The 72,089-nt window shown below is 45.8% G+C and overlaps 1 protein-coding gene, 1 long non-coding RNA gene and 1 pseudogene across 2 annotated transcripts in view; 1 reads left to right on the top strand and 2 right to left on the bottom strand.

Annotated features, from left to right (window-relative positions):
* Positions 1 to 35,922: 35,922 nt before the first annotated feature.
* LOC124080935 (uncharacterized) lies at positions 35,923 to 39,378 on the bottom strand. Its single transcript, XR_009225177.1, has 2 exons — positions 38,516 to 39,378; positions 35,923 to 38,038 (listed from the first exon to the last, which is right to left on the bottom strand). It is a non-coding gene; the product is annotated as an uncharacterized LOC124080935 (long non-coding RNA).
* Positions 39,379 to 42,091: 2,713 nt separating this feature from the next.
* LOC124080930 (mitochondrial nicotinamide adenine dinucleotide transporter SLC25A51-like) lies at positions 42,092 to 44,669 on the top strand (annotated as a pseudogene).
* A 20,300-nt stretch (positions 44,670 to 64,969) lies between these two features.
* Nxnl2 (nucleoredoxin like 2) overlaps positions 64,970 to 72,089 on the bottom strand; it is a 9,436-nt gene continuing 2,316 nt past the window's right edge. Inside the window, exon 2 of the mRNA XM_046427017.2 lies at positions 64,970 to 65,676. Coding sequence (XP_046282973.1) covers positions 65,508 to 65,676 — 169 coding nt within the window. The 3' untranslated portion in view covers positions 64,970 to 65,507. The remainder of the gene's footprint in view (positions 65,677 to 72,089) is intronic.

Raw genomic sequence — 72,089 nt, 5'->3', positions numbered from 1 at the left:
AGATAAAGAAGCCAGGAGCCTGTTGAAGCAAAACGACTAAATCCAGAGTCACACAGCTGATGGGGGCAGGATCAAGGCAAGAGACTTTTGGGGGGCACACCTGGTGCAGACTGGGAGTGACAGAGAAAAGTCCTCCGAGACAGAGAACAGTGGCACAGAATGCTGGGGACCTAGCTAAATGAGGAGGGAGCAGGAGCACCGAGTCCCAGCAGCCCAGGGCTGAGCGGGCAAGCCAGGGTAAAGGGACACAGGCTGCAGGGACCCCCGAAGGTGGCCTGCGGCAGATGGGCTTACAGAGGAGCTGGGGAGCAGGGGATCCTGGGAGGAGCTGTGAGTGGAGCCTCACAGGAGGCAGGCCAGGACTCTCCTGCTGGGGCCTCCACATCACACCCACCCAAGTCCTGAGAAGGGAGAAGGGAAGAGAGACAGGCCCAGCCCCGGGCCCAGCGCTGGACTGTGGGGTCTTATGCTTCCTGCGTGCCCTTCTGCTGTGGGCCTCCAGGGCCTCCCTCCGTCCAGCTGTGAACTGGTTTATGTTCTCATCTCACCTGCTCCCCACACACAGGCACACCACACCCCACACACCTGCACACACCGCACATCACACACACACTGCTCCGGGAAACTGAGGCAAGGCAAGGACCCGTCCCCCACCACCTCTCAAGCCCCTTCTTGGGATCAAGTCAGAAAGATTTAGTCACGCTGCTCAGAGTGACAGGAATGAGGTTAGTGAAGGGGTAGAAAAGGGAGAGGGGACATCTCAAGGGGGAGAGTGGGTCCTCTCCGAGAGAGGGACAATGTGCCTCTCCTGCACTCCAGTTGTATTAGGGATCCCAGAGAAGTTTCCAGAGAGTCCCACTCAGATCCACCTCTTGACTTTGGACTGACAGTAGGATGACATCAGACTCTCAAGTCCCCACTGCCATGACAAGTCCCACCGTTCCTGTCTGTCCCCTAACATGTGCACCACAGACCACACATACACGTGCCACACACTCATTCACACACACACGCACACACACACACACACACCTACACCCCCCACACACACACCCCTACACCCACACCCACACACACACACCCACACACACACCCACACACACACACACCCCTACACCCACACACACACCCACACACACCCCTACACCCACACACACACACACACACACACCCCTACACACACACACACACACCCCTACACACACACACACACACCCCTACACCCACACACACACCCACACACACCCCTACACCCACACACACACACCCCTACACACACACACACACCCCTACACCCACACACACACCTACACCCCCCCACACACACCCCTACACCCCCCCACACACACACACCCCTACACCCACACCCACACCCACACACCCACACCCCCACACACACACCCACACACACACACACACCCACACACACACACACACCCCTACACCCACACACACACACCCACACACACACACCCACACACACACACCCCTACACCCACACACACACACACACACACACACACACACACCCCTACACCCACACACACACACACCCACACACACACCCCTACACCCACACACACACCCCCACACACACACACACACCCCCACACACACTCCCTTGCTCTCTCTCGTCTTTCTCTCTCCCCCTTCCTGCTGGTTTCCTGAGCATTTCTTCAGCACTGGGACAGGGAAGACACTGAGGTGGCTGCTCCTCCTCTCTCTGGCCCCTCCCTCCTGCCCAGTCATGCGCTCTGAGCCCCCACCTTCCCAAGGCTGAGTGACAGTCCTCCTTTGCCAGGCAGCCACTGAGGTGGGCAGCGTCTGTACTCCTCTCAGCTGAGCCTCAGTGACACCTGGCATCCAACCCCGCCTCACATGGTGCCAGTGGACTAGGCTCCACCACTCCTGCCTGCAGGGGGACACTCAGAGGCTGGTGCACACCAATAAGTCACTCCTCAGACAAATCACCACACAGGGACACACCAGCGCCTCCTCCCCAGCAAGGGAGATTTCAGCTCATGGAGATGCTCAAAACCAACGTCCTCTGCTCATCAAGACTTCCAATGGGGGCTGGAGGTGTGGCTCAGTGGCAGGGGGCTGGCCTAGCAGGCACCAGGCCTGGGCTCCGTCCTCAGCCCTGTGGAAAAAATGTTTATCTTATACTTAATTTGTTTAAAAGTCTTATTTACATATGCATACATGTGTAGGGAAGTAGTAGAAGTGGTTTGGATATGGGGCATGCCCAACAGTTCCTGTTAATGCAGGAATAGTCAGGGGTGGAATGGTTCGATAACGAGAGCTGTAACCTCATCAGTGTGGCCTACTGTGAATGGGCTAAATGGGTGGCAACTGTAGGCAGGGGGTGGGTATGGCTGGAGGAGGCGGGTCACTGGGAGTGTGCCCTGGAAGGGGGCATCTTCCCTATGGTCCCTTCCTCCCTCTCCTCCTGCGCCCACGACTGTCCTCTGCTAGGCCTTCCCTCATGATGTGTGTCTCAGCTTGGGTCCAACAAGGTACCCAGCTGTCTATGGACTGAGACCTCAGAAACCATGAGCCCCAAGTAAACATTTCTTCATCTAAATCGTTCTTATCAGATATTTTGGTCACAGCAACACAAAAGCTAACTAAGATAGGTAGGTAGATACATAGATAATAGATAGATAGGGTTATCAAGTGATTGGAAGGACATATACTGTTACGTTTAGGTGGTAGTAGGCTTATGGGTGATCTTTGAAATGTCTTATATGCCCAATATTAATACAATTAATATGTGACACATTTAGAACCAGAAAAGACATGATATAAAAACTGTTCGTAATTTAAATTTTAATTGAAGCAAAAAGCATGTTGCCTTTAAAAAGTTTATTTTAAGGAAAACACTGACCATGGTATTATTTTCATTCCATGAAGATTCAGTGAGAGAGTAGCGACCATAAAAATAGTGGCACTGTCCAAATAAAGTCCACACAGTTTGTATGACAAGCTGGTGCTTTTCCAAAATATTTCTAAAAACTGGGCCAGGAACCAATACTTGGTGAAAAAAAAGTTTAAAGTTGATCTTTTAGTGGACTCCAGTTCCAAATAAAGCTTTGATTTAGAAAAAAGATATTGCAGCTGGGCATGGTGGCACACATCTGTAACACCAGCAACTCAGGAGGCTAAGGCCAGAGGATCACAAGTTTGAGGCCAGCCTCAGCAACTTAGTGAGATCCTGTCTCAAAAAAAGATAAATAAGCCAGACGTGGTGGCATAGGCCTGAATTCCCCGCAGCTCAAGAGCTGAGACAGGAGGATAACAATTTCAATGCCATCCTCAGCAAAAGCAAGGCACTAAACAAATCAGTGGAACAGTATCTCTAAATAAAATACAAAATAGGGCTGGGGATGTGGCTCAGTGGTTGAGTGCCCTGAGTTCAATCCCTGGTCCCCCCTCACCCTGCCACCACTAAAATAAAGAAAGAAAAAGATAAATAAAATATTGTCAGGATTTAAATTACATATGCTCCTCAATTTACAATGGGACTTTGTCCTAACAAAGTCATTGTAAGTTGGAAATATGTCAAAATGCACCTAACACACCTGCCCTACCAAACTCAGACATTTACCTGAACTTACCATTGAACAAAATCATCTCCAAAACGTTTATTTTTTTATAGAGTGCCAAATATCTCATTTAATTCTTTGACTATTGCTAGCCTGCTTCCCATGACTGTAACAAATACCTGAGATAAGTCCACTTACCAAGAGCAAGGCTTATTCTGGCTCAGTTTGGGAGGTTTCAGTGCATGGTGAGTTGGTTGGCCCCATTGCTTGGCATCTGTACCGCACATCATGGCAGGAGCAAGTGGCAGAACAAGACCACTCACCACATAGCTGCAAAGTGAAAGGAAGGGTAAGGCCCTGGGACCCCAGAAATAAATTCTGACAATATTTTATTCAAGGGCCTGTACCCAGTGACCTGGAGACCTCTCATTAGGCCCCACCTCTTAAAAGTCCCAATAACACAACCCTGGATACCAAGTCTTTAGCCCAGGGACTTTTGGGAACAGCATTAGCTGTTTCCCCTTGTGATCTTGTGGGGACTGGGAGCTGCCAATCACTCGCTGACACAGTCCCACAGGAACAACAGAAGATTAGCCTAGCCCTAGCCCAGGAACAGATCAAGATTCCAAATTTGAAGTCTGGTTTCTACTGAATGCTTCAGCATAAAGAAAAAAAAAAAATCCCAGGTCAAACCATCATTAATCCAGGACAATCTGATTTAGCTGGAGCAGTAGTTAGCTTCCTGACCAAGATATTCACATTTTCTGGGAGAAAGAAGTTTTGCCTTGCAATCACTTTTTTAAAAAACGTACTCACTAAACTTGTAGCTCAGTGGTAGAACATGTGCTTAGCATGATCAAGACTCTGGGTTCAAATATATACATTTATACTACTTAGGGGAAAAATAGTGTAAAATTTTAAGCCCCACAGAAAACGCAATGATAAACAAATGGTTCAACAATTTGATTTTATGCTCCCCTAGGAGAATGGAGATAAGCCACAATGTTGAGAATGAGTAAATGTCCACAGTGAGCTCACTTCTGCCACCCAAGAACTCTTAGGCCACTGTGTGCAACTTCAGGAAATTCATGCAAACAGGTCCCAGAGCCCAGTGAGACTGCTCCTAAGGGGACCTCTGATGAGCCCACAGTGGTAACCCCAGGGCAGGCTCCCACACAAGCACCTGTGTTCCCTCTTTCCTCTTTGTTCCTGTCCCTCCTCTTTCTCTAACGCTCTCTCTTTCCATTTTTTTAAAGATCTCTAACAACTGTTTGTATCTGCAGAGATGACATGAAGTAGAATACTATTGTGAAGTTTAGGAATCATATGGAGAAAGGCTGAAGTACTTGAAACTGGGGTTATTGACATGCTTCTTAGACTTCAAGTGTTCAGGCCACTGTCCCTGTGCGTCACTTGTGGAGAGTCATGGGTTTGGAGATGTTTTCTCTCAGAGGTCTTGAACTATCACTTCCAAATTCTACTTTTTCCCCAAGTGCTTCACAAAAATCAGAGAACAATGGGTTTTTCTCCAGCACAGTGGTTCTCAAAGTGTGGTCCAGGGAGGCCTGAGGGTCCCGGGGATCCTTTCAGAGGACTTATGAAATCAAATGACTTTCACGATAACACTTCAAGGCTATTTCCCTCTTTTCTTGTCCTGTTTTGATCCTGGTGAGTGATCCAGGATTTTGAAGTCTATATTATATTTTGATCCTCTGGATTTCTCCAGAGGCTTCATGATGAATAATATTGCATCAGATTGAGCACCGAATAATTATCTCACAGATAATGAGATTCCAGCTGTCCTTCTTTAAGGTAAGTGTCAAAGGTATCTGAAAATTGTAAACTCATGTCATTGTTCACACTAAGTGATTTAGTCAGTTTTTCATCTCTGTGAACCAAAAACCCGACACAAACAACATGAAGGAGTAAAAGTCTATTTTGGCTCATGGTTTCAGAGGTTCAGCCCATGACTGATCCACTGCACTTTTCTGGCCCAAGGCCAGGCAGATCATCATGGAGAAAGGGTGAGGCAGGCAAAGAAGCACAGTTGTGGCAACAAAGATGCAGAGAGAACTTCACTCACCAGGATCAAAGTATAAACCCCAAAGGCACAGCCCCAGTGACCAACTCCTCCAACCACACCCTCCCTGCCTGCAGTGACCACCCCGTTAATTCAATTAATTGGATTAATCCACATTGGTGGATTAATTAATCCAATGTGGATTAATCCAATGATTAGTTTACACCTCTCATAACCTAATCATTTCACTTCTGAGAATTCTTGCATTCTCTCACACATAAACTTTTGGGGGACACCTCACAGCTAAACCATAACATTAAACATTTTTTTATTTTGAAAAAATCTAGTTATTTTTATAAAAATGGCATTTGTATTGACATGTAATGGTTTGTTATTATTTTCAAATAAATGAATGGGCGAATATTCTTAGACTTGTTTGCTTTAATTTCTAAAATAATAAATATCAATAACAAGGTACTTTATAGGCATGTGTAAATATGTCACAATGAAAACCCTGTTCTGTATAATTAATATCCATTAATAAAAAACAAAACAAAACAAAAACTAGCTACAATCAATATAAACAGAACGTCCAGGTGAGCCAGGCCTCCTGCTGGTCCACCTCCCTGGAATGAATCATCCTTCAGCTCTCTGACTTCTGAGATGTACGATGAATGACCAGGCTCCCGCAGGGCACACCTTCAAGGACAGGAGCAGGAAGAAGAGACCTGAGTTTCAGTCTGTTCTCGCGGGTTCCATCTTGTAACTGTGGGTCCCGGCTTCTTCTTATTCTCTCCCGTTTCATAACCATCCTCCCCTCGGGCTGCCCTCCCTGTGGACTTGAAGCTCCGGCACCAGACACAGAGCAACTCCCAACAGTGTGTGAGGTTAGAGTCCCCAAACGCCATACCATGCAACAGGGCAGTGGAGAAATGTCACGCAGGGTGGGGTAGAGAGACAGAAGTCACGGACGCAGTTACATTGAAAGGCACGTGTCCCCTCCTCCTCGTGAAATCAGCACACCTTTTCACACGTGAGTATCTGAGGGCGTCTCTCTGAAAGTCTGCAATAGCCAGAGGGTCACGGAGAGAACTGCATCGACTTAAAGAGAGGCAGACTGATGGTGAGATGGTTTTGTGAGCATATACTTCTCTCCAAATTCACCAATGTACCTCTTAATTACGTCCGGCTTTTTGTGCTGCATCTATGCCAAAATAGCATGGTGATGAGAGAGAGAGAGAGAGAGAGAGAGAGAGAGAGAGAGAGAGAGAGAAGGAGAGGTGGGTGGGAAGAAGGCAGAGCCCATGTAGGTTGCCATACCTGGAAGGTCATTGACCTAGAAGGGCAAGTCATGGAAACTCAGGAAAAAACCTTTGTGGTGCCATCCTGACCATCCAAGCCCAGACAGAGAGACAGCTGCTCTCCCCAGGGTATATGGAGTGTGTGCCTGTGTTCATCTGCTTTTCTATCACACCTTCCTTCACTTTTTTTTTAAAATATCTGTTGAGTGAAATATCCTCCACGTGACCAGCACTGAACATTTCATGGGAAAGTACATATATTTTTGATCTTGGGGAATGCTTTCCTTCCCTATGGGAGCATCATACATTACCCCACAACTCAGCAGCTGACATCAACATACTTATATTAAATCACGAAGCTTCAGAAATCCTGGAGTGACTTAGCTGGGTCTCTGGGGCTCAGGATCTCATGAGGTCATAGTTCAGTTGTCATGGGTTGTCACCGGTGCAATCACATGAAGGCTTGACTGGGGCAGGAAGACCTGCTTCCAAGGAACCGCCATGCCACCAAGCCTACTGTCATGGCTACTGGAGGCTTCTCCATGGGGCACATAATGAAGGGACCACTGGCTTCTCCCAGAACAAGGAATCAGAGAGAGAGAGACAGAAGTGTCTTTAATAGCCTGATCTCAAAAATGATCTGTCATCCCTCCTGCCATTTTCTACCAGTTGCAGAGAACAATCCAGAAGGTACCTCACAAGGGCGGAAATCAGGATGTGGGATCATGGAGGACCACCACGGAGGCTGACTTCCAGAAGGAATTCATCATCTCATGTGGCTCAGGGAAAGATAGAATATACAGTCCTTAGGCTATGCAATTAACTATCCTTTATATTTATTTGTTCATTCAATTTTCATGGGGAAAAAATGTGGGATGAGCAGAAGATGTATTAGCATCACTATTTTGGTGAGAAAAATAAGGCAAAAGAGATCTCTGTCACACCCAGCAATGGTGCTGTTGAGACTGGATTTTCCCCTCTGCCTCCCCATGATGGAGGAGGAAATAAGAGTCCAGAATAAAGTTGCCTGTGGACGAGAAATAAGAACGGAAAGCAGGAGGGCGACAAGCAGAGGGTTCCTACCACTTGAGAATCTCCCACGATCCTCCTTGCTGACTTTCAGACCAGCAGTTCTCTACCGATGCCCCTTCTTCTTCCTACCCAGAACAAGAGGTCCTGCCTCTAAAATTAAATCATGTCAAATTTTTCATCAGTTCATACAGACACAAATATTAGAGAACACTTTCTCAATTTTAAACTTTTGTTCCCTGATTTTTTCTTAAACTTAGGAGAGCTGATGGAAAGTCAAATGAATGAAGAACGACGACTAATGGAGAAGCCCAGACACCACCAGCACGTTAGCTTAATGCCTTGCAGTATCTGGAATGTATCTTCACATGCGCTTGAGGTTATTTCATATTACACAAATTGATTTTCCTAATTTTCCCCAAGTCGTGTGCTTTGTTAAATGACCTGGTATTTCCAGCGGCTTTCCAAGAAGCCTTGTGGTTATCAGCAGGTTGCCCTCCTGAGCGGCATCAAGATCTCTGAACACGAGACTCATTCTAACTCACCACCTCTCCTGGTCACCAGAGGGACGAATTTGTACCAGGGAGGGAAAAAAGTTGAGGTTCTGCCCCGGAAGTTACAGATTTAGGGAAATGTCTACCTAGAGTAGCATCCGGTCAGTTTAATGTCTTGAGGCTGCTCCCGTCTTTGTGAGACTTCTGGAAGATACAAGAGTCCTTCCGGACCCATCCTCTCTCGGGCTCCCTGATGATGCCATGTGTAAACCTGTCATTGCAACCAATTAGCATTAGCATCATTAGCAACCAAAACGAGGCTGTCAGCCTCTCTAGGTAAGAATCCTGCATCCTTAGCCTCCCACACAGTACCTGACACAGAGTACCTGGCATGGAGAGGAGGAAAATAATTATCTGTTGGATATAGGGCTGCTCGAGAAAGGCCAATCCTGTTCCCAGAGCTTTCTCATTACAGCCTCTCTCAGCCAGAGTTCCAACGAAGAGTTAGCCTGCAGAGACTGCAGTATTTTCTAATATTTACCAAGAATGCTTCACACCTGGTACCGCTGTAGATGAGGAGGACATGAGCTAATTTATCGTGTATGTTGGTTGCTTCAGGGATGGGGCCTTACTCCACCAGGAATCCTCAGTGAGAAAGTTCAACTGGGTTTCCAAGCTACCTTGGTTTATGGCAGAAGAACACAAGTCCAAGGTGGATGAGGTGTGTGTTGTTCTAGCTGGGAAGAGACATCGAGCTGTACTTGAGTTCCCTCAGTAGCACAAAAACCTAAACTCTATGAGCCTATAAAGTAGAATAACGGTTTCCAGGGACTGGAGGGGTAAAGGGAGTGGACTGCACATGGGCAAGAGGCAACGGGAAGGTTCTAGAACTGGGTTGTGGTAATAGTTAAACAATTCTATAAAAACAGCCTACTACAGGGACACAGCCACATCAATGGTTATAGCAGCACAATTCACAATAGCTAAACTGTGGAGCCAACCTAGATGCCCTTCAGTAGATGAATGGATAAAAAAAATGTGGCATTTATACTCAATGGGAATTTACTCAGCAATAAAAGAGAATAAAATCATGGCATTTGCAGGTAAATGGATGGCGCTGGAGAAGATAATGCTAAGTGAAGTTAGCCAATCCCCCAAAAAACAAATGTCAAATGTTTTCTCTGATATAAGGAGGCTGACTCATAGTGGGGTAGGGAGAGGGAGCATGGGAGGAATAGAGGAACTCTAGATAGGGCAGAGGGGTGGGAGGGGAAGGGAGGGGGCGGGGGTAATTAATGATGGTGGAATGTGATGATCATTACTATCCACAGTACATGAATGAAGACATGAATTGGTGTGAATATACTATGTATACAACCAGAGATATGAAAAATTGTGCTCTATATATGTAATAATAAGTGTAATGCATTCTGCTGTCATATATAAATTTAAAAATTACATAAAAAATAGAATAAAGCTGTAAAAAAACATAGAAGAAGGAGGCAGAAGAGAGACAGAGGGAAATGTGACTGTGGAGGAAGACGGTAGAGATACAATATTGTTGGCTTTGTAGATGGAGAAAGTGGTTGTCTAAAAGTTGGAAAAAGCAAGGAAATGATCATCCCTAGCGGATCCAGAATATCTTCAGCCCTAATAACACCTTCAATTTAGTCATCAGACCTGTGTAAGATTTCTGACCTTCAAAATTATAGAGAATAAGATTGTATTGTTTTAAGCCATTAAATTTGTGGTAATTTGTTATATCGACAATGAAAAACTCATACAATATACTATATAATGTACTCTATGATTTACATAGTTACCATGTTTATTGTTTATCAATTTTTTCAACTAAAATACATTTAAAAATAAATAACATATTGACATAGTTCAAAATATTGAACTATTTTACAAATGTATAAAATAATAATAATAATCGCTAAGTTGTAGACTTAAAAGAGCAAATTTTATGAAATATAAATTATACCTCAAAAAAGCCATTTAAAAAATCTATTTACCCATAAATGTCTACTGTAGATACAACTAAGGAGACAGGCAGGAAAGAGAAGGCCCCAGGTAGAAATGAGTCACAGGACAGCAACGTCACACGGCTGTCAAGAATAAAGATGATGCATGCACCTGTGTACCAAGAGAGGTGTGTTAAACCTTCCATCTTTAGTGGTTTCCTTCCCACATCCCATGAGCATGTTCAATTTAAAACTCCTTGAAAGCTACACATGCTCCAGGGGCCACGCACCTACCCACTGTCTGGCCAAGCTTCTTAAAGATGAGTTTACACTCAGCTGCCTCCATTTTCCAGGCTCACTGACTAATGTATTCATTCATGCAAAAAATATCTAACAAAAACCTATTATGTGGGCTGGGGCTGTAGCTGAGAGGTAGAGCACTTGCCTAGCACGTGTGAGGCACTGGGTTCCATCCTCAGCACCACACAGAAATAAATGAAGTAAAGGGATTATGTCCATCTACAACTAAAAAATATTTTTAAAAGAACTATTATGTGAGCAATTGTTTGCTCAACAAGTAGCTAAACAAAGTACGAGATCCACGTACTTAGGAAACTCTCTCCGAAGTGGTGACAGCAAAAGTGGCCGAAAGAGAATCACCATCAGTCTACCTGGTTCTTAAAGCAATGGGGGAAAAAAATAAATAAAAGGCAGAATTGACTTATTCAGAACTTTGTAAATGACCCCAAATCTTGCCATAGCCTGTGGAGCACTTACACAGAACAAATCTTGAACCTAATAAAGTAAGAACAGTGAACATTTTGGCTTTTTTTTTTTTGATCCATGGTACCAAAAAACAAAAAATTAATATTGAGTAGATAAAAGTGCTGGTGCATTTTGGCATTTTAACTTACCTTATCCCAAATCCTGCAACCTGGCTGAGCAATAGCTCTGAAAATAGCAACCTGCATTCCAGATATAAATACCAGAGGGATTTGAAGGGACCTTATTTTCAAAGAGTTGTCATTACTTAATCTGTCTTGTGGTTGCCTAGAAGACATGTTCAAAAGGCTTGGATTTATTTCTCCTGCCTGTGAAATAAATCCTGAACTAAGGTTAGAGCTGGTACCCTAGGACTATTCATCAAAACCTTTACAGGCAAATATTTTAGTCACTGCTGCATGAGGCAATGAATAACAGCCCACAACAGACTAAACCACAAGCTGGGGATAAGGGACTTGGAAGAGCTCCCACACATTTCTGAAAATCTAAAGAGCCACGAGAATGCCTATGGCTGTCTAACCTCAGGCTCAGGAAAGACTTGAATGTGTCATTAATTTATTTTTTGCTTTTTATAGTGCTGGGAATATCAAACCCAGGGCCTCAAGCATGCTAGGCAGGTGCTCTACCACTGAGCTCCATCCCAGCCCTCTGAATGTCATAAGCTCTTACTTCTGACTGACCTTGACACTCTGTGGAAGGAGAAAGTGAAGGCTAAGTCAGAGTTGTAAACTGGCTGGTTGAGTATTTAATATGTGCCAACACACACACACACACACACACACACACACAACACTACACACCATGTACACACTTCAGGAAAAACCTGAAGGTCCCAATCATTTAAAGAGACTACAGTGACTACCTATGACATAGAACATAGACTTGACAAAGTCAATTCAGAAAAGTCACCAAACAACAACTACAAGAAGCAACAACAAATAACCTGGGAAGGGCGCGAATCCAGAATTTCCACATTGGAAAAATCATAAAGTGTCCAACTTCAAAAAAAGTCTACAAAACATGAAAAGAAATGAGAAAGTGTGGGCCATACACAGGGGAAGAAAGCAATCACCAGGAATTTCTGGAAGAGTTCAGACACTGGACTTACTAGACAAAGACTTCAAATCAGCTGTTTTAAATATGCTCAAAGAGAGAAGGGGGAAACTGACTTTAAAAAATTAAAGGCTAGCACTAGAATGCTATTACCTACACAATATTAGTAAAGAAATAGGGATTAATTTTTTAAATTAACTGAAAATTTTGGAGCTGGAAAGTACAATACCTGAAATGAGAAATTTACCACAAAGATTCAACTATAGATTTGAGCTGGCAGAACAATCAATGAACTTGAACTAAGACAACTAAGAATATCCAATCTAAGGAACAGCGAGAAAAAAGAATGAAGAAAATCAACAGAACCTCAGACAGCTTTGGAACACCACCAAACATACTAACATGTATACTGAGATTCCCACAATGAAGAGAGAGAAAAGGCAGAAAGAATATTGGAAGAAGTAGTGGTTGAAATTTTCCCAAATTTGATGGAAGTTATGAATATATATCCAAACTCTTGATGGACATGATAGCACATACAGTGATCCCAGACACTCAAGAGACTGAGGCAGGAGGATTGCAAGTTGGAGGCCAGTCTGGACAACTTAGCAATATCCTGACTCAAATTTTTAAAAAGTAAAATAAAAAGGGCTGAGGATGCATCTCAGAGGTAGGGCACTTGCCTAGTATGTAAAAGGCCCTGGGTTCAATCCCCAGTGTCACAGAATATATCCAAGAAGCTCAAGAAGATCCAAGTAGAATAAACTGAGATCGTACCCAAGGTGTATTATAATCAAACCATTAAAAGTCAATAACATAAAATATTGAAAGCAGCAAAGAGAGTTGACTCATCCTGTACAAAGGATCCTCAGAGAGGGTGACAGCTAGTTTATGATCAGAAATCACAGAGGCCAGAAGATATTGAAATGATGCATTCAAAGTACTGAAACTTAAAGACCGAAAACCATTTCATCTGTGTCCATCACAACTGCCCTTCCAAAGCAAAGCAGAGGACGTCTGCCATCTAATCCTGTGTGTAAGGCGCTTGGAAGCTCTTGCTGTTATCTTCACAAGAAGACACTGCAAATCAAGAACTATTCTTAAGTTCATTTTAAAAATTAAAATCACTGGACAAATTGCTGCTCAGAAAGATGCAGAAAACCACAACTTCCTAGAGCAGAAATCTCTATCAGTAACGGGCAGCGCGGACCTTAAACCACCATATCATGATTGAAAGATTGCTGGAGGTTTCACGTGGACAAGTCTAAGAGTTAAAAACTCACAGGGAACCTGGGTCTTGGAGGAGAGGCAGGGTCTCGCGAGCTTCACCTCCAGGAGCCAGGTTCTGATGGCAAAAACAGGAGAATAATCACCTCAACCTAGGACAGCAGCAGGGGAGGTACCATTTTAAAATGCACCATGAGCATTCCGATCTTCTTTATGTGGTCTGCTCTCAAAAGAAACTCTCTGACCTAACTACCCTGGGATTTATCAGAGGGGAGCCTCTGGAGAGATGAGAACACACAGCTATGGCCCCCTCTGGCCTTCCACCTTGGGGAGGAAATGCCCAGCTCCAGTTCCTTCTAAGGAGGTGCCCAGGGAACATGGGTTCATTAAAGGGATGGAACCTTGCAATGGTATGAGAGAATGCCTTCTCTCCTCCCACACCCAACCACAGAGCTTCAGGGTAAAATTAGAGGAGTTCACTGCAAAGAATTGCTCTTCTCAGTCCATATTTTACAAGTCTCCAGGGAAACCCAAATGCATAGGGGAAGAAAACAAGGAAGTTTTAATCCTTGAAAACTAGAGCAACAGCAACAGTAACACCCAGGGAGACCAACAGAAGAACTCACACAAAAGGCCTATTTACCTCAGTAACTTGTGTCCAGTTTTCAGGAAAAAAAAAATTAAGACAAAAATCAATAGTTTGAGGAAGACAGATAAAGAAGCATCAGAACCAGACTCAGATACGGAAAAGATGTTGAAATCATCAGAATGGAACTTAAAACAATTACAATGAATACGCTAAGGACTCTAATGGAAATATGGATAACATGCAAGAGCAGGTGGGTGATGTAAGCAGAGAGAGACACCAAGAAAGAATGGTAAAAAGTGGTAAAAATCCAGACAAAACTGTATAATGAAGGCTGCCTTTGATGGGCTCCACAATAGATGGGGAAATAACTGAAGGAGGAAAGGAATCAGTAAGCTTGAAGACATGTCCGTAGAATATTCCAGAAATGAACATGAAAGAGAAGGAAGAAGGAATGGAATGAAACAGAATATCCAAGAACCAAAAGATAATTATAAGGAAAAAAAAATGTATTGGGAACATCAGAAAAAGAGAAAACAACAGAAGAAAGATTTGAAACCACCATGATTGAGAATTTCCCAGAATTAATCATAAACACCAAGCCACAAATCCAGGACAATCAGGGAAGGTCATGCAGCATAATGACCAAGAAATCTACAACTAGTCCTATCACATTCAAACTGCACAAAATCAAAGACTAAGAAAATACCGTGAGATAAGCGGGCGTGGGGAGAGAACATCGTATTTATAGAGAAGTAAGAAAAAGAATTAGGCCAGGCCTCCTGGTGGCTCACGCCTGTAATCCCAGCAGCTAGGGAGGCTGAGGCAGGAGGATGGCAAGTTCAAAGCCAGCCTCAGCAAAAGCGAGGCACTAAGCAACTGAGACCCTGTCTCTAAATAAAATGCAAAGTAGGGCTGGGAATGTGGCTCAGTGGTTGAGTGCCCCTGAGTTCAGTCCCTGGCACAAAAATTTTAAAACAGAGAAAGAGAATTAGGTTGAACTTCTCTTCAGAAACCAACAAGAAAGAAGAGAGTGGAATGAAATATTTTTTAAGTGTTAAAAGAAAACAAAACCACCAACCTAGAATTCTGCATTTCACAAAACTACCCTCAAAAATGAAAGAAGCAAAAATGGAGGAATTCATCACCAGTACATTGGCCTCTCGAGAAGTGTTAGAAGATGATCTCAAAACAAAGGAAACTATAGGACAGAAGCACAGGTATACATAAAGAAACGAAGAGGGTTAGAAAAAGAATGAATAAAGGTAAAAATAAATAGTTAATGTTCTTATTCTTAATTGACATCAGTCATGAAAGACGTGGAAGAACCTTAAATACAAATTACACAGCAGGTCCTGCCCTTTAACAGGCAGATCAAAATCTGACCTAAAAAAAAAAAATGCAATATGTGGCCTTTGGGGTTTGAAAGAAATCATCCTGAAAAGGCTGCTTACTAATATGATGTCAACTATATGATATTCTGAACAAAACTGTAGATACTAAAAAGACTAGTGGCTGCAAGGGTTTGTGGGAGAAAAGCAGAAATTCCTAGGGAGATCATAGAGCAAAAGATCTATTCTGTATGATACTGTAATGGTAGATACATATCATTATACATTGGTCGAAACACATAGATAACACAGCACAAACACATCCTGATGTAAACTATTAACTTTAGTTAATAATAAAGCGTCAATATTGTCTATCAATTATAACAAGTGCACCACAATAATTCAAAATGTTAATTGTGGGGGCTACTGGGGGCCAGAGGCTAAAGGGATAAATAGGAAATCTCTATGTTTTCCAATTCAATTTTTCTTTACACCTAAAACTGCTCAAAAAAAAAAAACAAAGTCTGTTAATTTTTAAATGAAAAAGAGATTAAAGTGTCCTGAGAAAAAGAGGTTGAACTCAAATTATTAAAATCTGGAACAAAGGAGGTAGTTTTACTATTGCTCATATAGAAATAAAAGGTATTATAATGTAATACTATGAGCAATTGGATGCCAACAAATTAGTCAATCTAGATGAGATGGATGAACTTCTAAACTACCAAAATTAACTCAGAAAGAAATAGAAAATCAGAAGAGACCTAAAACAGGAGATTAACTCAACCATCCAAAATTCCCCAATAAACAAAACCAGGGGAAGATGGCATCAGTAGTGAATTCTACCAAGTGTTTAAAGAAGAACCAGTAGAAATTTTTTCTCAAGGTCTCTCCAAAATAAACAAGAGTACTTCCTAGTTCATTCCATGAAGTCAGCATTACCATGGTAACAAAACCAGATGACATCACAAAAAGAGAAAACTACAGACCATATCCCTTGGAAGTACAAATGCCAAAACGCCAAACAAACAGTCATCCATTGGTATCTGCATGGTATTGTTCCGAGTTCCCCTAGGCACACCCAAATTCACAGAGGTTCAATATAAAATGGCATATGCCATATATTATCTCTATATCATCGTCAGTTTACTTTTCATACCTAATACAATATAAATGTTCTGTACATTGTTAGTGTACTATATTGCTTAAGGAATCATGAAAAAAGAAAACACGTCTGTATATGTTTAGTACAGACATAGTTTTTTTCCAAATATCTTTAATCAGCAGTAATCTGATTAAATCCATGGATGTGAAGCCTAGAGATACAGAGGGTCAACTATACTAGCAAACTGGATATAGGAAGACATTAAGAGGATTATGCACTATGACCAAGTGAGATTAACCCCAAGATACAAGAGTGGTTCAACCCATAAAAATCAATCAAATTTCTACACCCTATCAACAGACTAAAGGAAGAAAGAAACATTCCGTGTCTGGTATTCAGTGCTTTCCACCCCACTAATAAACTCCCCTAAGATCAGCAATTACATGTTCATTGTAGAATCTAGTCGGTCTTAGTCTTTCTCTTACTTTAGCCCTTGAGGATCTGTGAACCACGTGTTTCTGGCTCCTCTTACTGCCTAAGCCTTTCCTTTCAGACTCCTTCAGGAGCCTTTCTGTGTACCTTGTGAGAAGTGACCTTCCGTTCACACTCTCCAACATCTCCCTGAATGCACCCAACCATCCATTCCTCATATTTATGTCTCAGGATTCTCCCTTGCCTGCTAGAGCCATGTAACGTTCTGTCCCCTGGACAATGCAAGCCAGGTACTCCTAGGTTACTCAAGTTCAACATGGGTACAAGACTCTTCATCTTCTACCCCAAACCAGCCACTCTGCCTACATTCCTTGATCTACTCATCAGAATAACTACTCACTAATATTAGTTCAACCTCATCATTCAAAGCACAGCCTTGGAAGTCGTTCTCTTCCTCAACACTCCACATCCAAATGGCCATTAAATTCTGCAGATCATTCTACCATAGATTTCTCAAATTTTCACCAAGTTTCCTGGACTATGCATTCTGAAAGGTCCATTCTCTTTCTCCCCCAACCTTCAATTCATTCTCCACATTTATCTCCAGAGTGATCTTTCCAAAAGTAACATGATCCTGTTTCTCCAAATTGTAGTATTCAAGATGCATGCATATGCATAGGTACAGGTGTGTACACATGCACAAAAAAAATTCTAGTAAAAGCATCATTTCAATGCTTAAAGATGGCTGAATACTGGAATACTTAAAATGAATTGCTTTGCGTATCTTCCAGTTACTGCCTTCTCTTAGATCCAATGAAAACATCCCATTTTTTGTAAAAACTTAAATTTCTCTTAAATTCCATAGATATGATGGCATCCTCTTTTGTGCCCCAACCCTGACCCCCAAGACACACACACACACACACACATACACACACACACACTCCATACCTCAAAAATACCTATGGTCAACCATTCAATACCCATCTTTCCTATATGACTTCAAAGTCTTTGAAGGTTGGACTATTGTATTAGTCAGTTTCTGTTACTGTAACAAAATATCTGAAGATGAGTACTTATTAAGAAAGGTTTGTTTAGCTTACAGTTTGGGAGTCTCAAAGTCCAAAATGTATAGTGCCAGCTCTGGAAAGGGCCCCCCTTAGCTGCATCAACTTCAATGGCAGGAGCACTCGTGATATGGAAAGATCTTGTTGCAAGACAGAAAGCCAAAGAGAGGAGAAGGGCAGCTTCACTCATGAGGACCCACTCCAGGAGACCAGCATTCTCTTCAAGGACATGTCTCCAATGACCTAAGGACCTCCCATTAGGCCCCACCCCTTAAGGGTTCCATAACCTCTCACCTTGGACACACTGGGGCCCAAGCTTCCAACACATGAAGGCTTCAGAGACAAATTCAAGCCATTTTCAAATCACAGAAATAGTATGTTATTCACTTCTCTATGCTCAGAGCATAGATCATCATCTGACACGTCACACACGAAGAGCTCAAGAGATTTTTATTTGCTCAATGAATTATTGTGAATTATAACACAACCCCAGACAGTTATTAGTCAGAGCCTGCTCCTTCTTCTGAAGCTGGCACAGGACATCATAAGTCAATCAGCACACTGAGGAAGAAGAGGGAATATGAAGGAAATACCTGAAACACACTTATTGGGAAAAGTTAAAAATCATCTCAACTTGACAAATGGAGGCTGAAGGAGAAGTTGAACTACATCTTCAAACAAAGCCATCATGGCGGACAAGACAATGCTGTGCCGGCGCAGGAGACCAGGCCTCCTGTCTGCTCCTAACCAGCTGTGGGAACTTGGCCTTTCTGGGCCCAACCATCTGCTCCTGGTAAATTCCAAGACTGGGCTCCAAGCTCCCTTCCCTCATAGCACCCGTGCTCTGTGATGCTAAAGCAAGGCATTAAAAACAGAAAAAAGAAAAAAAGGCACAAGGGACAACCTAAGGGGCGGTGTGAGAACCAAGAAAGCATTTTTCCAGCTCAGAGTTGGTTGGGAGCGAGTGATTCTGAGCAGGGGCGTGGAGCATGTTTGCAGAGCTGCCTGAGCAGAGGAAGATTTATGCTGTGTCCTTCCCAGAGCGGGAGAAGGGTTGGAGGGACACTGTGAATCTGATTACCCCGTCCTGAACCTCTCCAACATTTTGATGAACATTACATGTCTGAGAAAGTCTCTCCTTCTAAAAAGCTGCCTCTGAGCAGGCAGAAAATATCAATAAGATGCATCATCGTGAATGCTTCCTGTCATGAGAATAATGATGAGAGTCAATCTGTAAAGGGCAGAGTGTCACAAGGAGTGGGGCAGAGGGGACTTTTTTGCAAAAAGAGAACAGAATTTTGTCCTAAAATTCTAGAAATCCAAATATACCTGGGGATCGATTCTCACAGTCGCTTGAGCTCACCTGCAGAAATCATCAAGAGATGACCCCTCTAAGGAAACTGCACTCAGGGAAGGATCTTCTGCTGCCTGAAAAAGATCCAGAAAAAAAAAAATCCAGATGGCAGCTCATGGTCTCTACGGATGTTTTGCCATGACTCTTCTACAAGTCTATATTTAGCATGATCTGATGGAGTAGAATCACATGCTCAGAGTAAACTCAGCCCAGAATATCACTGTGATTTACTTCCAGAGGCAGTAATAAATTTCCCATTTGGAATTTTATTCTGTTGCTACTGGCTAGGTTCTTTGTCCATTTGTAACATGCCCCAAAGCTATAAAGATGTAGAATGAAAGTGGAAAGAGCTATCTATCTTTATATCTTTAATTATATCTATCTGCCTTCCTGATTGCATTCTGTAGAACAAGCTTAATTCCTATAAAATATAATCATTCTAGTATGGTCATTTGTTCAAGGAATCCGACAATGTTGGTGGGGTGTGGGGGGCAGCTTCCAGTAACATTTATTTCATTGTGGATTTTCCAACTGAGAAAAATAAGTTCTGAATTTCTCTCTGCTACTGAAAATGGCAATTCCACCACAGCAGCAGGAAAATGACCCTAGTAGGTAAAAATATTTAAGCCATGTTAGACCTCAGGAACGTAGTGCCCTGGTCTTGAGAGGAAGCCAGGAGAATTAGCTCCCTATCCATTTATGGAAATTGAATTTGAGCGGGGGGTAGGGGCATGTATGCCAACACACGTGGTGGAAGTGTCAAGTTTAATGTTTACATTCCAGTGACCATAACCCAACCTGTCTCTGGATTACCAGGACAACTGTGGGTCCTTGGCTGGCTGCATGAGCATCCTTACCCAGTGGTTCAGGAACGCCGGGATACGAGAGGAGCAGACCTAGCCCGACTGAATGAGCCAAGCCACTTGGTCAGGCTCATGGGGTTCCATATCAAGTGCGGCCAGGTACTTCTTCCCAGGTAGAATGGAAGACCCCCCTTGGACCTGCATATTGCGACTGTGAGCCAAGTTAGATGGGACACCTCAGTAGACCCTTCTCTACAAAGATTGCTGGCAGAACAAAACCCCCAACCTCCTAAGGCAACCACCATGAGCAATAAACTAGCTCATCCCTTCCCCAACTACCACAGCAGTAGCCACAGCCCTCTGGGGAAACTGCAAGATCAGTCGCTGAAATCATTTGTCTCTAGGGCACCCTGGTTGGAAATGGTTGTAAACAAAGAGCTTCAGGAACAGGTCCCATACCTCTGAGACTTCTGAACCAGACCTTGGAGTCCAATCTAGAGGGCAGATGGAGATTGGGCCTTTGTCCAGTCTTGGAATTGACAGAGCTTTTTGCCACACAGTACCCACCCACCCCCCCAAGATAGCTGACTTTGCAATTCCAGTGCAGGTCCATTGCCATTACTCCTGCTGATTGGGATAATATTTATACTGAGGAAGTATGTCATTGGCTCATCTTGGTTTCCATCCTGTATATAAGAACTTAGAGCCAGTTCTGTGATGCCCCAAGTGTGGGTTGAAAGTCTCAGTCAAGATCAAGCATCATATAGATGTGCTTATACCATTTCTCGTCTTCTAAAAATATGTTCTCGTTGGCTTTTGGGTGTGGAGGTTATACGCATAGGTCTTGGAGACAGACAGGTCTGAGTCTAATGTTCTCTCTGTCATGTTCTTGGAAAGGTACTTAGCCTCTCTAGGGTAGACACAGGCAGTGAAGGACGGTGATCCTTGGGAAATGGGAAACAAGGTAAGTCCTCAGTTGCCCCAGCTTACCAACCCAACAGCATTCCCAGGGTATGGTGCAGGAAGGAAGAACTCGGCAGAACCTCGTGGATTCCCTGAGTTGAGGATACAGAGGCGTGACTGCAGGGAGATGACAGAGCTGGAGTCAAAGAGGAGTGACAGAAGAAAGAGCTGCATAGAAAATTCTGGAGATTTGTAGAGGGTCACTCCACAACTTAGCAAGTGTCACTTTTCCAGAAGTCTCTAATCAAGGCCAACTAGAGAATCAGGTTTGGAAAGAATACCATGCAATGTTCACACTAGGCCAGGGCGGTAGCACACCAACCTGATCCAAGAGTCTTGTTAATCTCAGGCAGACCACTCCAAGAAATGTTGCCCCTGTAGTGTGGAATAATTAACTCTAGACTAAACATTGCTGTGTCTGCAGCTAACAAATGAAAATAATGATATGGTTGTCTCCAAAACTTAGTCATGCCCTAAAACAAAGATCAAGCACCCAGCAAGGTTACAGCACCCAATCAAGTCTGTAAAGAAGCTTAAAAATACAATCTAAAATGAAGAGAAAAAACAGTCAATCAAAATCAACCTAGAAATAAACACAGATGGGAGAATTAGCAGAAAGGGACATTAAAATAGTTATTGTAAATGTATTCTACATTTTTAAACTTAAGTAGAGATATGGAAAACATTTTAAATGTCCAAATCAAACTTTTAGACCAGAAAACTATATTGTCTGAAGGAAAAAAAAATAGCATAGATGAAATTAACAGTAGATAAACTGGGCACAGCAGCATATGCCTATAATCCCAGCCACTAAGGAGGCTGAGACAGGAGGACCACAGGTTTGAGGCCAGCCTGGGCAACTTAGCAAGACCCTATCTCGAAATTAAGAAGAAAAGGGCTGGAGATTTAGCTTAGTCATAGAACACTTGCCTAGCCTATGCAAGGCCCTAGTCCATCCCCAGTACTGGGTAAGACATTGTAGGGGCTGGAGTTGGGGCTCAGTGGTAGAGTGCTTGCCTAGCATGTGTGAGGCACTGGGTTTGATTCTCATCACTACATATAAATAAATAAAGGTCCATCAACAACTAATAAAATATTTTTTTTTTAAGAAAAAGACATTGCAGAGGGGAAAATTAGTGAACATAAACCACAAACATAAAAATACTAAAGGAAATAATAATTCAAAAATTAAAATATTATCAGTAGGTGGTAGAACAACCCCAAAACGCCTAATATGCCTTTAATTAGAGTCCAAAGCAAAAGGAGTGGGAAGGATGAAAAAATATCTGAGGAAATAGTGGGAAATTCTTTTCCAAATTTGATGAAAACCCACAAATGCAAGAAACTCGGTGAATGTCAAGCACAAAAGGCTTGAAGAAAACCCACATCAAGGAACGTTAATAACCAAATCACTCAAAACCAGTGATGGGGATACAAATCTTCAAAGAAGTCAAAGGAAAAAAAGAAATAAGAGGTACAAAATGAAGAAGTTAGTCTGATGGCAAATTCTGCATCAAAGCAATACAAGTGAGTCAACAGTGACGTAGCATCATTAAAGTGTAAAAGGGGGCGATGGCTTATCCAGAATTCAGCAAGAACAATGTCACTTGCTAAGTCTATCATAATCCCTAAGGCAACCACCAGAATAACAAAATAAGGAGTTATTGCTAATTGTCCAGCCCAGAGAAAAGACACAATTTACCAATATCAGGAAGGAGAAAGTGGCATGACTACAGCCTCCACATAGACTTAAATGTTAAGGAAATACTACTAACAACTTTGGGCTAAAAAAAAAATCAGATAAAATAGGCAAATTCCTTAAAATGCACAAGCTACCAAAGCTCGTTAAAGAAAAAACAGATAACAAGATAGAAATACAAGCAATACAGTTACAGCAAATATGACTTCCTCTTCTGAGTAGATTCAAAATGACGCGCTGGAGTTTCCCCATGATATCTGAATGTGATGACTGACTTTTGTATTGATTTACTGTTTATTCAAATCTTAAATGCAATCTTATTACCATGAAAGATGGTTTGAGTTCCCACAAAGCAAACTCAAGAAAATTTGAGAGGAGAAAATATGTTCCAACCTAGTCTATGCGGCCAGCATTAACCTGATACTAAGACCAGATAAAGACACTACAAGACAAGGAAACTGAAGACCAATATTCCACATAAACATAGATGCAAAATTTTTAAAGAGAATTTTAGTAAATCAAAGCCAACAATGTATTCAAAAGCACAATGCATCATGAACAAGTGGGGTTTACCAAGAATTCAAGGTTGGTTTAACATCTGAAAATCAATACAGATGAACATAGAATTAAGTCATAAAATGTAAAAAGTTAAAAATAAAAAACCATGTGATCATTTCAATAGATATAGGGAAAACATTTGACCAAATCCCACACTTATTCATGAATTTTTTTAAATCTTAGAAAATTGACGCTAGAAAGGAAAGTCCTCAATCTGATAAAGGACATTGCTAGAGATTGAATGTGTTCCCTCACCCAAAATTCCCACGTTGGAAAGGATAATCTTTTCAACATTTGGGTATGAAATAATCTCAGGCACATTGGTACATGCCCAAAGTCCCAGTTGCTCAGGAGGCTGAAGCAGTAGGATCACTTGAAGCCAAGAGTTTGAGACCAGCCTTGGCAACATCATGAGCCAGTGTCTCAAAATAATAATAATAATAATGCAATGGAATATCTTTATGTAAAAAATATACCTCATACCTCAATCCATACCTCATTCCATATACAAAAATGAACTCTAAATGGATCAAAGACCTTAATGTAAATTCTAGACCAGCAACAAGGACACAGATATTTGAGATGGAGGTGATTCCTGGTAACTCTCACACAAATAAATGTTCCAGGATCTTTCAAAGTCATGCCATCATGGATTGAAAGGAATCAGGACAGTTTTACCATTCCAGGAGGCTGGGGACTACGTAAATAATAGTATAGGGTTTCTGCTTTACCTAAATTTCCTAAGAGGGAAAAGCAAAAAAGAAATAGTTCATATTTAAAAGAAAATCATAAAAAATAAATAAACTGATTGAGAGTTGACTGCAACATATTTTTTTCTATAAAGTATACTGGTGATGTGCCTCAAGCATTAAAAAAAAAATATGTTGTAATGCTCAAGAATCTCCAGGGATATCATTTTAAAATTAATTAATTGATTAACAAACAAAACCCATTAGTCACCTGTCTGACTTTTTGAAACTCTGGAGTTTCCTGGAAAGTCAGAATGTGAAGACTGTATTCTGCATTACTTTTCTACTTAATTTAAATCTGTAGAACAAGCCCATCCCTGTGGAAGTCAGCCAAGGCCCACGCATGTAGAGTCCTTTTTTGTCCAACTTTCATACTGAGCAGGAGCTACCCCAGATACCTTCGCTCCCTATTTCTCCTCCCTCGCCCATCTTGATGTGAGTATTTGGGATTAGTAGAGGAACTTCCCAAGGAAGAACAATTTGCTGAAGCAGATGCTCCACGGACACTGTCACTTCTCGCACATCCTCTGCAGGGCTTGGGTAAGTAGGGTCGCCATGGACTTTAACATATATGTGTTAAAATCAGATCATTTCTCTGTTCTCTACCACAACAGCTCAGTGTTCTTGCAGAATTTAAAGTTCCTGTGGTGACAGCTGTAACTTTAAACAAACTTTCCAAGCCTTTGTGGGAGACAGTCAAATTTCTCCATCTGGTCAGACACTGCATAAGGACGATTCTGTCAATGACAGACCTATGGATGATGGTTGTGGAATGCCACCCATGGACTATGTGTGAGGACTTTTCAGCACTGGAGCCATTGAGGGGGGTAGATCTGGCATTTGGGGACTTATAGCAGCAATCCTGCCATTAAGACCGCCCTTTACATGAGAACTCCCCCCTCAGCTCTGCTTTAAAAGGTCCTGCACAGCTCCTGAGCTGGGGTGACCCACTGCAGCCCTAGGGCCACGCAGCCTCTCAGAGATGGGTGTGACCTGCCAGGATGCCAATCAGCCTGCTGACTGCAAGACTCCACCCCTGAAACCTTATCCCTGTCTTTGATGTACCCCCTTAAATAAACCACTCAGCCTATCTATTTTTTAGTTGTTCAGCACCAGCTGCACCTATCAGGTGCTCTGCTTTAATACCTGTTTTCTGCTGGGGACATAGCTCAGTTGGTAGAGTGCTTGCCCCGAATGCACAAGGCCCTGGGGTCAATCCTCAGTACCACCAGGAAAAAAAAAAAAAGGTAATACCTATCTTCTGATTCTGCTTCTTATCTCCTCACTAATTATTTCAGACTTTAATTTTCTCAGGTGGCTTATACCCTCTTGGGCAGAAAAAAGGACCCTGGTGAGGTGGTGGCAGCCTCCTGACAGATGGTCCCATAAGATAACATTGTTTAAGAATGTCCTAGCCCCTGGTACGCTGAGTGGTTAACCCATGAAGAGGAGTTGCGAGGACGCACTTCTCAGTAGGTGTCCCGTCTGAGGGAGTGCAGGGCTGTTTCAGTTTCTGTGACTGACAGGCAGATGGAGGCACCTAGAGCCCACCCTGATCCTAAGGGAGAACAGAGACAGCTACAGGAGAGAGCTGCGGTTCCCTCTTTCCAACAGCTTTGGAACACCTCCCTAAAGCTGGAAGGTGAGTCTTCCCACGTTTTTTAAAATGCCTCAGCTTCCCCAGCAGCCAGAGTGTGGTCATGTGACTGCTCTCCACCAACTGGATGCAGCTCTGTGGCTGTCTCCTGTTTGAACTATTAAAAGGAGACCCCCTGGGCCTTAGTGACTGTCTTCTGTTGTAGGCATGATGTCAAGGTCACGAGCAGCAGAGAAGGACTGAGGAACTGTTCCCATTGAAGGACAATAAAAAGATGAGAAAACTGAGTGTAAATACGCTGCAGATGGGATTCCAAGGTCTATTGGGGTCGTTCTGAGACAACACTTGGTATTAGGTGTCTATGTGGATGATGAAATGGTATCATGACTTTATTTTACTTGTGCTGAGTGGTCATATAGGAAGGTATCTTTCGTTTTAGGAAATGCAAACTGAAATACTAAGTGTTATGGGCCAGGTTGTATGGGCAATGACCAAACAGACCCGTTTTACCCTGAGGCTCCATATCATGTAAGAAGTGCTTCTCCCGTGGGAAAGCCCCGCCTCGGTGCCCGTTAACAGTCACCTAGCATAGTACTTGGCAACACAAAATAGCAATTCTTATACAGTGTAAAATTGTTCCCTTTGGTTTCCATTTTTCTTGGGCAATGTACCTTGTCAGAGATTGTCTGTCTACACATTAGTAACCATTCTCTAACTTGTACTGAACTAGGGTCATTTTGACCCACTTCCCTTCTTCTGGCTTGCTGCTATGCCAACCTGGAAAGTCCCGTGGGAAATACCAACGTACCCATCGCATTGTCTCGCTGACTGCCCAGTCCGGCTTCTGTACCTGCTTGCTTGCAGCTGTGTCAATCCAGATGTGGTTTTTGAATATCCTAAAATGCTCAGGCTCGGGGCTGTTCCTTGAGAGACAGTTACGGGTCCTGCGGGGAGCAGTCGAAGGCTGGCAGCTAAATACAAGACTCTTCAATCTGGACAAAACTGGGACTTGGTGTGTTTTCTCAGCGACCTGCCCCACAACATAAGAAGTAGGAAGATATGGGGGTCTGTATCTTATTCTTACTCTCACTCCCAAATGATTCAGGGGAAAAAAAAATGTAGGGGTATGTGTGTGTGTGTGTGTGTGTGTTTTAATAAAATAGACATTTTATCTTTGTCCCTGGTCTCTGCTCCTGATTCCTTTTAATTTCCTGAGTGATCGGGGTGATTTAAGCATCTTTCTTCTAATGAGGTGACTCTCGCTGGGCTTCAGGATGGGGGATGGTCAAAAGGCCAAGTCTTTACTAGAAGTCTGGAATCTTCAGTCCCACCCCAACCTCCCAGGAGGGGAGAGGAGCTGGAGGTTGAGTTGATCACAAAGAGTTGAATACTTAATGGAGAAATCTCCATAAAAATCTCCCAGGTTGGTAAAAGCATGGAGGTTCTGGGGGAGGGCACCTGGAGAAGGTGAGGAGACTCCTTGCCTTCCCCCCATGCCAGTCTTGTGCTCTAGCTGTTCCTGAATTATATTCTTTATTTAAAAAAAAAAAAAAAGTCAGTACTAATAAGTGAAATAAGGTAATCTGGGGACCTGGTTCTTGCAACTAACATCTGGATGGGGGGTGGTCTTGTGAGACTGAACTGTCAATGGTGTGGATTAGGCTAACTCTGGGTACTATCAAAATGGGAATCAACTGGCTGCATGTGGTGGTGCACACCTGTAATCCCTGTGACTCGGGAGGCTGAGTCAGGAGGATTGCAAGTTCAAAACCAGCCTCAGCAATTTAGCAAGGCCTTAAACAACTCACTGAGACCCTGTCTCTAAATAAAATATTAAAAGGGCTGGGGATGTGGCTAAGAGGCTGGGCACCCGTGAGTTCCATTCCCAGCACTAAAAAAAAAAAAAAAAAAAAAATGGGAATAAACTCTTGGGCACCCAGTTGATGTTCAGATAATTGGTGAATTGAAAAGTTTAGGGGAAAAAACCCACCCAGCAACAAAAGTATCCCAAGCAAGGAGAGATCCGTGTGTGTGTGTGTGTATGTTTATATCTATATTTACAGAAAAAAAAAAAGATACTGTAGTGGTGTGAACTGATAAAACAACCAATAAGAGTGTAAATTATACATTATAATTAGTAAAAAATACAGATTAGAGATATAAGATTTTGATAAGTGGGATAAGACAATTATAAAGCAAGAACTGTCACAGGCAGGCCTAAGACTCCATTTTGCTGCCTTCTATAAAAAACTGTTACAAGAGCTGTTTCTGAGAAACTGAAATGAAAGCTGTTTTCTATTTTAAAAAATTGCCTTTCTGTGCTTTGTACCCTACAAATTGTCCCCTTCTCAGGATGCAGCGGTGGTGAGCTACGTCCTAGGGGTGAATGACCTTGTGGGTCTAAGTAGATTCTCACCCCGTGGATCCCTGCTCAAATTCAGGATGCGACTGTCTAGCACCTGCTTGAACCCGGGACTGTGGTCAACTGAACTGCAAAGCTAATGGTTTTTTAGCTTCTGTTTATCACTTGCTTGCTGACCGGAAAATTCCAGTCCTGCCCAGAGCCCACAGGTCCCACTTGTTGATGTTTTAATTTCTGTGATTGGCTAGCTTACGGGAGGATCAGCAAGTCACTGAGTTGGGGTTTTGTGCTTATGTTCTCCTTGGATGGACCAGGAAGCTGCAGTCCTCCCACAGAGCTCGAGTCTCTGTGGTGGGTGACAGTCCCTGGCCAGGTAAACAAAGCTCTCTTCTGATTTGAAATTCGGACTTGGAGTGCTTTCTGGAGCGACTCCCCATAACAATACAGCACACAACTGTGGGATCTGGATGAAGTGTCGGAACCTCTTTGCATGGTTTTTGCAACTCTGGATTCTAGTTTGATCTGGAATTGCCCCCAAAGGCTCCTGTCGAAAACATGGCTCCCAGGGCAGCAGAGTTCAGAGGTAGGGCTCTTGGGAAATGATTGGGTTGTGAGCACTCTGACTTCCGTAATGGATGTATCCATCTGATGGATTAATAATTTTAATGGACTGCAGGGTGGGCACAGCTGGATGAAGCAGGTCACTGGGCTGTGGCTTTGGAGACTCTATCTGTCCCTGGCCTCTGTCTTTCTCTGCCTCCCCATTGCCATGAGCTAAGTAGTGGTCTTCTGCCACGCCCTTCCGCCATGTTGTTTCTACCTTGGAACCAGCCAGCCATGGGCTGAACCTCTGAAACCAAGAGTCAAAATAAATCCTTCCTACTCTCAGTTGTTCTTGTCAGATATTTTGTTCACAGTGATGACATGCTGACCCAACACAACGTTGTTAGTGTCCTCTGTGACAAACCACACACTGTCCCCTCCTTGTAGAGAGACCACCTCCTTCCCTCAGTTGGCAATGCCTACATATTCTTCGATTTTAATTTAAACACAGTATACTGATGCACAAAATGCATTTGCAATAGTTTGCAATGCTGTGTACGAGATGACCGCACTCTGAGGATTTAAAACGACATGGCTTATCAGCTTACAGTACTCACAGCACCTCCGGGTTCTCTGCTCAGGGTCTCAGGAGGCTGAACCCAAGGTGGATTCACAGGTGTGAGCCCACCCCCACCCTTGAAATCCAGGTCCTGGTGGCTATGCCTCTGAGGCACCTGTCTCCTCACTGACGGGGTGGCACTTGCCCCTCCCCTTGACACCTGCTTTCTTCCAGCCAGACAAGGGCTCCTGTGGTCAGACAGGTGCACCAATCAATCTCCCCATCTCAAGGTCAGCTGTGCCTGGTAACTCAACCTAATCAGGCAAATACAACACATTCACAGCCCCAGGAACTACATAATCTTCATGGACTTGTTACAATTCTCCCTACCATTCTTATAAATAAGAATGTAACATATTTTTAAAATCACAAGCCAAACTGTAATGGGTTAGTGAGTGCAGGCTGGTAGGATCATTATTAATCTTATTGGAAAAAAAAAAAGTCAATTTGGAGCCAAACTTCATGGCATATAGGAAAGTCAACATTGACTGGATTAAAGAGTTAAATATAAACTGGATATCATAAATAATATAAGAACAAAATAGGTGAATAGCTATCTTCTCTGCACAGGGGAGTTACAACATAAGCAGATTCTATACCATTTTATATAAGGGGCTTGAGAATCCAGAGTTTGGTATGGGGGGGTGGGGGGCCCTAGAGCCATTCCCCCACACACACCCTGGAAGACACCTAGGGATAACTATATATTTCAAGGGTTCACAAATTAGCTGAGAAAAAAAAACTCATTGAAAATAAACAAAGAAAATAACCTTCATATAATAAGGAAGAGTGGGGTGTGCTACAGTTCCATTGCTTTCCTAGCATGCACAAGGCCCTGGGTTCAATCCGCCACACCCTGAGGGGAGGAAAAAAAAAAAAAAAAAAAAAAAAAATATATATATATATATATATATATATATATATATATAAATGTGCAGAAAAGTGTCTGTGACAATGTTTAACCTCAGAGTTATTAAATATGTAGATTTGAACCAAACTGAAATGGCTTTTTTTTTTGACCTTTGAAACTGTAAGCAGGAAAAGTGCTGATGTCCCACAATAGAAAGGACACACCTGTGAGCCCCCCCACCCACCCCCACACGACTGCCTGTGGAATTATAGATTAGAGGAACATGTCCCCAAATTAGCAACTAACAATGTGTTTTAAGAACACTAAGAATTCTTTAAATCTTCTGATCTAATAATTCCACTTCTAGGAATAAATTCAAAGGGAAGTAAGTGAAAAGGAGATAAAATTAAGCCAGACCTGGTGGCACACACCTGTAATCCAAGCGATTTGTGAGGCTGAGGCAGGAGGATCACAAATTCAAGGCCAGCCTCAGCAACTTAGAACTTGTCTCAAAATTAAAAAATAATTAAAAAAAGAAAAAGAGTCCTGGGGGTATAGCTCCATGGTAGAGCACCCTGGGGTTCAATCCTCACTACCGAGAAAGAAAAAAAAAAAAGGAAAAGAATGTGATTCACACAGACATTACAAGAGTGTTACACCTAACAGTCAAAAAATGGGAACCACCTAAATATTCAACAGTAAGCTTGGGCTCAGCAATGGAGTATTATGTAGCCATTAAAAGAGAGTTTGGGAAGAATTTCCGTGGGAAAGAGCTTTTGAAAACTACACACCCAAGAAAAACTGAAAAGAAAAAGCCAAATGTTCTCTGTGACCGCTGTGGGAACATGGTTTTGTTTTATTTCCTGCACTTTGTGAAATTTTCTCTCGGGTTACTCTTAGGCTGGAGTGATGGGCCCCCTGCTGGTGGAGTGATCTCTACAAACCCACAAAAATGGTCCCGGAACTATGGTGAGTCTGGGTAGCTCTCCCTCTGATGGAACCGGCTCCTGAGATGCCGAAATCATGCTCCATCTTGGCTCTGGCCATGAGGAGAGTGGAGTCTTTTATTTTATTTATTTGTTTTTAACCCTTTCCAGGACAAAGGAGAGCCCTCTGCCTGGGGCCTGGGAACCTCTCCCCCAAAGAACCAGCCCCTCCCCCCCGCAGGGCCTGGAGGCTCAGACATCACAGAGGCTGCAGGGCCTCCCAGGAACCCCTGACACATGCAAACCCCTGACTCAGGACCTGCTTCCTCTTGTTGATTTTTGTACCATTTGCATTTACTTGCATTTCTTCAGAAGGTGAGAATTTCCTGGCTCACTTCCCTCCATCTGCCCTTGCAGAGAGCTGAGAAAAGACGCAGGTGGAACATGAACCTTCATATTGGACCAGGGAAACGTCCTTCAGGGGCTGAGCCTCAAAATTCTCTGTACTTCTTGTTTAATAGAGTCACAAGAATTAGACTACGGCCCCGCGTGGTAGCACACGCGTGTAATCCCAGCATCTTGGGAGGCTGAGGCAGGAGGACTGTGAATTCAATGCCAGCCTCAGCAAAAGTGAGGCACTAAGCAACTCAGTGAGACCCTGTCTCTAAATAATATACAAAGTAGGGCTGGGGATGTGGCTCCGTGGTCGAGTGCCCCTGAGTTCAATCCCTGGTACCCCCATACCACCAAAAATGGGGAGGAAGGTGGAGGTGAGCCCGAAGGGAGGTACAGGAAGGATCAAAACTCAGGCTTAGGGACACAACCTATAGGATTGGTACTTTTTCAGTGCCTGGTCAACAGTGATCTTGATCCACGTTCATATCCCAAAATCGTATGAGCCCCTAAGCAGCAAAAAACTAAAATGGGGTTTTCCTGCCATCAGGCCCCGCCCCACATCAGGGAGTTATATCTCTGCTCACATAAATTGCTGTGGCTCTCAACATCTCACCTATACAATAAATAAATCCTATTATTCTTCAGATTTGTGAGTCAAGAACCCAGAAGGAAATTGGTGAAGTGGGGAATCTCATCTCATCTCAAACCTATGGTTTCCTTGCTGCAGAGAGGTATCCAAAGGTCCTGAGCATCATTTCTCAGGGGCTTCCGGAGACCCCAAAGCTCGGTCTTAAGCCCATCACTGAATGGGTTTTGCAGGTGAGTTGGCATCGGATCTGTGCAGGCAGATCCCAGCTGTAAACAGCGGGGTGCTGGTCTCCAGGTGCCATGGGGACGCGGGGGTCCAGGGGAGCTCCGAGCTTCCAGCACTGCCTGAGGTCAGCCTTCCTGGGGGTGAGGGAGGGCATGGCACGGCATTAAAAGCACCCGCCCTGATTTGTCATTCATTTTACTCACAATAGCACCCTCTCTCTGTGTCACTGAACCACACTGCTCCTCAGGTTGGTGTGATACCCACAATGGAAGCAGAATTCCCTTTTTTTGGTGGTGGGGGCTGGGGGGACCAGGGATGGAACTCACTGAGCCACGTAGCCCCAGTCGTTATTTTATATTTTTTATTTAGAAACAGGGTCTCACTATGTTGCTTAGCACCTCGCTTTTGCTGAGGCTGGCTTTGAACTCACAATCCTCCTGCCTCAGCCTCCCAAGCTGCTGGGATTTTAGGGGTGTATTACTAGACCCGGCTCAGAATCCCCTTTTTAAATGGAGGAGGCCTGAGATTGAGTATGAATACTGGGGAAACTGCCCCTCCCTACAGACCCCTCCAGTATTAGGAGGGGCAAAGTTTTATTGTTACCAGCTCCTACCCATGACTCTAACCCCTGCTTAAGGCTAGAACTCCGCCCTACTTTGGAAAAATCATTTAAAACATACCAGGAGGTGCTGCGACCTTGTCACCATTGACCACTTGGTCAGACGCAGTTTCTGTTTTCAAACAGAAAAAGGTGGGAGCCCCTCCCCTCCAGGCTGGGTTCACAGCCCTGCCCCCCACTCACTCTCCAGACTCCCCTCCATCCCTAAGAACCCCATTTTTTTAGATCTCTCCATTTCTGTTTACTCCAGGTCCCTCGTTACACCTGGGGACACTAAGCAGTCCTGCAGGATGGGGTCAGGAGGAGGCTGCAGAGTCACAGAACAAGATAAGATTTGGGGCTCAGATTCAGTTTCCCTCAAAGTGCCCCCACCCTTCCTACCCACATGGTCCCAGTCTGGGCACACACACCTCAAATCTGGGATGGCACAGGCCACGGTGGCTAAGGACAGGATAAGGACCCATTTCCCCAAGGTGACATCCCCTGGCCCACAGCTGGTTTCCATTCCCACAGGGCAGGGCCTGAGAACAAGCTGCAGCCTGTTCCTCTGCCCAGCAGGTGGGCAGGTCCAATCAAGCCTCCCCTCCCTTTCTGTGACCTTCGCGGTCACCTTTACTTATGTGTTCTGCAGGCAGAAGGCGTGAAAGTGTGTCCTCTCCCCTCCAAGGAGGCCTCTGTGGTCTGGAGGGAGCCGGGGCTTGTTCTGCCAGCAACTGCTGAATTGTATTCATAAAGACTGAAGGTTTTAAAAACAAGGTAATAAGATGACTTGGCCCATTGTGACAGCTAGGGACAGCAGACAGAACCAAAGGAAAACATGGCATCTCAACCTGCAACCCACACCTGCACGTCAGGCAGGTGGACCTCGCTCTTCCTATGTCACCCTATGTCACTGTGCCACCAACCGCCCCAGGGCCCAGGCTCTGCCTTCTGGAAATCTCAGCTCATAAGTGACATTAGTTCATAGCTCGTTTGTGTGGTTATGACAAAATACCGGAGGCCTGGGGACCTGCCAACAACAGGGACTCGTTGTTCATAGTCAGTGTTGGGGCCGGGGGGGGGGGCTTCCGAGAAACTAGGCAATGCAAAGACCCCTCTTCAAACCCTGATTCTTATGATCACGTCAGAAGAGTTCAGACGTGTCACTCAAAGGAACAGGAAGGAGTTTATTGAAGGGACAGGAAAAAGCCAAGAGGACACTCTCCAGGGAGAGAGTGGGTCCTTTCAGAGAGCAGAGGGACAATGTGCCTCCCCTGCACTCCAGGTTCATTGAGGATCCCAGAGAAGTTTTCAGAGAGTCCCAGGCAGGTCCACCTCTTGGCTTTTGACTGACAGCAGGTTGACATCAGACTCTCAAGTCCCCACTGCTATGACAGTTTTATGTCACCTTGGCCATGCTGACCAGTTCTAATCGGATTCTTGGTCATTTTTACAGGTTTTAGAGTTAAGAAGAATTATCTTTATCTTCCAGAATCTGGTCTGTGAAAAGGGTCACAGAAATCTCTCCCTTCAAAATAACTTGGGTTCCTCTTATCAACGTGATTTCCTGCCTGCATTTCCTTGCAGATAACAGGTAGCTTGCTGAGGAATGTGACTTATCCTGTCCAGTTAGGCCAGGCAGGGCTGCAGGTAAATTGCTTTTTGGCAAAGAAAGCATGTGGGGGTCCGCACAGTGGCCCACTTTATAGAATTATCCCCCTAACCTCGTGTTCCCACCGTGCTCATCTGTCTGTTCCCCTAACAGTTGTAGAGGCTGGAAATCCAAAATGAAGCTGCCAGGATCTGGTATCTGGCAAGGGGTGTCCCTGATTCAGGGTCCTCGCATGGGGGAAAGGCTGAGCGAGTTCCCTGGAGCCTCTTCTGAGCACACAATCCCATTCAGCACTCCGTCCTCGTGACCTAATCATATCCCAAAGCCCCACTCCTAATACCGTCACCTGCGGTAAGATTCCAACATGTGAATTTTAGGGAGGACAGACATTCAGAGCCTCGCAGTTCCTTCTTCTTGATCATCAGTGCATTGACTTTGGGGATCACCAAACTCATCGTCTCACGCCACAACAGAACACTGAAGCCCTCCTGGGACTCAAAATGGTTCACCCAGAAAAAAACCAAGGTTGAGCCTCAGTCCCTCTGAATCAACCCATCCCCTGGTACCTGTCACTGAGGCCGCCTGGGCTTCTGCAGACACCTTGGGAACCTTCTTCTATCTTCTTCTGACAGCATTCCAGAGAAAAATGTGTTGTTAATTAAAGACATGAGGATGTAGCTCAAAGAATTAACAGTAGGGCCTTGAAAGGTATTTGTACATCAATATTCATAGCAGCCTTAACTGCAATAGCCAAAAAGTGAAAGCAACCCAAGTGTTCATTGACAGAAGAATGCATAAGCAAAATGTGGTCTATCCATACAGCGGAATATCATTCAGCCTTAAAAAGGAAGAAAATTCTGACACTTGCTATAACACAGATGAACCTTGAGGACATTCTGCTGAGTGAAATAAGCTAGACACAGAAGGACAGATAGTGTACGATCCACTTCTGTGAGGGACTTGTGGTAGTCCAAGTCAGAGAGAAAGCAGAATGGCGGTTTTCAGGGGCCATAGGGACGGAAGAAAAATGGGAAGATACTGTTTAATTGTTGAAAAATTATGCTTGGGAAAGTAGGAAAGTTCTAGAGATGGATGGTGGTGATGATTGCACAATATGTGAATATGCTTAGTGCTGCTCCCCTGTAGATTTAAAAATGGTTAAGATGGCACTATGGTAGTGTCCCCCAAAGGATGGTGTCCCCGAAAGGTCCATGTGTTAAAGGTTTGGTTAAAGGTGGCAGTGTTGAGAAATGCTGTGGATCTTTAAGAGGTGGGGCTTAGTGGGAGATCCTAGGTCATTGGGGGTGTGCCCTCAGAGGGGATAGCAGAACTCCAGTCCCCCAGTCTCTCTCTGCTCCCTGACTCAAGATGTAAGCAGTTTACTCTCATGCAGGCTTCCACCGTGATGTGCTGAGTAACAACGGGGCCACTCAATCTCAGACTAGCACCTCCAGAACCATGAGCTAAATAGACTTTTCTCTTTATAAGTTAATTACTTCAAGCATTTCACTACAGTCATGGAAAACTGACTGATACAAATGGTGAATTTTGTTAAATGTATTTTAACACAATTAAATTTTTAAAATCCAAGCAAGTGGTTTAGTATAAAGAACGTGGCGGGTGGGCATGGTGTAACTCAGCCATAGAGCAGTTGTCTAGGAAGTATGAGGCTCCAGGATTGACCTCCAGCACTGCCAAAAAAAAAAAAAAGAGGTGGGCCATCATGGAGATATATGGCTAGATGTGCAAAAAAGTAAACAGAAGTCCATGTGAGCCGTAGAAACCAGGGATGAGTGTCTGGGTGCTCACTCTCAATGTTTCCATTTGTTCAAACATTTTTACAAAAAAAATGGTGGCAAATAAGACAAGCAGTATGCTCCAAGAGGGGAGGGGAGGCAGAAAGAGGAGCCTCCTAGGCTCTCGGGTCTGACATCCCAACTCCACAGTCAAAACAGCATGGTCCTAGCTGGGTATGCCGATGCACAGCTGTAAATCTAGTGACTCAGGAGGCTGGGGGGAGGAGGATCACAAATTTAAGGCCAACCTCAGCAACTTAGTGAGACCTTGTCTCTAAATAAAAAATCAAATCAAATCAAAACGGCTGGATAGGTGGATGGGTGGCTCAGTGGTTAAGATCCCCTGGGTTCAATCCCCTGTCCAAAAAAAAGGAAACCTCATGGGCTCCAGTGAATAGAGGCAGAGGGCCCTGTGGTCAGGCAGGGAGTCCACCCAGCTCCCACAGGGACCACGATGTCCTGACACACAGACTCAGTTTTTAATCTTCCTGTGGACACTGCAGCTATGTGATCCTTGTCCCTCAGAGGCAGTGAAAGGGACAGAGGGAGCCCATGTTGTCACTACCGCCGAGGACACAGGCATAGAGAGTGAGGTCCTCCCTGCCCTCCAGTGCCTCATCATGTCTGATGGGACGCTTGTGGCTTTGGAGGGGACCCTGTCAAGCATTAATCAGGTCAGCCACCACCCTGTACCAGAAGAGCATACCAAGGATCCTCCAGCATGAGACTCTGAATAGAGCTGGGCTCTGAAATCAGGCCCTTCCACCGAGAACAGCTGTGTGATGCGGGGCTAGTCACTTCACCTCTCTGAGCTTCAGTGTTCTGGGAAATGCAGAGTGTGTCATGCAGCTGTTGTGAAGATTGTGTGAATTAATGCTTAAAATCGCAAGTGGCCGTCCCCTGGTGGGCTGGTTAGTTGGAACAGCAGTCCTGCTGCTGCACCCAGCACCATGGCACTGACTCCCAGATCTAAGGGGAGGGCGAGGCCTGGGACAGGTTTCTGGCCTCTTTTCTTGAAGTATCTGATGCAAAGCCGGAAAGACTTGTCCCATGACCGGCCTCGGCTGCGTGCAGACAGAAAGGGATCTGGGCTCCAGGGACCTGCCCCTCCGGGGCCTTTTTGTTTCAATACCCTTTTTTTGAAGGAAGTGAGCCCATGGGTCACTCAGGGACAATTCCTATGTCCCAGCTGGCTCTAGCTTTCATGGTGCCTTCTGAAAAGGGTCTCTAGAGCATGCTGGCCCTGAGCTCAGTCACAACTGTCTCACCCGGCTTTGGAAGACAGGGTGGCCCTCCAGACCACAGGCTGTGGGTCCATGGTAGGCAGGTAGTTGTCTCCAATGTCCCCTGTCTCCTGCCCACTAAGGAGGGCCCTGCCAATGATTCGAGGTGATCTTTGCAGATGAGACCCAGGGAGCAAGCACAGGCATTGTCAGTGAGCATTGTCCCTGGCACAGGGACCCACAGGGAGCTCCTGGGCTGCTGGGACACGCTGTGGGCATCACAAGATCAAGGGGAGGATATAAAGGAAGAAGGGATGGCTCTGTGTGTCACCCTGGAACACCAGGGAGCAATGGTGGGAGGGGGCTAACAGGGCTCAGCCCCGGCCCCTAAACTGCACCAGCCCCACCACACACACCTGGGGACACAGGGCATCAAGGACAGCTGACCTCGTCCTTCTCCTCAGGAGCTTTAGAGAGAGGCCCCTCTTCTGGGGCATTCGGGAGACTGAAGAGTTCGTATCTGTGGGAGAGTAATCTTTCGCTCTCCTTTGGTGACAGAAGTGGCCGTCCCCCATCTGGATCGGAAGTCCACTTGGGAAGCACAGTTCTGAAGGAGTTCTTGTCTTGGAGGCCAGAGCCCTAGGTTTTAAAATTCAAAGTTAGAATTAATTTTGATGTCATTGCATAAACCAAGTTTTTTTCTCCCATTCTCCCTCCCTCCAGCAGAGGCCTGGGGCGTCAGACAAGCCAGGGGGCTGAGCAGAAAGGTCCCCAGAGTCAGGACAGGGCTGGAAGGCCTCCTCCCACCGGGGGGCTCCTCTGCCACTTTTTAGCGTCCTTATCTGGACTCTCAGCCCCTCCCTCCACTGCAGCCCTCCCTGCATCCCACCCCTCCATACGCACAGCATCACCCTGAGCCACTGGCACCAATACTGCCCCCAGTCCTCACCAAACTGCCCCAAAAGAGGGGATGCAAACACAGGCTGCAGCAGCCCCTCCGATGTGCTAAGAAGTAGATGAGTGTTCCAATTTGGAAGGAAGGAAAATCTCAAGGTACCGGGGGACTATCTTTTAACAAACCCAATAACAGGGCAAAGAACCCTCCAGAGAACATACCAAGATGACTTTTTACGAAGACAACGTTGTCTGGGATGTAATGATACGCAGGAACCACCCAGGCAGACCTTTAAAGGTGCGAGGAGGGGCGGTCATTCTGAAGCACCAAGTGCTGTGTCGGGCAATCGGGGAATGGATCGTAGGGGGCGCGTATCCAGCGACCTCTGTGAATCTTGAACTTCAGGGCAGAGACTGTAACACCATGGGATCAGTGCTATAGCGCCTTGTAATTCCTGAAGACACGGACACCTAAAAATTCCTGAGGGAAGATTATTTTCAACCTGGAATTCTAGATTTAGCAAAGTATTAGTCATGTGCAGAGATAGACTAAAGACATTTTCATATATATCAGCATTCATAAAATTAACCTTCTTTGCACCTTTATTAAGTAACTACTGGGATAACCTCTGGCAAAATGAGCAAGACGAAAGAGCAAAGGAGCATTGGGCCCAGGCTAGGAGAGTGAAGGAGAAGGCCCAGCGAGAAGAATATGCCACAGGCCTAAAGATGGAACAGTCCAGATTTGGTGGGTTTATGGAAGTATCCAGAATTGAAGGCTCTTGGGGAAAGAAAGAAGACTAATAAAATAAATGATTAAAATTGAACATTTGAGGACAATATTTTTTTAAAGTGGTTAGAAAAGTATCCAAGTGGCTAGAAAAAAATGTGGCAATTAAAAACTCCAGGAGAAACAAAAGGTTCCCACAAGACAGGAAATGTGCATATTGGAACCTCAGTAAACAACATTTATCTTACTATCCTAATAATATATTAATTATGGATTTAACTGTACTAGAAGATGTGATAGAAGACACAATAGCATGGGGTAAGTAACTCTGTCATTACAAAAAGTCAAACAACTACGTTTCCAATGGATCAAGACATGATAATGTGGGGGCTGGGGATGTGGCTCAAGTGGTAGCGCGCTTGCTTGGCATGCGTGCGGCCCGGGTTCGATCCTCAGCACCACATACAAACAAAGATGTTGTGTCTGCCGAAAACTAAAAAAATAAATATTAAAAAATTCTCTCTCTCTCTCTCTCTCTCTCTCTCTCTCTCTCTCTCTCTCTATCTCTCTCTCTCTTCTTTCTAAAAAAAAAAAAAAAAAAAAAAAAAAAAAAAGACATGATAATGTAAGCATATTATCTAAAGGCACAAAAGTCACTGCCAGAAGAAATAGCCAAAAAAGTAGTTCAAAAGTGAGTGACTGGGCTGAGGCTGGGGCTCAGTGGTAGCGCACTTGCCTGGCATGTGTGAGGCACTGGGTTTGATTCTCAGCACCACATATAAATAAATAAAAATAAAGGTCTATTAACAATTTTAAATATATATATATATATATTAAAAAAAAGTGAGTGACTATGAGGAATGGGGCTCTGGTATCTTATTCTTCCAGGTACAGAAGGATCAAGGGGATATATTCTTTTTACTCTGAGACTTTCAATTCTATTGAATTCTTTGTGCAATAAATATGACTTATATTAATGAATAATAATTTCAATAAATAAATATTGCCAAAGGACAATAAATCAATATCTGCCTGTGAAAATGCAGAAAGAAGTAGAGTACCAAATGAAGGTGAAAGTGGTGCATTCAGTAACAAAATCCAGGGAGCAGGGCTTCCAAAAGACAGGCACAAAATTCAGGCAGAAGGGGTATATTAGTCAGTCCCCATGACTGTAACAAAATACCTGAAATAATTAACTTAAAAAAGAGAAAAGGTTCATTTGGGCTCACAGAGATTTCAGTCCATGATGGATTCGCCTTGTCACACTGATCCCAGGGCAAGGCAGCTCATCATGGCAGGAGTGCATGGTGAAACTGTTCACCTCATGGCCATGGTGTGAAGAGACAGGAAGGAGCTGGGGGTCCCGAAATCCCCTTCAAGGGCCTAACTTCCTCCCACTTGGCCCCACCTTTTCAGGGTTCCACCACTCCCAGTAGTGCCACAGGCTGGTGACCAAGCCTTTAACGCTGGGCCTTTGGGGACACATAAAACCATAGCAACGGGGAAGGCAAGGCGAGAGCAGATCCAAGTACCTGGAGAGGCTGACCGTCAATTAAAACGCCTTGATCTACTCACTTCTTTTTTCATTTTCTAATCAGCCCTGGGAAGTGGTGGCTTCTTGGTGACCCCAGACGCCCGTGGAGAGCAGAATGTGCTTTCTCGGGTGCTGCTGGGTTTCTGCACACCTCTGGCACACACTCAGGGGAGCTGCCAGGAGAGCCCAAGAAATGCTCTTCTCAGCAGGGAGAATCAACGCAGTTTCTGGAGACAGTGCTGCCTATGAACCGTCCCATGTCTGTCTGGATCCAGAAGAATGTTAACAAAACCTCTCGGGGGGAAGAGAATTGTCTAGATGATTGCACAAAATTGACCGTTTTCCAAGACAAGCATGGCATAATTTCAGCTCTGTCGAGGCTGTAAGTGGTGCATCTGGTTCAGACAACTTGGGGAAATAGTGACTCAGTGGGAAACTGGGTGGACAGCGAGGGTGCATCTTTGTGACAAATCTACATGAATTTGAGAAAGATTGGAATTATGATAAACTGAAGCAAGAATACTCCTTCTCGTTTTGCCAACAGTTTGACGCTTTTTGTTGTTGTTGTTATGCTTTTATTTTTGCTTTTGGCTCCAGGGATTAGACCTGGGGTACTTTACCACGGAGCTACCAGCCTTTTTATTTTTTGAGACCGGGTTTTACTAAGCTGCCAAAGGCCTCCTAAACTGCTGAGGCTGGCTTTGAACTTGCGGTCCTCCTACCTCGGCCCCCTGAGTTGCTGCGATTACTAACAGTTTGGTGTTTAACGCCTTACAGTGGTTTTTGTGTCTCCCCATTCAGGTGCAGCATGTCATAAGCTTACTTGAAAGAGTCTACTGCTAACAGCTGTTCGTCAGGACCCACTTCTGAACCTCCAGAGAAGTGCAACAGGAGAAATAGCTGCCCTGAAAAGACCTCCCCCCAGCTACACCTGCCAGAGGTAGATTCTCTAGTCCTCAGAGCCAGTGGGGACTTGGGCTGTCAGCTCATATGATTTGGGCTCAGGAGAATTGACACAAGATCCTCTCTGAATTGATGGTGGTCTCTTACCTCAAATTGGTCTTTTTCTCTCTGGGTATGAGATGATCATACTAATCTTCTCAGAGTGCCACAACAAAATGTCTTAGACTCAGCAGATTAAACACCGACAGTTATTTCTCACAGTTCTAGAGGTAGGGAAGTTCAAGGTCAAGGTGCTGGCAGATTCGGTTCCTGGTAAGGGCCTGGACCCTGGCTTGCAGACAGTCACCCTCTCAGTGTATCCTCTCATGGTAAAGAGGGGGGAGACACAGAGACACAGAGAGCACATGCCGATGTCTCTTTCTCTCCTTAGCAGGACCAGTTCTACAGCTGGAAGGCACCACCCTGTGACCTCATCTAACCTGAATCACTCCTATAGATTCTACCTTCAGGTACAGCCACACTGGGGATCAGGGATTCAGCATATGAATTTTGAGAGGCACAATTCAGTCCAGAACAATGGTCAAACCACCAGCAACCCCACCACCACCACCACTGAAGTCAAGTTTCCATCATGTTGAACCAGAGAAGCTCCATCCAGCACCATCCTGACATCCGATGCCCCAAATGTCGGGGTGCAGGGTAGGCTGGAGGTCACCAGGAGATGTTGGGATCCTCGGTGACGCTGGCCAGAGCCCAACAGGTACTGGAAAGCCATCTCAGGGCAGAATTAACACACAACTTCAAATACCCTCGTTCCTATGAATTGGGGGAATTTGGGGACCTTTCCCTCTCACTCTTGGAAGTTGTGGCCTGCTGGAAGAGTAAACCCTGACATTACAAATAAGAAAAAAAAATGTGCCACCAATCTGCCTGGCCTCCGAGGAGCTAAGATCTTCCTAGGCGCTGGCTCTGTGGGAACCCACCCAGGGGGCTGTTGAAGAAGCTGATTTGCTCTGATTTCATCATTGACAATCTTTCTCATCTCCCCCAGCTTTCCATTAACTGCTCTCACCTCCTGATAGACGCCAAAGAGATGAAGCGAATGTTCTGGTTTCACAGGGAAAAGAGTGGGGTGGCCAGGCTGAGGAGATGGCCAGCCTCCATGCAGAGTGGACTCTGAGTAGCAGGCAGGACACAGGGGAAAGCAAGCACCCCAAGGTGCAGAAGCAGGTGCCACATGAGCCATGAAGTCCTTGGCTCCAAAGCACAGAGCAGTGGCCAGGACTCGCCCAGGCCACAGGCAGCTGTGCAGGCCAAGTGTCTCTAAAGACAGGAGGAGGAATGTCCCAGGATTCCTTACAGGGCAGGACCAGCCTGAAGGTCCTCAGAGCCAAGAGAACGTTGTCTATTAATACTGAGAGCCGGTGGCATCTCCTGAGGCTGACCATGGCTGGGCGCTATGCTGGGCATTTACAATCACTATGAACTGAATTATGTCCCCCTAAATTCATGTTGAAAGCGTAACCCCCAATATGATGGTATTTGGAGCATTTAAAGAGGTTAAATGACGTCCTAAGGGTGGAGTTCCAATCCAACAGGACTGGTATCTCTACTAGAAGAGAAAGAGACCCAGAAATCTCTTTCTCCCTGTGTCTCTCTGTCTCTGTGAAGGAGGCTGTCTGCAAGCCAGTCAAATAACCCCAACCAGGAATCCAAGCCTCCTGGAACCTTGCCCTTGAACTTCTCAACCTCCAGACCTGTGAGTAAATTAAGGCACCCTGTCTGTGGTATTTTGTTACAGCGGCCCTCACCGACAAACACAGCATAATATAGTTCAAACACAAGTTGGTTTATTTTACCCCAAAAAGGCTGATTAATTTAAGCATCCTAAGTTCCCTATACCGGTTTTGCCATTACCTTTTTTCTTGCTCAACATCTTGATGAGTACCTCTGCAGGACAGTGGCTGGGAGAGTGAGGCCAGGTACCCCAGGCCCCAGAAATCCAGTGATCAAAACTGACTCCAGTGAGACTGGGGTTATGGCTCAGCGGTAGAGCGCTTGCCTCGCATGTGCGAGGCCATGGGTTCGATCCTCAGCACCACACAAAAACAGATAAATAAATGTATTGTGTACAACTACAACTTAAAATATATATATATATATATATATATATATATTAAAAAAAAACCTGACTCCAGAAGAAAGACCCTGACAAACCCATAACAACGGAAGAAATCAGTGAAGTTGCCCAAAAGCTGTCATCCCCCAAGCCACCAGGCTCAGCTGGTGTCACAGGTTAAAAAAACGATCCTTCACGAAGCAGAAAGATCTTATGCAGCACGACAGATTCAGAGGCTCATGAAGAGAGGCCACCGATCCTAACATCTGCAAAACAAGACATCTCGCCTTGTCACCAATGTTGGTGAGGGGAAGCCTTGTGTGGTGGCTGCGAAGCTTTCAACAATGTCGCCAGCACCTTTCCCATTCCCAAGATCCATTTCTTGGCAGCTCTGTGGAATCAAAACCCACGATGCAGTGCTTCAGTTGAGGGTGGATTTCAAAACTTGTATCGCGGGATCCCTCCCCAATTAATGCAGAAAACAACCACCCTGGCAGTTATGTTTGGTGTGTGAGGATTCATCTTGCCTTCTCCAAAAGCACGTCAGTGCCCCCGAGTTTGCAACCCGTGGCTGGTGGCAGCAGGACTTGCAGGGACAACCGAAGCCATTTTTCACTCCATTGGAAAGACTTCAGACTTGGCTTCAAGACCACAAGCATCGTGACAAATTCACAGGCACTTATCAGCCTTTCGGGGCACTGAAGGGCCATGGAATTGGGGAGTGTTATGGAGGTTTGGTGCCCCTTCTTTTCTGTAATGGATTCAGCAAGGTCCTTTTCTTTGGCTTTTGAGGTCCCATGAAGGAGCCACCTGCCTTCTCAGGGCTCATTTGGTCAATGACTTTATCTGTGGAGGTCTATTGGGTGCCATGTTGGGATTCTTGTTTGTTTGTTTCCAATTAATGTTGTAAAAACTCACATCCAATCTCAGGTTGGTGGGGAATTTCAGTCTTTCCCCCAAGGTTTTCAAAACCATCTGGCTAGAACAGGACAGGAAACTGACAAATCTTTTCAGAGGTGCCCATCTGAAGTACCACCCGCCTCTCATAATCAATACTAGTTAGGAGTTCTTGTTAAAGGTTAAGTGGTGAAATGCCGTTGGTTAACTAAATAGACCAAAGAACGTAGTTTGGTCTTGTTCCTAATTGCCTAGATATAAGATGGTGTCATTAATCCAGGTGAAGCCGAATTAGACAGGCAGTCAGTATAGATAGGTAAATCGAGTCAGGTCGGATCAAGGAGGCCAATTTGAGTGAGTCCAGGAAGTTGGAGGCTGTCCCCTGAGGGATTAAAATGTTAATTCCTTCAGAGCCCTTCCTCACCTTTATCAAGAACCTGCCCTGCTCCTACCTGTTGTCAAGGTCACCTGTCCCCGAGCTGCCCCTCCCCGCAGGGAGCTGTAAGGTTGTTGATTAATGTGACCTGGGCCGCTCCATCCTGCCTTCCCCCTTCAGCCCACCTGTGTCCCCCCTTAGGCCACCCCACCAGCATTCCTGGGCCCAGTCACATAGGCAGGAAGGAGAGAGACAAGAGGAAGAGGTCAGGAGAACAAAGGAAGCCTCGGACATGTAGAAAGGACAGAGCACCTGGCTTCTTGGGATACCAGGACACCAGCCATGCCCCTTCTCCCTCCCTGCTCTGTAGGCTTGCCTCAGCTAACGTCCAAACTTCAACGTCTGGGGAAGCAGGACTCTCACTGATAACCAGCGGTATCACGGGCAGCATGAATGATGCGCAAAGTTAATTTCTTTAAGCCTCAGCAACAACAAAAATTAAAACAATAAAAAGATGTAGTAGGAAAATTTTTTTAAAAAAATAATAATAATGATCACTTGATGATATGAGTGCTTCCTGCAGAGACACTGAGGTAAAAGGACCTCCATGACCTTCCAAAGACGCGTAGCTGGAGGGTGGCAGAAACTGTGCCCCAACCAGGCCAGCTTAAGGCCAGAGCTGGATCCTCCCCCTCCACCTCCCTTTCCCCCTCCCCATCCCTATCCCCCTCCTCCTCCCCCTCCTCTTCCTCCTCCTCCTCCTCCCCTTCCCCCTCCTCCTCCCCTTCCCCATCCCCCTCCTCCCCCTCCCCATCCCCATCCCCCTCCTCCTCCCCCTCCTCTTCCTCCTCCTCCTCCTCCTCCTCCTCCTCCTCCTCCTTTTTCTCCTCCTCTTCCTCCTCCTCCTCCCCCTCCTCCTCCTTTTCCTCCTCCTCCTCCTCCTTTTCCTCCTCCTCCTCCTCCTTTTTCTCCTCCTCTTCCTCCTCCTCCTCCTCCTCCTCTTCCTCCTCCTCCTCCTCCCCCTCCTCCTCCTCCTCCTCCTTTTCCTCCTCCTCCTCCTCCTCCTTTTCCTCCTCCTCCTCCTCTTCCCCCTCCTCCTCCCCCTCCTTCCTCCCTCCTCCTCCTCCTCTACCTTCTCTCTCTCTCTCTCTCTCTCTCTCATTTCTATCTCTATATCCAAAATACAGGACCAGCTCCAAAAGAACATTGAAAACTAGCACAGGTCTCTGCCACATGTCCCACAAGGAGACAGTGAGGGAGCCCAACACACAGCAAGCTTCCTACAAGCCCGCATGGGACACCCCCATACCCCTGTGCAGCTCCTGATAAGAGCCAACTGCTTCCTCAGTGGATTGCAAAGTCACCTCCCCACATGCACACACCAGGCCACCTCCTCCTACGCCCATGTGGGCAGTCACCAGTGCACTGACAGTAGAGGTGACACAACAGAGACATGAAGATCTGTTTGGAATTCTGGAATCACAGTAGGAACAAGCCCTGCAGAGACTACAGGAGGAAGAGTAGCAGAGAAAACCAAGGTGCCCACCTGCCCACCTGCCCCCCTGGCCACAGACACACAGGACTGTCCAACAGAGACTGCCCAACTGGCCCAAACTGGAAGAAGTGTCCAACCAGCTCCTAGAGACGTAGGCTCAAGAAGATAGATGTTGCTTCAAGTCTCTACGCTTTGGGATGTTTTGTTAGAAATCCCCACTTGGACTGCTTTCGTAATGAAGAACATCCTGTCCTTCCACAAACAAAACCGTTTCTAATTTTTAAGAAGATGTGGTCAGAGATTAACAAGGAGCCAAACCCTGTGCAACTCAAATGTAGCTGTTGTCCCTTGTTATCCAAGGGGCATTGAGTCTAGGACTCCCTGAAGATATAAAAAGCTATACATGCTCAAGCCCCTTGTACAAAATGGAGTAGTGTTGGCCTATCCTCTGTGCACACCCCCCCACACACACTGAACTTTAAATCACCTCTGGACTGCTCATAATACCTAATACTATGTGCGTAACTGTTAGACCACATGGGGAACAATGACAAAGGTAATGTCAGCACAGGTACAATTTTTTTCTTTTCTCATATATTTTCGATCTGAGGCTGGCTGAAGCAGAACCCATGGATATGGAGGTTAAATTGTATTCTCCCAGAATCCAGGTGAGGGATGGGAGAAGTAGTGAACGGACTCTTAGAGGGAGCTCTGAGGAGGTGGAGGAGACGCATAGGAAGCAGGGCCACTTTGAGATTGCCAAAAGCCACTTCTCCCCATAGGCTGAGGTCCACTGGTACCAGCCACACATGTGTCACCTTGCCCCTGGTGAGGGCTCATCTTTAAAGTCAGAAACTTCTCCACTTAGAAGTCACCAGAGGCTTAGGTGTAACAAAGTCCCTTTCGAAATATGCTCTTATTGATCTGCAAACAATGCATTCATACATAAATAAAATAGTCACTGCTGCAGTTTGGATCTCAGATGTCTCCCAGGTCCCATATGCTAAAGACTTGGTTATCAGCCTGGGGCACTATGGAGAGGTGGTGGAGCCTTTAGGGGCGGGGCCTAGTGGGAGGAAGTGAGGTCGTGGGGGTGTGGCCTCCAAGGAGATATTAGGACCCCAGCTCCTCCTTTTCCTCTCTTTGCTTTCCAGCCACCATGAGGTGAGCAGCTTTGCTCCTCCACCATGTGCTCCTACCATGCTGTGCTGCCTCACCACAGGCCCAAAGCTACCAGGGACTGAAACTTCTAGACCATCAACCAAAATAAATTTTTTTTTTACTTTTAAGTTGATTGTGTCAGGTATTTCGTCACAGTGATGTGAAGCTGACAAATATAGTGGCATCAGTTAAAAGCACTCTATTGTCATGTCCACAAAAACAACAATAAAAGGGTGTACTCGGCTTTGATTGCTTTTGAGCCCACCCATACTGAGCCTGGAGCCCTGCTTTGATCTCTTGGCTTCTGTGCAGTTCCCGCCAGATACTTTGCCCCTCTTCCTCAGGTGAGAGCTAAAGAAAGAAGTTCCTTCAGCAGGGGCTGCAACCGCAACTGAACTGTCATTGTGAGTCCGTGCAATGAAAGAGCAGTGTTGAGAAGCAAGTAACAACTGTGCAGAGGAGACACCTGCAGAGACCACCTGAACCAGGTGACCCCAGGTGAACATCATCAGTCTTGCCACATATCAGCCTTACCCACACCCAGAGGGACACAATATCACTTTTATGATATTCTTCCCCAAATGCATGACCTAAGTTTAATCATGAGAAAAGATCAGACAAACCCAAATTGAAAAATGTGCAACAAAATCTTGGCCAGTACTTTTCCAACGTCTAAAGATCTTGAGGTAAACAAACAAACAAAACAAACTAGGGAACCACTCTAGACTAAAAGAGACCAAGGACCCTGGCTGACTCAAGGCAGATATTGGACTGGGTTCTGGCCAAGTGAAACCCAGCAGGACCGCATGGATGCAATGGATGAAGATTACCAGATTACCGGGTTCCCCTGGAATTGGCCATCGTAATGTCACTCTGTGAGATACCAACACTGGGTAAGATGGACTGAGGCATTTGGAATTCCTTATTCCATATTTTTTTTTTAAAGAGAGAGGAGGGAGAGAGAGAGAGAGAGAGAGAGAGAGAGAGAGAGAGAGAGAATTTTTTTTAATGTTTATTTTTTAGTTATTGGAGGACATAACATCTTTGTATGTGGTGCTGAGGATTGAACCCGGGCCGCACGCATGCCAGGCGAGCGTGCTACTGCTTGAGCCACATCCCCAGCCCCCATTTATTCCATATTTTTGCACACTTTACTCCGAAATTATTCCGAACGTAAAATTTTAAAAATAAATAAATAAAAGCTCTTCAAAATTTAACAAGAAGATAAAGGAGGAGGAGGGGAGAAAGAAAAGGAAGCCAACAATCTTGGATGATGTGGATCCCCTTTAAAATTCAACAGGGGCTGGGAGTGTGGCTCAGGGATGGGGTACTTGCCTGGCATGCAGAAAGCCTCGGGTTCCATCCTCAGCACCACAAAAATAAATAGATCTAGGGAGGAGAGAAATGATGATTTTTATTCCTTCTGCTGAGGGATACAGTGGCTTAAGCCTGGAATCCCCGTGACTTGGGAGGCGGGGTAAGGATCTTAAGTTTGAGGCCAGCCTCAGCAATTTAATGAGATCCCATCTCAAAATTTTCAAAAAGAGCAGCTGTGGCTGAAGCTCAGAAGTAAAAGGTAGAACACTCCTGGGTTCAATGCCCAGTGTGGGGAGAAAATATTTAATTCCGGTGCCAGTCCTCAAAGGACTAAGAGATAGCCACGGAGTGGACATCAGCTGTTTGGAACCACTCTGAACATGACCTCCTTCTTTGGGGTAACTAGCCCCGAGTTTTCACCAAGGTGTTTTTTTGCTTCCCTTGATTCACGGTCCGGGGACTCTGGAGAAGATGTTGCTGATGCCAGTTCTAGAAAAGAAGCCAGTGACCCCAGTCCCACCCAGCAGCATAGTCTGTCTCCTCCTGGGCCATGGTGATTCTCCGAGAAGGGAACGTGGCCCAGGGGTGGAGGTTGAATTCTGAGAGTTTTGCGTGTGCCATCAGGAAGGCCGACTCTCATTCCCAAGCCCCACCTCCACCGGACGTGAATGAAAACCAAGGAAGCCAAATCTGCTGGGGTGACCAGCATGGCCAAGTCTGTCCGGGAAGTCACCAGTCCTGAAGGGGTGGAAATCAGTCCTGCTGACGACCCTCGATCCCATCAAGCCGCACGATGAGTAAAACCTGTGGACTCTTCCGATCATGAGAGCGAACGGAGCCCTTTCTTCAGGAGTATCGGGTTGCCGGCCAAGCTTGGTCTGCTGATGAAACAGAAAAGATGGTTCACTTGTACACCCAGGGTACCTGAGTCCTGGGGTTTGAAAGCCAACCTCAGAGGGTATCCCACAGGCACGTGGGCCCCCCAGAGCTGCTTCTGGGAGAACAAATGTGTTGCATTGGCCAACCCTTCCCCCAGTCTTGATGTTATCAAAATCCACCCACTTAATTAGCAGGAAAGCAAGTCTTTGTTATGATCCGTGCATACCATTCACCCCTTCTGAGTTCCTGGGTGGGGAATGGGTGGCCATCACGCAGACACAGACATGGGCTGCCCGCCTGGGTGCCTGGCTCTGGGCCTCTGCTCTGTCCCCTGCTGTCCCTCTGCTGCCCTGCATGCCCTGCCTGGATGCTGTTCACCTCCAACTCTCCAACACCTAGTGCTCCTTAGAGAGGGCCCACGGAAAGTCCTGGACCACCAGCCTTCTCCCATAAACAAGTCAGCTTCCTTCATGGGCTCCAGTTTGGCTGAAAAAAAGACTTTGGTTGATGTCTGAGCCCCAGTGAAGGCAGAGGGACTCCCAACCTCCACCCACTGGTCTCTGCCCAAGAAAGTCAGTCAGATGAGTCTTTCTGAGGCTGAAGGTGCTGCCCAGCATATGACCACCAGGGGGCAGTGTGGAGCAGTTCCCGCAGCGGCCTCACTGACCCTTCTCCAGACTGGCCAAGGCCTTGAAGGAGAAAGGGAATCCAGCCAGCTAGCATTAGCCAGCCCTGGGCAGCAGCTGGCAGATTCTCCTTATTCCCCCTCTGTCCCCTTGTAAAGTTTCCAAATTTCTTATAAATAATCATTACCAAGTAAAAGTCATTGATAAAAAGAAGGAGGCCAGGTCAGCAGAGGCCCATAAGAAAGGAGGCAGGGACCACTCTGGGACCACCCTGAACAAGGGAGATTTACAACCCCGAGATTCACTGTGCCTGACTCTCTCTGTAACGCCACCCTCACCCTGGAGAAAGGGTGCCCCTTGTCCTGTGACCAGTTATTTTCTTTGCAGAAGAATCTCATTTCCAATACCAAAGGAGAAGCACCCACCCTGGGCACTCCCGAGCACATCGCCCGGGGCCCTCTGCCATTCCGTCTTGAACTTAGCCATTCCTTCCTACATTGTAGTCATTTTATGAGATGCCTTTCCAGTTTCTCTACATCCAGCCTCAACTGTGAGGACGAGTCTGAACACAGCACACAGTGAGAAGAGTCTCACGGTGGGGAGGAGCGTGCTGGGGAGTCTGAGGTTCCCACAGTAGTCTCCTTTTGGGTGAGAGGTTACCCGACATTGAGCTCAAGGGCACTCTACCACTGAGCCACATCCCCAGCCCTATTTTGTATTTTATTTAGAGACAGGGTCTCACAGGGTTGCTCAGTACCTCACTGTTGCTGAGGCTGGCTTTGAACTTGCGATCCTCCTGCCTCAGCCTCCTGAGCCCCTGGGATCACAGGTGGGCACCACTGCACCCAGCCCCACAGCAGCCTCTTGCACAATGTCCAGCACTGAACTCTGTGTCTTCAGCATTATGATTCTTTATACCTGGGGTTCTTGGTGTAGGCTGAGTTGTGTCCTCCGTGATTCATAAGTTAAAGCCCCAACATGGCTATGTTTGGAGAAGACGCCTTTTGGGAGGTGACTTAGGCTAAATGCCATCATAGAAGGGGTCCCAAATATGATAGGACCTGCATCCTCAAGAGAAGACAAGAGCAGCCCCTTGGTCCACCCCACACCCCGCCATGAGCACAAAGGAAACGCCACTTGAGGGCACCCTCTACCAGCCAGGAGACAGCCCTCACCAGCAACCTTGATCTCAGACTCCCTGCCTCCAGAACCGTGAGAAAATTAATGGCTGTTGTTTTAGCATCTGCAGAAGCACAGATGACCATGAGCAGTCGCCTCTTGGGCTCCCAGGACAGAGAATGAGCAGAAGGTCTACCTGCCCACGGCCACCTGGGCTGAGAGTGCCCTGCACTACGCTACCCCCAGCATGACACCCAGACCTTAATGCCAAAAATTGCTCAGGATCCATGTGCTTCTGTCTCTCGCTTTGCCCAGGACTGAAGACCTCCAGCTTCTGCTGCTGCGGCTGGTGCACTGTGACATGTTCCTGCACAATTATCCCTCCCCTTCCCTTTGCTCCTTTCCCCGGGGTTGGGACACACACGTCGCAGCTGCCTTAGACGTGCAGAGCTCTCACGCTGTTCCAGGAGGTCTCAGCAACCGCAGTGGCCTGGGGCCAGGACACAGGGAGCTAGAACTATCCCTAACCTCACTTTGGGGTGGGACTGCAGGGGACACATGGTGGGGACACCCTGGCAGGAATAAGGCAGAGCTGTGTCCAGGGATGCTCCAGCATCAGCTGCCTCCCTCACAGCCCACGGGAGGGCGGTGCAGACCTCTCTGGAAGCCTCCTGCCTCCCCACCAGAGCTGCCACTCACTGGCCCCCACAGCCCCAAGAAAACGAAGCTCTGCCTCTTCCCCATTTGGGGAGACCTGAGTTGAAGAGCATCTTCTAGATGCGCGGGACACAAGGAGGAGCCGCCATGCCCCTCCTCCCCATCCTCTGGCCACCCCTTCTCCTGTTCTCCCTCTCCCTTGTCACCTACCAGCAAACTGGAAGGCTGCTGTCCCCCTTCTGAAAGTGCCCCCTGGACCCTTTGTCCTCATAGACCTGGCTCATCCTGCAGAGACGGCTTCTCTCAGAGAGTCCAACTCTTCTTCTCTGTCTTTCCCTCACCTATCTTATCAGAATAAAGGGGGAAGCTTAAGGTCAATTCTTTTTATATTATTTTAAAGAAGAATAATAGTTTTTAAATCAATTAAAGAATTCTGTCAGGTGCGGTGGTGCACGCTTGTAATTCCAGTGGCTCAGGAGGCTGAGGCAGGAGGATCTCGAGTTCAAAGCCAGCCTCAGCGACTTAGTGAGGCCCTAAGCAACTTAGGTAGACCCTGTCTCAAAAACTTAAAAAATGGATTGGGGGATGTAGCTCAGTGCTTGAACATCCCTGGGTTCAATCCCTGGTACCAAAAAATAAATAAATAAATAAAAACCTACAAGAAGAAATTATCTAAAATAAATTGTATGTACTCTGTGTGCATAAGGGCCCATCTCATCTTCTCTCTGACACTTTACCTGTCCCACAGGGTCAAAATGTGTTTGCCTGAGTGAAAGCACAGATTAGGAATGGAGAAAGCCCTTGGTAATATTCATAGGTGGATGAGTACACATTTCAGGGACAAACGACAACAGAAACGGAACAAATTCTGGTGCCATCAAAACTTGAGCTTGGTATCAGCTCTTCAGAGACAAACCTACAGAAGTGGGATGTGCTGTTTTAGGAGGCAGGGGTGGGGGTGGCTGAGGGACGGGAGGAACCACCTGAGCTGAGCTCACATTCTCCAGCCTCTGGACACCTACTCACTTTTCCATTCATTTGAGGATCAGAGGCCACCAAAGTGTGCAAGGGAATTGGGCACTAAGTCTAATCCAACCCTCACTTGGCACCAGCTGCTGTCACCATAGCAACCGGCACACAGCGGGATCCCTCCCACCATCACCCACCAGAGCTACCAGCACCCTACTGCAGTAGGAGAGAAAAAGGATTTCAACCAAGAAAATGAGACCCTGGTTCTGATTCTGCCAACTGGCTTTAAGATTTCTTAAGGCCTTTATAATTTTCCTGTCTACAGGCCTCAGGTTCTTGCCTATGTAACGGAGGCATGTTCCAAGGCTCCTACACCTCTGAGCTCTCAGGCATCAAAACAATGCTGGGCTCTTCTGGTTACTCCTGGTGTTCTCGGAAGCTGACCAAATGATTAAGAATTAGGGGCTGTGGTTGTGGCTCAGCGGTAGAGCACTTGCCTGGCATGTGTGAGGCACTGGGCTCGATCCTCAGCACCACATTAAAGAGAGAGAGAGAGAGAAAGAGAGAGAGAATATCAATCCATAATTAACAGAAAATATTTGCATAATCTTTACTCTGTGCCTGACGCCATCTTAAGAAGTTTGCATGTACATAGCAATCCGCCCAATCCCCCAACAACCTGTTGAGATAAGATCAATAATTATCTCCCTTTGACAGGTGAATAAACTGAGCATCAAGGTTACATCTAAATATAGGATTCAAACTCAGTATGATTCCATATTCTGTTCTCTAAAAAGAAAAGTACAAGCCAAGTGTGTTGTCACACAACCTGTAATCCCAGCAGCTCAGGAGGGTGAGGCAGGACGATTCCAAGTTTAAGGCTGGCCTAGGCAACTTAGCAAAACCCTGCCTCAAGATAAAATAAAAGGTCTGGGAGAATATAGCTCAGAGGTAAGAATGTTCCTGGGTTCCATCCCCAGTATCACAAAAAAAAAAAAAAAAGAAAAAGAAAAGAAAAAAAAAAGGAAATTGCAAAACCAAGAGCCACACTCTATGAAAAGCTGCCATGGGAAGTGCACACTGTACCAGAGGATGGATGAAGCCCAAGGGGGCATCGAGGCCTGCGGTCAGGAAGCATCTGCAGAAGTCTGCAAAAGCAGGTGGCACATTTTGCTGTATTTGTCCAGATCTAGGTGTCAATGAGTCTGAAAAAGGGAACATGAAAAGAAAGACCCCTGCAAATAGCCTAGATACAATACTAGTGAATTTAATTCTCAAACTCATTAAAATAACAACAAACCACCAGGTGCCATGGTGCAGGCCTGTGATCCCAGCAGCTCAGGAGGCTGAGCAGGAGGATAGCAAGTTCAAGTTCAGCCTTGGCAACTTAGCAAGGCCCTAAGCAAGTTAGCAAGACCCTGTATCTAAATAAAATATAAAAAGTGCTAGGAATGTGGCTCAGACTAAGCATCCCCAGTTCTTCATCATCATCATCATCATCATAATATACTGTGGCCAAAAAGAATTTATCCTGCAAGAATGCAAGGACAATTCCATTTAGGATATCTACTAATGTAAGTCACTATATTGTCAGAAGAAAGGCCACATAATAACAATCTACATAGAAGTTAAAATGGCAGTATTAAAAATTCAGCATTCCTGATAAAATCTTTTAAACACTTAATAATAATAACCGGAGTTTCTTACTATGATAAAAAGCACATCTTAAGTCAAAATTGAGTATGAAACTTGATACTGACACAACAGATAGTGTCATTATGTCTTTTCTATGATTCAATGTTGATTTAAGGCAAGAAAAGTACCTAAGAAATGAAAAATTATAAAGAAGGCAAAATTGAAGCTGGTACCACCAGGCGCTCAAGGCACGCAGACCCAACTGAAGAACCTGAGGACAGGGCAGTGGGCAACGAGGTCGCAGGCTGGAAACAGCTGCTTCTCCATATATGAATACCAGCCAGTTTGAGGGAGGAGGAAAAGAAAGTGTGGAATAAAGGAAGGAAAGATGGAGGGAGGGAGGGAGAGAGAAGGGAGGGAGATGGGAGGGAGGGGGAGAGAGAGGAGAGGGAGAAGGGAGGGGAGGGAGAGGGGAAGGAGGGGGGAGGGGGAGGAGAGGGGAGGGAGGGAGGGGGGAGGGAGGGGGGGGGGAGGGGAGGGGGGGGGAGGGGAGGGGGAGGGGAGGGGAGGGGAGGGGGAGGAGTGGGGAGGAGAGGAGAGGGGAGGGAGAGGGGAGGGGAAGGGGAGGGGAGGGAGAGGGGAGGGGAAGGGGAGGGGAGGGGAGGGAGGGAGAGGGGAGGGGAGGGGAGGGACGGAGAGGAGAGGGGAGGGGAGGGGGAGGGGAGGGAGAGGGGAGGGGAGGGGGAGGGGAGGGAGAGGGGGGAGGGGAGGGAGAGGGGAGGGGGAGGGGAGGGAGATGGGAGGGAGGAAGGAAAGGAAGCCTCTCTTTACAAGGGCCTCAGCAACCATTTATGTGAAAAGTAACAAGGTGCACCTGGGACTTGCCTGGAGAAAACTCTAAAACCACAGCAAGAGACAGAAAACGAGACTCGCATAAAAGACAAAGCAGATCTCATGGGTGGGGTGCAGCCCCCATAATAGAACAAGTTAGCTCTCATCTGTCCATATTATAAATCGAATGTGGGCTCAAGTAAAAACAACAGCATTATCTTCTCAACTAAATACGAAGACGGTAGTTTATTGCAGAAGTGTAGGAGCACACCCAAGAAGACGCTGAGAGAAAACGTGAAGATTAGCTCTGTCAGATGTCAAAGCATATTTAATAGCTTGATATGAAAAATCAACTAAGGAACCGTATGAAGACACCAGAATTAGACCTGCGTGTTAAGATGGGCATTGGGTCCGTCAACACAGAACTGGATAGAAAAAAATGACACTGTGTGTGTGTGTGTGTGTGTGTGTGTGTGTGTAACGATAACACAAGGTGAAGTTGACCTTCAAGTTCAAGGCTGTAGCCCTCTCCCCCTCCCCTGGGGACCAATGTCCCGTTTTCTAGCCCCAGGCCTGCAACCCTGGTTCAGAGCAGGGCACACAGCTGTCTGCCTAGGAATGAGGATGACATCCCCATACATTTTCATACCCAGGGCAGCCAGGTGACCAGGTCTGGACCAGGGAGATGGAAGCAGAAGTCCTGAGTGTTGGTTCTCCTGTGCCATCCCATACAGTAGCCACCAGCTGCATGTGGCATTTACATTTAAATGTAAATTAACTAAAATTAAACTTAATTAGAAATTCAGTTAGTCGTACTAGCCACACTTCAAAAGCTCAGAGTTCCATGTGCCTCCTGGCTACGGCATTAGACAGGGCAGGAGAGAGAATTCCAGGCACTGGATCACCTATACCTTAAAAACAAGTCATAACCGGGAGCAGCAGCATGCATCGTAATCCCAGCTATTTGGGAGGCTGAGGCAGGAAGATCACAAGTTCAAGCCCAGTCTTGGCGACTTAGCAAGACCCTTTCTCAGTATAAAAAGACTTTTAAAAGCCTGGGAGTGTAGCTCAGTGTAGATCACCCCTGGGTTCAATCTCCTACCACCACCATCCCCCCAAAAATATAAGTCACTCCCTCTGGGTTTCGCCCAGTCTGAGACCTGGCCCACAAGACCCACCTGTCATCACATAGTAAGGGTACTGCCCTGGGGACTAACTAAGGCAAGGCAAGTACACACGATGCCAAACTTAAGGAGGCTTGGGGGCTCAGGGTCACGTGAGTGAGGGTCCACTTGACTTCCCAGCACCTCAGTCCGGTCCTGTCCCTGTGGTAGGGAATAGAACCAATAGGAGGAGAGATCCCGGAGCCAGCCTGGCCTGCGGGCTGCACCTCACTGGGTTTTTACAGAGACAAAAAGCCCAAGTGTGTATGTCATGAGTCAGTGCCCTGGCTATTTCTGTGGGAGGTTGGTGTCCTACTATATTAGTGCATTTCTGTATCATGGGAGAAAGATTATTCCCAAGTAGGGTTAGGACAACTGTCATACCATGAAGAAAAATAAAGAGGGATTACTTTCTTTTTTTAACTCTTTAGCCAATTCCCTTACAAATTAATTGTATTCCAGCAAAAAGTCTTGGAAGGCATATGCAGTAATAGTTAAGACCGGCATCGGGTCCATCAACACAAAACTGGATAGAAAAAATGACACTGCACCCACACACTAACATGTCAATCAGACATTTAAAAGAATTCAATGAGGCAATAAAGAGCCACATGACATCTACTACTATCAGTTCTTTGAAGGAGTCAGGTGGCATTTCAGTCCCATTCTGGCCAGGGAGAAAGGCAAGACACACAAATGAGATATCATTTATAGTAGCATCAAAAAAAAATAGAATACTTAGGAATAAATTAAGAAGGCAAAAGATGAAGGCTTGAAGAAAATTGAAATGACGGGTTCTGTGCCTTCACTGCAAATGCTTACTCACTAAGTCATAAAGTCTGATCTTGAGGATCTGTATTTCCCAGAATAACAAGGGCTTTTTATGTGAAAGATAAAGGAGTCATGATCTGTGCGTCCCTAGCCAGGCTCCTCCCTGTTCCTCCACAGCCAGGGGAAAAAAAAAAAATGTATTTTTGCCCCCTTAGATTCTCTGCCTCCCATCCACAGCAGGAATTCTCTGGGTCCCCCGAGTCCCAGCACCAGGAAATGTAGAATCCAGGGAACAAGGAAAGCAAAGCAAATTCAACCAGAAAGACTAAAACATACTGCATAACAAGGGGTTCAGAGAGAAAAAAGAGCCGGGCAACGTGGCTAGGCCCCAGGGACCCGGGCAGAGGGGGGACTTGTCACTGTGACAAAGCGCCTAAGGTAAACCAGCTTAAAGAAGAACAGCTTTCTGTTGGCTCATGGTTTCCGGTGGATCAGCTCCATGGCTTTGGGTCCTCTTCAAGGGCACATCCCAGTCATCTAAATTCCTCCACTAGGCCCCACCCCCTAAAGGCTCCACCTCTAATAGCACCTTCCTAGGAACATGCCTAAGCGCATGCCTTTGGGGACATTCGAGATCCAAACTCTAGCAAGCTGGGGAGGTTTTTGTTTGTTTTAATTGATGCACTCCAATTATACATAGTGATGGGATTCATTATGTCCTAGTCACACCTGCAGGTGACATAAACTAATCAACCTCCTCCCCCAGGACCTCCCTTTCCCTCTTCTCCTTCCTCCCCCTGACCCTCTTGCTCCACTCCCCTGGCTCCCCTTCTATTACTGTCATTATTATTTTTTAATTTGTACATTACAGTTACATATAAACACGAAATTCACTGCAGAGTATTCGAATATGGACATGGCATAATGTGGTGGTCTTCCTTCCTCAGTGTTTCCCCAAGCCCTCTCCTCTTCCTCCCCCTCAATCCCCATTTTTTACTGCTGTTCTCACAAGATCCCTTTTTTATTCTCCTTTTTTTATTCCTAACTCCCTTTGTAGTTAGGAATATATGACCCTTGACCCTCTGAGTCTGGCTCATCTTGAGCATGATGTTCTCCAGTTCCATCCATCTACCAGCATATACATAATTTCACTTCTTTTTATTAAGTAAAACTCCATTCCGTATATATGCCACATTTTCTTTATGCATTCATCTATTGATGGGCACCTAGGCCGGTTCCAAAATTCGGCTATTGTGAATTGCACTGCTATAAACACTGGAGTGCCTGTATCACTACAATATGCAGATTTCAGGTCTTTTGGAAGAGAATATCTGAGTGATATGGTGATTCTATTCCTAGTCTTTCAAGTAATCTCCATACTGATTTCCGCAGCAGTTGAATTTTCAGTCCCACCAGCAATGCATAAGTGTACCTTTTCCCCATATCCTCATCAGCATGTAGTGTTCTTTACATTCTTGATGACTTTGTCATTCTCTCTGGAGTAAGAAAAACCTCAGTGTAGTTTTGCTTTGCATTTCCCTGATTGCTAAAGATGTTGAGCATTTTTTCAAATACTTGTTGACCATTTGTAATTCTTCTTTTTGAGAAATGTCTGTTAAGATCACTGACCATTTATTGATTGGTGATTTGTTTTTCGGGTGTTTTTCTAGTTCTTTATATATTCTGTATATTTATCTCCTGTCAGAAGAATAGCTGGCAGAGATTTTCTCCCATTCTGTAGGCACTCTCTTCACACTCTTCATTGTCTCCTTTTCTGTTCAGAAGCTTTTTAGTTTGATACCATCTCATTTAACTGATTCTTGTTTTTTAGTTCTTGAGCTTTGGGGGTCTTATTAAAGAAGTGGATGCCTATATCAATAGGTTGGGCGTTGACCCTGTTTTCTTCTAAGGTTGCATGGTTTCTGGCCTAATTCCTAGGTCTTTGACTCACTTTGAGTTGATTTTTGTACAGGGTGAGAGACAGGGATCTAGTTTTGTTCTACATGTGGACAAGCAGGTTTCCTAGCACCATTTGTTAAAAAGACTGTCTTTTCTCCAATGTATGTTTTTGGCATCTTTGTCAAGGATCAGATGACTGTATCTGGGTGGGTTTGTTGCTGTGTCTTCTATGCCATTTGTCTCCATATCTGTTTTTATGCCAACACCATGCTGGTTTTGTTACTATAGCTCTGTAGTATAATTTGAGAATGGGCATTGTGATGCCCCAGCATTGCTCTTATTACTCCAAATTGCTTAGAAAATCAGGGGAGATTTTAATGTGGAGCCTCAAATAGTGGGAGGGATCTCCTTAGTAATTTTTCAAATTATGAAAATAATAATTGGATATATGACTGCACATATAGTGCAATACTACATCATGTACAACCAGAGAAATGAGAAGTTGTGCTGCAATTGTGTACAATGAATCAAAATGCATTCTGCTGTCATATATACCTAATTAGAATAAATAAATTAATTAATTTTAAAAAATAATAATTGGAATTCCTTTTTTAATTGCTTTTATTTTTTAAATACATGAGAGCTGAATGCATCACCATTCTTATTACACATATACAACAATTTTTCATATCTCTGTATATAAAGTATGTTCACACTGATTCATGCCTTCATACATGTACCTTGGATAATGTCCATCACATTCCTCCATCATTGCTAACCCCTTGCCCCCTCCCCTCCCCAGCCACCCTTCTGCCCTATCTAGAAGAGTTCGTCAATTTTTTAATTATAGACAACTGGGATGTTGCTTTGAAGGTGATACTGGGCCCCATGGAACACTGGAGTATGGATCAGTTTGTTTAGGTAGAAAGAGGTAATCTAGGATTTCAGGCCCAAGATCCACAGTTAGCTGCAAATAAAACAATCCTTTTAGATCTTCATCAGAGGCAATTTTGCCACCCCTTTCCGTCTATGCATTGGGTTCCATCAGTGTAATTGTTATCATTCTCATCCTCCTGTGACAAAATCAAAGACATATTGTAGAAATAACATCGAACTTGTAATTACAACTGTAGAGGCATGGTAAAGGTTAGGAATTCGTGTTTAAAGCAAAAAACTGTAATCACATGGCATTTTGTGAGTTCACTGAATTAAATACAGTTCTAAAAAGGAATCTTCCTTGTTACATTGCAGACAAAAATAACTTTCCACCACAAAAAGGTAAATAGGCAGTTTGAACATTTGTATTTACTTTCACTCTCTAATAAAGTAATTAAAATAACTTCAAAGGGATTTTTTTTTTTTTAGGTTATGGAAAAACAAAAGAAGAAACAAGAACAAAGACTCATACAAAGGCTCTATAGACTCACAAACTTGACCTGAGCTCACACTGGGAATAGCAAAAACCTTCTGGCTTATACCACGGGCTCCGTGTCTACAGACACCCGCTTGAGTACGGCACACATTAGGATGAGGGCAATCAGTTCATGAAGTGGTCAGATCTCTAGATTCCTTCCCTTATGCCCTGGGTGAACTGACCTTCACCACCCCTGAGGGGGCGAATGGGGGCTGTCTTGGGAGAGACGTAGCTGAAGGTAGGATTGCCAAAATGAACTTTCATTTTCATGAAAATGTTTCCTGATAAATATGATCAGCCCAGGAGATAATTCTCCCCAACCAAATGGCCCGAGCAAGATCATTCTGTAGTGGAGCTCTGAGTCACCAAACCCTGCTGACATCCTACTTAGTCCTTCCCCAAATAAACAGGAGGGAGAAGTAACTTGGGAATAATATAAATCATAATAATATAATAATGTGGAAAGAAAACATTTTAGGAATCCTGTTAATGTCCTTCAAGAGGTATGAGAAAATGTTGCTTTTATGGAACTAGAGCAGAATGTTTTGAAGCAGAGAGGAAAGGAGGGAGGGAGAGAGAGACAGGGAGAGAAACTGATTCAGAAACCCAGGAGCCCTTTAGATTAAGATTGTGACAGCGATAAAAGGGATGGAAGATAATTTTGAGGAAAGATCAAAAAAAAAAAAAAGGAGAACCAAAATAAAAAGAGACATGGCTGGTAGAACAGAGCCATGTAAGGAAGTTGGAGGGCTGGCCCAAGAGGTCCACAACATCCAAATACTAGGAATTCCAGAAAGACGAAAGGTCACCATGCAGCCAGACCTGTCAGCCATCTCAAAGAGGCAAGAGAACGACGGAGCAGGACCTTAAAATTACTGAAGAAAAACTGCTTCCAACCTGGAATTCTACACTCAGCCAATTATCCATTAAGTATGGGTTGAATGAAGAAGGCCTAAAAGTCTAGCTCCCATACACCTCTTCTCAAGACGGTATTAGAGGATGTGTTCCAACAGAACGAGGAGGTAAGCCAAGAAAGAGAAAGACAAGAGAAGGTCAACTCCAGAGAGAGCCACAGAGCGCCCTTGGGGTAATCCCAAAGGGCAATGTCCGGTTGGGCACTGGGCTCTCCGTGATTCCATGAGGAGGCTGGAAGTCTCCAGAAGAGATTTCCTCAGGAAGATGGAGTGGATATGCGACCTGATACGTCTGAGTAGCTCCAGAGCGATATCAATCAGAGGAGGCTCGGATCACCAGGGGAGGGTTCTGTCTTAGTCTCTTAAGGCTGCTAGAATAAAAGACAACAGACTGAGCAGTTCATGACCATAGAAATTTTCTTGCTCACAGTTCTGGAAAGTGGAAGTCTAGAATCAACGCCCCAGCACATCTGGCGTCTGGCAAGGGCCTTCTTTCTGGTTTGTATATGGTGCTTTCTCCCCGTGTCCTCACATGATGGAAGGGGCCGGCAAGCTGTCTGGGCCTCTTCCAAAGGCACTAGTGTCATTCATGGGGTGGCACCCCCCAGTGCCTAATCGCCCCCAAGGCCCCACCTCCAGATCCACTCACCTGGGAGGGGGGAAGCTCTGACGTACAGACTTGGGGACACACAGAGCGCAGGAGGCATGTGGGAAAGAAACGGGAGAAAAGCGCCCACCACCAAACAGGTTAATCCTTGACCAAAAATGAAGGAGAGAAAAGAGCAATCCCAGAGTGACCCCAGGCCCAGAGGCGCTGAAGAGCTCACAAGTGGAGGGGACTCTACACGGAATCCTTTCAGCCCAAATAGCATCAGACACCCTGTTGGGAGGTGAAGGTGTGGACAGGGTCAGCCAGTGCCACCCAGTGCTGTGTGTTGCTGTGTGTGCACAGCCAGCCCCACAGCACCCAGCTCCTGACTGGAAGCCCTCAGTTTTCCATCTTCCTTCCTCTGGGGATGTGTATGTGTGTGTGCTGTGTTGTATTGTAGTGTGTGGTATGTGTGTTTGTGGTGTGCGTTCGTTGTGTGTGTGTGGTGTTTGGTGTGTAGTGTGTGATGTCGTGTGTGTAGGTTGGATGCTATGGATATGGCTGTGTGTGCTGTGTGTGGTCTGTGTGTGGAGTGTGGTGTGTCTGTCATTGTGCTGTGCTGTGGGTGTGCAGTGGTTCCTGTTGTTTCGTGTTACAATGGCAACAGCGGCGGCTTACAAGTACCCCGTGACCAGCACTTCCTCGAGTGTGTGCTGCAGAGTCCTCCTGCGGTTCACCTGGGACCTTCAGGAGTCCCGGGCTGGGCTTCTTCAGGGAGAGGAGTGGCACCTGCCCCCAGGACTATGGCTTAGGGAGCAGCCTGGGTTTTATTTAAAATGCCATCATCTGGGGCTCAGTGGACTGACTTCAGCAGTCTGCCCACAGGCCAGCTTTGGGGGACTCTGATGTCATTGCCCCTGCCCCCCTGGCAGTCTTGGCCAGATGCAGTCTCATTTCTCACCACGCTGCCCACCCTGCTGGCCTGGGACCACACCAAGGGTGGCAAGTCGTGAAGATGACAAGCAGTGCACACTCCCTGAAAAAATAGTGGCTGCCCTCATGGAATATATAATATACCAAGGCACCCACCGTGGCTTTCCTGCGGGTGACAGGATGTTTCTGTTTTTCGCGGCGGGGACACACTGTTTTTGTCACACAAGTCACACGCGGCACTTTCAGGAACAGCACCAAGGTCTACAATCTCCTGAGAGAAGGCAGGATATTCAGAAAAACTCGTGGCTAGGGATGGTGTATTGAAGAATGTGTCTTGCAGTCACAGCACTTTAAATGGTCCATCGCTCTCCCAGCCTAAGCCACGGCTGCGGGTGGAGGGTTCATGCCCTCAGGGCTGGCTCAGCCATGGTAACCTCTCCCTGGACACCTCCTTCCTTCTAAGAGCCTCAAAGCCCACAAAGAGGCCCCAGCAGAGCTCCCAGGACTATAGCCCACGACCATCCACAGGTCTCGGGCTCCCATAGGGCAGTTCACTAAGAGGAGGAAGCTTGTGTTTTTGTTTTTGTTTTTAAAGTCTGGTTATGGTACACACACACACACACACACACACAAACACAGCTTGTGGACATTCTACATACAAGAGATGCCCACTCTCAAGAATGCGTGACCAAAAAAAACTGTATAATTGGACTGGATGCCATGGAGCAGGCCTGTAATCCCAGCAGCTCAGGGGGCTGAGGCAGGAGGATCACAAGTTCAAAGTCAGCCTCGGCAATTTAGCAAGACCCTAAGCAACCCTTTTAAATAAAAAGGGCTGTGGATGTGGCTCAGTGGCTAAAGGCCCCAGAGTTCAATGTCCAGTACCAAAACAAACAAACAAACAAACAAAAAACACCCATCATAATTAAATGAACATGCTATTTCTTGGTTTGGAAGAGAACTGCATTTTGACACAATTTATTTTGGAGGAAAACACTGATCACGTTCGCTCCATCAAGTCGTCGTTGATCCCAATGAAGCAGCACGTTGCTTTTCAGGGGAGAGAAGTTAACTGACAGAGCAGAGTGTGGGAGGTGGATTCCTGAGTCCCAGCGGAAGGACCCAGCCAGCCAAGGGAACCCACTGGGCTACAGTGGCATCTGGTTTCCTCTCAGTGCCAATCAGCCGGACCAAATGAGACCGGGAAAGAACAAGGATGGCTACGCATGAGGCCAGCAAGTGGCCATGGGGTAGCTGGGGTCTGGACCACGCACGGACAGCTTTCCTCTTACTGTCAGCAGAGGCTGTGGGGGAGGAGGGGGGTGGTTAACTGGATGGATTAGAATCTTTCAAGAAATGTTGAGATTTAACCTCGAATACAGTGTAGCGTGTTGCTCAATGACAGGGACACATTCGGGAAAGCACTGCTAGGCAGTTTCATCACTGTGCAACCATCGCAGACATCACCAGGGAATAGGAACTTCTTCACTCCGTTAAAATCTTTTGGGACTATCATCATCTGTGCTGCTCATCACTGACTGGAATCTTATGAGTGTATGTGCCTTGGACATTTCATTCATTCTAGGTATTTACAATGTTATTAAAAGTCAGTGTGAGAAAGTGCAAAGGGAAGAAAAATATTCCAAGAAGGCACATAATTAAAAACTACCACCTCTGACAAATAAACTGTATAAGGTTCAGACTCCCTGAATAACTCATTTTCCTCCATCTTGGTTTGGAATAAGAATGAAATTTCTCGGTATAAATATTTGTTTATTAAAGCACACAGTCAGGCTGGGGATGTAGCTCAGTGGTAGAGAACTTATCTAACATGGGTGTTAGACAAGTTCAATCCTCACTACTGCCAAAAATAAAACAAGAAACCATACTGTATGCAAACTTGTTTAATAATAAATATAGTTGTGAAACCATATAACACATATCATTAAAATGATAGACAGCCAGAAAAAATTTATCAATAAACTGATCATTTTACCTGAAGAGACTTGTGCAAATAAAATGTTTGCATAGATTTCCAAAGCTATGCAAAGAATAAAAATAACTGTCACGTAGCTTCAGGATCCAAACGGAGAAGGAGGTATTTTTGCTTGTGTTTTTTTTCCTGAGCAACATTTACTTTCTGCCATGGCTTAGTACTTCTGCTCTGAAATAAAATCAGATGCTGCATAGAGAGAGAGAAAAAAAAATGGGCTCCTCTTTCCCTTCGGGGGTTTGCACTGAAGGAGCCGCCCCTGCCCAGGCTCTGTGGACCCTTCTCCCAGTTCAACCTGAGAAATTCTGGAAGACCTCGGCCGCCTCCACCCAGTTCTGGAAGCAGGCCAGCCCCCGCTCCCGGATCTGCTTCCGCCCTTTGCTGGTGATCACCTCCCCGTTTGGTCTCAGGATCACGAGCCTGGGGATGGCCGTGATGTCGTACCTCCTCTTCAGTTCGCTGCAGGAGAGAACAGGGTTACCAGAGGGTTAGCACTTCTGCACTGACATCGGAAAGGAAGGGGCCCCAGGGGACTGGCTGGCAGGACAGCCCACTCACTGCCAATGAGACTGTTTCTAAGCCAGTCCAGACCTGGAGAACCATCCATTCGCAGAACTGTTCTTGACCTGTGCAGCCCAATACAGAGGCCACCAGCCGTTTAGGCAGAAGGGTGGCAAGTCAGACGGAAGAGCAGAACTTCTTGTTTGGATTAACTGCTAAATTTAACTGTGCCCCTCCCCCACACCCAGTACTGGGGATTGAACCCAGAGCCTGGCTACATACTAGGCAAGCACCAGACCACCCAGCTACGGCCCAGCCCTGTTCATTGAAACTGAGCAGCTACATGTGGCTGGTAGCTACAGCATGGGACAGTTCAAAATGCACAAGTAAACCCAGCAGCGTTTTCTACTCTCCTCTCAAGAGAAGGAAAATGTCAGGTACACATCATGGTAAGATAAAATTCGGTGAGTTCCAAATACATCCGAAGCCTATCAGACTTTACGCCTTACAAATTCAGTGATGCATCTGCTGATCTGGTTGTGGATGGAACATTTCTTACTCCCCTTCACCATCACCTCCAACCCTGTGAAAGGCCTTTTTACTACATTATTTGTATTCATTTAGGGAAAGAAGCACCTCCCTGATTCTGCAGGGTTCCCCCCATCCTTCACAGGGATTACCTCCCTCAAGACAGGGGGCAGGCAGGGAATCCCATCCCTGTTCGGGAGTCAGGTCAGGAGGGTCTCATGCCAACAGTAATCTGGTTTCCTTCATCTGCAGCCCCCCGGGTTAGGAGGCTGAGAGGAAGCCAAGCCGCAACTGAGACCTTCCTATCACCAAGCCTCCCCGCCGACACTTCTAACAAGGCTGCCAGGACCATCCAGGACCAGGTCAAAGGTCAACCTTCACTTAAGCGTGAAAAAATACACATCCCTCACACTCCAAGAGTGGGTACACATTGTTTGCAAACACCTGTGAACCTGTGAACCAACTGTATTCTCAGCCACAAAAGTGGTCTCAACAAATTTCAAAACATCGCTGAATCAGACCATCATGTAATGGACTTGAAAACCAATAAACAATCACGATTAAGAAGGAGTTTGAAAAGTAACTGTAAACGGGGGCAGTGGCATGCACATGTCATCCCAGCAGCTCCGGAGGCTGAGGCAGGAGGATCTCAAGTTCAAAGCCAGCCTCAGCAAGTTAGCAAGGCACTTAGCAACTCAGTGAGACCTTCTCTCTAAGTAAAATCTTTAAAAAGGGACTAGGGATGTGGCTCGGTGGTTAAGTGTCCCTGTTACCAAAAAATAAAAAAATAACTACATTGTATGTGAAAGAGCCATTTAGATTAAAAAATATTTAGAACAATATCCAAAGGCTTCTCATCTATGGGTTGAGCCAGACTTGAATTGAAAATATTCCTTAAAAAATTACATCTGTGTTGAACATGTACATACTGTTTTTCCTGTCCTTAGCATTTCCTAAACAATATAACAACTATTTACAGAGCATTGACCTTGTATTAGGTTTTATAAGTAATCTAAAGATGATTTAAAATCTACTGGAGGATGTGTGTAGATTATATGCAAAGTGTCCCCCTCAAAACCTCATGTGTGAGAGAGTGAAAAGAAGTTTAGAGGCGAAATGATTGGGTTATGAGAGGTTTGACCTAATCAGTGCGGTAACCGACCTGAATGGATTAACTGGTGGTAACTGTAAGCAGGTGGGGTGTGGCTAGAGGAGGCAGCGAGACTTCAGGGGTTATATTTTGTCCCTGGTGAGCAGAGCTCTCTGCTTCCTGATCGCCAAGTCCTGAGCTGCTCTCCTCCTCCACACCCTTCTGCCATGATGTTCTGTCTCACCTTGGCCCAGAGCCCTGAAGTGGTTGTCTGTGGATTGAGACCTCTGAAACCGTGAGCCCCAAACAAACTGTTCCTTCTCTACATTGCTCTTGTCAGGTCCTTTGGTCACAGTGACAAAGAAGCTGACTAAACACAAATACCATGCTACTACAACATTTCATATAACGAATCTGAGCATCGTTGGATTTTAGTACCTTGGGGAGATTCTGTAACCAATTCACCCTGGATACCAAGGTTAAACTATACAGATGCAAACTGTATACACAAGCAAACACACTTAGGAAGCTATACCTTAGATACACTTATCCAAAACTCATACGGCCTGTAGTCCCAGGTACTTGGGAGACTGAGGCAGGGGAATCACCTGAGCCCATGAGTATAAGACCAGTCTGGGTAACACAGCAGAACTCAAAATGCAAAGCTCACCTATCGATGAGTAATGTATTTAAACTCAAGAAGCTGAATCATGATGGAGGAAATGCAAAGAAAACAGAAAAAAAGGGCAAGACGAGAAATACGTGAAATAACAGAAATAATCGAAAAAAGAAATGAATGCATGAAAGTCAATATGGGGGTTTAACCTAAGAAGTGCATTAATCCACTTGAATAGATTAACTGGGTGGTTAAGCAATAAAACCCCATTTGATTCTTTTGGAAATTCTAAAATGTGAAACAAATCTTTGCTGAGACTGAGCCAGAGAAAAGGAGGATACCTAAGAATGTCAGGAGTCAGGCAGGTCGGCTCGCACATGGGCCCAGCACGGACTTAACCCTCCTCGTGGGGATACTGACAACAGGGTCCTGGCCTATCCTGGGGTGGTGTCCCAGGAAAGGCCTGTTTCCCAAGGAAACAGTGCACACAGCCTTCACCCCAGTCTCTCCGGGAGCTCTCCCCTGCGATGTCCACCAACTGACTCACAGCAGGAAGGAACAGCAAAGGTGGGAGGAAGAAACATGTCAACTCTGTGGAACATTTGCCTGTGGGCTGAGAAAGAGGAATGTGTGAGGAGGTAGTGTGAGACATGGCAGTCATTCTGCCACCATGAGGAGAAACTCAATCTGCCAGCCAGCCACTGTCTGTAGAGGACACTGTGCTAAAACTGCACTTGCAAAGATGAGACACCAAAGCCACAAATACAGAGCAGATGCAAATTCATGTCAAACTGCAGGTCAGAAACAGCCCGTCAAACTGGAGCCCGGAAACCTCAGAGTAATGAGGCCTGCACAGATCCCAGAACATGCTGTGGGCAGGAGAGATGTGGTGGTGGGGAGGTGTCCCTCCCCAGTGTTTTAAGAATTCTGTATGATGCCTGAAACTTGAATGTCTAAGGAACCGACTTTTCTCAAAAGTATGAAATTTTTTAAAAAATGAAGAGAAACAATCCCAAAAGCTTTTTTTTATGCCTTTTGCATAAACACTACAAGCAAAATGGTAGTCTTGGCAAATGGGTTTTTTTAGTACCTGTGCTTTGGGTAGCAGGACTGGGCAGGGCAGAGTCCAACAAGTTTCAGAAAGGGACTGAGGTCTGGCCTCAGCCAGACATGGCAGAGCTGGGACCCCAGGAACTTGGGACCTTAGCCAGGAAGCTTTTGGTGGGGGAATCAATCAGGAAGCGGGGAGCAGCATCTTCCCGCAGACCCCGGAGCCCACTGAAGGCCGACCCGGCACCTGCATTCCTGACTGGTTCCTGGGTTACCAACAGCATTACCTGCTTTTCTCAGTGGGGTCCCCAGGCAGAGCCTCAGGAAGACCCAGGGGCCCATGACAACCGCAGTCTCTCTGACCCTGAGGGGCTAGCATCGGGGTTTTAATAGCCCTGGAGCTCACCTGGGTGTGCTCAGGGTTGCCAGCCCTGCTGGTCTCTCCCAGAACTTTCTGCATCCTCTCCACCGGAGTGGAGGAGGGAAGAGGTGGTAAGGTGCTGAGGACAGTGCCCTTGACAGTGTGCGCAGTCGTGGCCTAGTGTGCTACTTGGCAGCCTGACCTTCTCCCTCTGTTTTCTGGCATGGATCAGCTGTGCGACTTAGGCAAGCTAATTAGCCTCCCTGTGCCTCAGATTCTTCACCTGCACCATGGGAATAACTGAACCTACCTCCTAGGGTTGTTGTGAAGATTAAATGATTAATATGTGAACAGCTTAACAATAAATGGGGTTCCCCACACAATAACTACTCAATAAACACTTCCCACATTGCATAGGAAGGACCTAACTCCAACTCCAGCTGGGCAGACTGCTCAGTCAATGTATCCCTTGGTCCCAACAACTGGTACAGAAATGGGTAACTAGTGGACAAAGAATAAGTAAGGCTCCATAGAACATTTGCCCGAAGAAACATGTCAACTCTGTGGAACATTTGCCCGTGTGCTGAGAAAGAGGAAAGCGTGAGGAGGTAGTATGAGACATGGCAGTCCTTCTGCCACCATGAGGAGAAACTCAAATTGCCAGGCAGCCACTGCCTGTAGCCTGAGCTCAAAGAAGACATGGTAGAAGGCAACCCATGAAGCTGTATCCTCAGTGGCCTCCAGCCTCCTGAAAGACTAGCTCCTGCCTTCAGAGTTTCATTTATGTCAGCCCATAACTTTTTTACTTAAGCACTGTTATTTTAATTACCTGCAATACTAAACCAAGTTCTGATGCAATCAGAGGGACGTAGCTAGCTTTGAGGAACAAGGAGCCTAAGGCGTCTTGCTTCACTTCAAATCCTCACCCTGGCAGCCTCTTCCTGGAAACAAACATAACCTCGGAACCAAAGAGGAGAAGCAAACAGCCACTTTCCCCTGAAGTCATCTCCATCCCTCTGGGCGCTGCGCTGTGTCCACAGAGAACAAAAATGCTTGGCACAGAAAAGCATCACGGACATAACTCAGGAGGATTCTTAACCACTTTGGGAAAATCCCAGAGCCCCACTTGTCCTTGTCCTCAGAGCTGCTGCAACGTCTGTCCCTCCCTTCACCTAACCCAGCCACATCCTTGTCCCTGACCTAAGTGCTTCTGGTTGCCACGGCGACACCTGACTGGCGTTTCCTTCCCTCTTGGCCAGCAGCAGACTGTCGCCAGGCAACTCTCTCCAGAGCACCCTCTTTTGCTCGCTTGTTTCAAACACCCATCAGACGTGCACCCTGTGGGTACCAAGTACGGAACCAGGTCTGGCTTGGTCCCGCTGCAGGCAAAAGAAATCAGGAAACCCGAGGGCTGGAGGAAGCTCCTGCTGGGTCAGAACTATCTTTGAACGAAGAGCCATTTAGACGGAGGACAGCAATCCGCTGTTAACAGTCCAGTGTCTGAATGAAGGACACCTGGAGAAGGCTCCAGGATAGGAGGACTCAATGGATGCCTGGAGTCCAGAGGACCCGGGAGGCACTGCACTCAGGCTGGAGAGAGGCAAGGGGTGGTGACAGAATCGAAAACCGTCTGCAAGGGCACTAACTCCTCCCATGGCTCTACCCCAGCCACTCTCCACCCAAGACACGAAGCCCTGGCCAGTGTGATTTTTCCAACAGATAAGCTTAGCCTGTAAGGTGAGGTGCCCCCAGAGCCAGCCTGGGAGGCAGGGGCCAGAGGCTGGGCTCCCTCCAGACCCCTGTGGGGTCCACTCACATTCTAGTTCGAGAGGCCCAGCAGAATGAACCTTGTTATGAGACGTTATAAAATCCCCACAGATCAAGTGTCTTGTGAATGGCGGCCTGCAGCAGAAATCCCTGCTGGTGAATTTAAACTTACTCCTTTCTCCTTGAGTTCGACCCGTAAACTTAGTCACAAAGAAAGGAAGATGGTGAGGTAGGATGGAACCTCATCCGGAGGAAATGCCTCCAGGGAGCAAGGGCATCTGTCCCTGGTGCCTTCCCCCATCAGGTGAGGGCCTTCCTCTCAGCCCACCTGCCCCTTAGCACTGGCCAGGGAAACGGGCCCAGAACTCTAGGGCCCCCGATACTAGCAATAAACAGCTACTTCTCTGGGCTGCATATGTAACTTGAGGGAAAAGGTTGGGGTTCTAGGCATTTCCTCCCCTCCCTATAGATGCACCTGCAGCTGTAAGAGGGGAGACGATGTCTAGAACCAATCATGTCAAGGGGTAACCCCAAGGGTGCCCCACAATATTTATATTTCCTTGGAAGCCTCAGATTTTCTTCTCTTCCATCTTCTTGAGGAATTCTTCTCAGGAATTCAGTGGACATTGTGATGAGCTCAGGCCCTTGGGAAAAGCAGTACAAGGGCTACTTCCCCACTCATCTTCCAAGTGGAGCTTGTGATATCAGTGTCCTGGCCTCATCTCAAGGGTAACAACCACAGGGTACTGCCTACTGCACACATTGACAATTTCTCCCAATACCTCTTGGATGATTTGTGCATTTTTTAGTTTTTCTTGGTGGTGGCTCTTTCCATTTGGCTCATGATCGGGTTTCATAAATCCAGGTGGGGATCAGCAGAATTTAGGGCATGGCTCCAACAATGCCCACAGAATATTCATTTGGCTTCACAGTCAATGCATGGCTATGCCAGGGTTGGG

The sequence above is a fragment of the Marmota monax genome, unplaced genomic scaffold (genome assembly GCF_021218885.2).
Source record: "Marmota monax isolate L192 unplaced genomic scaffold, Marmota_monax_Labrador192_F-V1.1 WCK01_AAM20220418_F8-fsc00360, whole genome shotgun sequence".
NCBI lineage: Eukaryota > Metazoa > Chordata > Mammalia > Rodentia > Sciuridae > Marmota > Marmota monax.
This window is presented reverse-complemented; position numbering and strand designations above follow the sequence as displayed.